Source organism: Helianthus annuus, chromosome 8, assembly GCF_002127325.2.
Source record: "Helianthus annuus cultivar XRQ/B chromosome 8, HanXRQr2.0-SUNRISE, whole genome shotgun sequence".
Taxonomy (NCBI): Eukaryota; Viridiplantae; Streptophyta; class Magnoliopsida; order Asterales; family Asteraceae; genus Helianthus; species Helianthus annuus.
Genome location: NC_035440.2, coordinates 28,574,671 through 28,646,759, shown reverse-complemented (window position 1 = coordinate 28,646,759; position 72,089 = coordinate 28,574,671). Strand labels below are relative to the sequence as shown.

General features: G+C 35.9%; 4 protein-coding genes across 5 annotated transcripts; 1 reads left to right on the top strand and 3 right to left on the bottom strand.

The window, feature by feature from the left end:
- Positions 1-18,864: 18,864 nt before the first annotated feature.
- LOC110872495 (elongator complex protein 6) lies at positions 18,865-28,364 on the bottom strand. Of its 2 annotated transcripts, none has more exons than XR_004864926.1 (5): positions 28,053-28,364; positions 26,129-26,214; positions 19,801-19,988; positions 19,569-19,715; positions 18,865-19,263 (listed from the first exon to the last, which is right to left on the bottom strand). XR_004864926.1 is itself a non-coding variant. In XM_022121297.2 (5 exons), the coding sequence occupies exons 1-5, from the start codon at positions 28,275-28,277 to the stop codon at positions 19,141-19,143; spliced, it is 756 nt and encodes a 251-aa protein (XP_021976989.1). In that variant the 5' UTR covers positions 28,278-28,364; the 3' UTR covers positions 18,865-19,140. The 2 variants fall into 2 exon arrangements, 1 of the variants encoding a protein (XP_021976989.1); XM_022121297.2 differs by having other exon boundaries at positions 26,142-26,214.
- An 11,016-nt stretch (positions 28,365-39,380) lies between these two features.
- On the bottom strand, positions 39,381-39,911 carry LOC118480937 (glutaredoxin-C1-like). The gene is made up of 4 exons (XM_035975947.1): positions 39,892-39,911; positions 39,740-39,828; positions 39,548-39,646; positions 39,381-39,466 (listed from the first exon to the last, which is right to left on the bottom strand). Exons 1-4 carry the CDS (start codon positions 39,909-39,911, stop codon positions 39,381-39,383), a joined length of 294 nt encoding a protein of 97 aa, XP_035831840.1.
- A 10,374-nt stretch (positions 39,912-50,285) lies between these two features.
- LOC110872496 (CDP-diacylglycerol--glycerol-3-phosphate 3-phosphatidyltransferase 2) lies at positions 50,286-55,400 on the top strand. The gene is made up of 7 exons (XM_022121298.2): positions 50,286-50,812; positions 51,642-51,739; positions 51,825-51,875; positions 52,042-52,155; positions 53,768-53,824; positions 54,589-54,674; positions 54,976-55,400. The coding sequence occupies exons 1-7, from the start codon at positions 50,473-50,475 to the stop codon at positions 55,094-55,096; spliced, it is 867 nt and encodes a 288-aa protein (XP_021976990.1). The 5' UTR covers positions 50,286-50,472; the 3' UTR covers positions 55,097-55,400.
- A 540-nt stretch (positions 55,401-55,940) lies between these two features.
- Positions 55,941-57,705, bottom strand: LOC110872497 (protein RDM1). Its single transcript, XM_022121299.2, has 3 exons — positions 57,558-57,705; positions 56,537-56,702; positions 55,941-56,460 (listed from the first exon to the last, which is right to left on the bottom strand). Exons 2-3 carry the CDS (start codon positions 56,685-56,687, stop codon positions 56,099-56,101), a joined length of 513 nt encoding a protein of 170 aa, XP_021976991.1. The 5' UTR covers positions 56,688-56,702; positions 57,558-57,705; the 3' UTR covers positions 55,941-56,098.
- Between the last annotated feature and the right edge of the window lie 14,384 nt (positions 57,706-72,089).

Genomic DNA, 72,089 nt, shown 5'->3' with positions numbered 1-72,089 from the left:
CACGATCTGGAGCTGGGAGCTGTTGTTTTCGCACTTAAGATATGGAGACATTACCTGTACGGTACCAAGTGCACCATTTACACGGATCACAGGAGTCTCAAGCATATCTTCCAACAGAAGGAATTAAACATGCGACAACATCGATGGGTCGAGCTATTGAATGACTACGAATGCGTGATCAAGTACCATCCGGGCAAAGCTAATGTTGTGGCCGACGCCCTCAGTCGAAAAGATACTACGCCTAGGCGTGTGCGAGCGTTACAACTCACCATTCAGTCTAGTCTTCCTTCCCAGATACGAGATGCTCAGGTAGAAGCATTGAAACCAGAAAACGTCAGGGCTGAGACCCTACGCGGATCAAGGAAACGGTTAGAACAAAAGGAAGACGGCGCCTACTATGTAACAGGACGCATTTGGGTCCCACTTTATGGAAACTTACGCAAGCTAGTGATGGATGAAGCGCATAAGTCTCGCTACTCGGTACATCCAGGTTCGGATAAGATGTACCACGACTTAAAGACTACATACTGGTCGCCTAGCATGAAGGCCCACATAGCAACCAACGTTGGCAAATGTTTGACTTGTGCGAGAGTCAAGACTAAATACCAGAAACCATCAGGCCTACTTCAACAACCAAAGATACCGCAATGGAAATGGGAGCAAATTTCCATGGATTTCCTTACTGGCCTGCCTAGATCTCAACGCGGAAATGACACCATTTGGGTGATAGTGGATCGATTGACTAAGTCCGCACACTTCGTGGCTATCAAAGAAACAGACAAGTTCTCTACTCTAGCAGACGTCTACTTAAAGGAAGTGGTTTCGAGGCACGGGGTGCCAACTTCCATTATTTCCAATCGTGATGCACGTTTTACTTCTGAGCTGTGGAAAGCAATGCACAAGTCTTTTGGCTCACGTTTAGACATAAGCACCGCTTATCATCCACAGACGGATGGGCAGTCCGAGCGCACTATTCAAACCCTTGAAGACATGCTTAGAGCATGTGTGATTGATTTTGGCAATGGCTGGGAAAAACATCTCCCGTTAGTGGAGTTTTCGTATAACAACAGTTACCACCAGTATTCAGGCCGCTCCATTTGAGGCATTGTACGGGCGTAAATGCCGATCACCTCTTTGTTGGGCAGAGGTGGGTGATAGTCAGATCACGGGTCCAGAACTTGTAGTAGACACAATGGAAAGGATTGCTCAGATACGATAACGAATGGCGGCAGCTCGTGACTGTCAGAAAAGCTACGCTGATAAGTGTAGGAAACCACTCGAGTTCCAGGTTGGGGATCGAGTGTTACTCAAAGTCTCACCGTGGAAAGGTGTGGTTTGTTTTGGCAAACGAGGTAAACTTAACCCACTTTACGTTGGACCGTTCGAAATCATCGAGAAAATAGGCAAGGTGGCCTACAAGTTGAACCTACCCGTAGAACTCAGTGGAGTTCACAACGTATTTCACGTGTCAAATCTGAAGAAGTGTCTGTCAGATGAGACCCTCATAGTTCCTTTTAAGGAGCTCACTATAGACGACCAGTTGCGATTCGTCGAGGAACCGGTAGAGATTACTGACCGAGATGTGAAAGTTCTCAAGCACACCAAAATACCTCTTGTTCGAGTTCGCTAGCACTCCCGTCGTGGCCCATAGTTCACCTGGGATCAAGAAGACCAAATGAAACTCAAGTATCCCCAGTTGTTTGGCAACAATGCAACCACTACTGAGGCTGAAGCTACTGCGGAATTTCGGGACGAAATTCCAAATCAACGGGGGGATGATGTGACACCCCAGGAAAACCAGTTAACCACGCAACTTAGCTAGCTTCCTCAGTAACCGCATGCTAAATTTCGGGACGAAATTTCTTTCAAGTTGGGGATAATGTGACAACTCGAGTTTCCAAGATTCCATCTTCAGGTTAATTGTACGTTAACTGTTTAGTTGTGTCACACCCCTAATTTCCACGTGTCACCAGTGGGCCCGGTGGGGAGTATCGTGACGTAATTGATATCATCATAGTCAAACAACACAACATATAAATGCACAACAGAAGCAAAAGATAGATTTATTTCAACTGAATAAATTGTAATGTTTAAGTATCACAAAACAGTCGAAACAAATCCACAGGCGGATCAAATAAAAAGGAAACTGTTCAACAGACTTTGACATCTAAATCTTGCGAGACTCGAGTAATGATGCCTTGAGTAGCCAGCCTATTTCGTCTAGTACCTGCACTTAGCCTTTTTGGGAAATACGTCAGTTTGCACTGGTAAATACAACTTAACTGACTCATTTTGAAAAGAGTTTGAAAATTGATTTGAATGCACTTCGGGAAAAATATTTTATAACTTGGGACAATTATTCGAAATAATCTTGTATACACTTTTACTCATTTGTCGTCCATTAGGGCCGGTTTGTAAGGCCGGACTTAAGTTAACTGACACGCCACAGGTATAATGCCCACAAGGTCGGTTCCTTATAGTGGGATACCAGTTTTTACATAATGCATCTATCAGGTGTACGCCTATACCCCGTGCTTAAGTCGTGGCCATTTCTTTGAATGATGCCAAGGATATCCGGGACATGGTCATTTAACCCCCAAGGGCCATACACCAAATAATACATATCAAACAGGTTATGTAAATACAATAATCACAATATGATTTAAATGACTACATACACCCGACCAAGCGGTACTTTTATAGTACCGTATCCCAAGCCCGTATAGGGAAAATAAGTTAAGGGTATTTACCTGAGCAAAGTATAAATCAAATACAGCAAGTGCACGTAGCTTTTACTGGGCTCCTAATCTGGAATGAAGGTTTTTAATAACCAATTAGAATCCTAACGGGTCTTTAATTAAGCCTAGACTTAGACCGGTTAGTTTTCAAAAGGAAGACACGGTTCAAACGCATGATAAAGCGAAGACCGGTTCAGAATGTGGTTTTGACCCGACAAGCTTGAATACTTGTTTAATATGGTTAACTTAATCACATTCTGGATTTTGAGACAAAAACGATATGGTTTGACCCGTTTCGGCTATTATATGCAAACTAGTTACATAGACCGATCCGAACGCGGAACATGCGTAACTGGTAACCATAAGAGTCATGAACATGTTCCACAAGTTAATATGCCTTTGATATGTTGTGATATCAGTAGGATATCTTTTATTATGCCCAAAACGAGTTTAAAACCAATTTATACCCCGTAGGGGTATTTTGGTCATTTTAAAGGTTATAAAAGAGGTTAATTGGTAATCTGAGTTATGGGTCTAATGTAATCAGTAAAAATACTTAATTTACTAAGTTATATCAGTAGGGTATAACTTATATGTGAAATCTATCCTTTATAACCAAACTATGCATCTTAAGGGCATTTTGGTAATTTCACATAAGCCTAAAAGGTCAAAATCGGAAATCTGAGCTTAAGACCTTTGCTTACTGTTAGAATGTAAATATTTACTAAAAATATCAATAAGCATCAAACCTTATATTTATAAAATGGTTTTAATACATACTACGCGTTAAAAACGCTTAAAAAGGCGATTTGGAGCCATTACCAGGTTTTCAAAGGAAAGCTGATAATTTTATTTTTCCAGAAGGCTCAAAACACTTTATCTATCATACTAGATCAGTAGAAAAAGGTTTGGGGTCAAAAGGATTTGTAAAACTCATTTTATAGCCCAAAAGGGCAAAACCGGCAATTACCGAATCAAGCTTAGAACTCTAAGTTATGCTCAGCCTAAAAATAAATAAAAATCTTAGAAAATCCCAAAATATTATATAACATCAGTGGGTAAAAAGTTTGGTATCAAAAATTAGGTTTAGATAGGTTATATGCTAATTATTCGGTTTAATTACTAAAAAACTTTCTAATTACGCTAATGAGCATAACTCCTAATCTAGACCTCAAACTGATGTCAAATTTTAGGGACAAGTCTATAAATCAGCAATGAAGGTTTCTATTCTTTCACTTTTTCAAAAATCATATTTTAAGGTGATAAGGGCGTAATAGTCAACATTTAAACATTTAACGGAATCATGCATATGAATCGGATAACTAATGAACCAAGTTGTATAATCTCAGAGGGTTATACTTATAGGTAACTTGGTCCTAATAAGGCTCTAAGGCATTCCTAAATCATGCTCAAACGGGTCAGAACTGAAAGTCAAAGCATAAGTCAAACTATGCGACTTTCGGCCCCAAACCAAGCCTAAACTGAAAATTGTCGAGTTGAACATGTTTAGACATGTTCTTACATTAATTACCAAGTTATATTAATGTCAAAACAGGTTGCATAGCTTCTACATTGCTATTTATGCATTTATTTGAAAATTAGCTTTCTGTTGACTTTTTAGAATCAAGTTTGACTCGACAATTGACCTAATTAGAGTGGGAATCAGATGGTGACCTTTTAAGGGTTTAATGCCCACATAATTACCAACTCATAGGTACTTTCAAAATGAAATTTGGCTGGAGCAATTAAGATTAATGACGAAGTCAAACCTTAATTACGACGGTTTGACTAAATGCTAATAAACTAAGCAAAACTGAATTAAAGGAGGTTAATGACACTTACCAAGGTCCTAAGCACGACTAATGATCACTAGGAAGAGGTCTTGAGCTCCAGGAATCTCCAAAATTTGGGTTATGAAGGTTTCCAAGTGCAAGTCCAAGTGTTGCAACTTCGAACTCCTTATATAGCACTTTAGATGCAACAAGATCATTCCACAATAGTCTATAGATGTTCCTTGATCATTTACAAGTGTCCCTAAGCTTGAAAAACCATCAAACAAGCCCCTAGAATCGAATACAAGGCTTCTAAGTCGGTTTAACCTGCTGAACTTGCAGGTGTACATGATTTCTGCCCAGCTAAGGTCCTCGCGTAGCGCTACGACAAAAGGGTAGGTGCTCGCGCTACGCTAGCAAGTGGGTAACCAGCCAAACAAGTTTCAGCTAATTACATTTCAGCCCCTGGTCCTTCCAAACATGGTTTTAACTTTGTTTATTGCATTTTCAACCCTCTAACTTTACTTTTAAGGGCTCCAAGGCACAACCAAACACCGTTAAGTCCTCGGTTAACTTTGTGATCACCCGTAAAGCCTTAAATTCCAACATTGACGCTTTTAACCCCTCGTATACGAATATTGTCATAACTTTCTCATACTTTATCGAAACCTTGTGAAATTTTTATCACATATTCTCGTGAGTATAATTAATCATTACAAAGCTTCGGGTTTGCTAAAAGGTCACTCAGAGGTATACTTTAAACATGTTGACACATTTAACCCCTGTAGTTTGTAATTCCTCACTTTCTTTCACAATTAGCTTCGTATGATCCATGATTTATTTGTTTAAGGGTATAAACATCATGTAGGGTTATATAAGGGTATATTTATCCATTGTTGACATTTTGAATCCTTTTACACATGTAGGTTCCTTGTTTGTCAACTTTAGTCCCTCTAAATCAACCCTTTACACGTTTTAAGTCCATGACACGTGTCGATATAATATTGGACATGAATTTTCGAGGTGTTACAAGTTGTTTGTTTACATGACTTGTAGCCTTGTAACCATACGTGTTTGATATATGTTGAGACATTATGTGACTATTGTGTTATGTGTTTAGTGTTATAAACTTGTGATTGGTCTAGCTTGATGACACTTAGGGTTTTACACTAGTAAGCTCGACGAAACACCGAGAGTTTCGCCATTAACCATTCCGACGAAACAGGGGCGTGTTTCGTCACACACACCTCGACGAAACAGGCGTTTCGTCGGCCCACTGTTTCGCCGAAGCCCATTAAGGGCCCAGTACGTTACGCGGATATTTATTGAGTTCTACTGTTTCATTCGACACACTTTAGAAAATTTGAAACCCTAGAGCTCTCTCTCCCTATCGACGGCGATTGTAGAAAACTTCGAGCATCATCCATCTCGGTCTATCTAAACTGTTCGACGTTGCGGTTAGTGTAAAAACCTTACGGTAGATGTAATTGCTATATGATGCTTTTGTGTGTTTAGGTTAGGGTTTCTGTAAAACAGTATAAACTCAGGATCGTTGTGTCGATAATATGTGATGTTGTTCTTGAGAGTTTGACGATTCTATTGTATATGATTGTGATTGATTATGTTCACTGTCCATGATTCGATTCGATGTTCCATCATAAATCATTCAGATTGGATCTAATGTTATGAATGAAATGGTTTGTGCCCACTGTTCATGATCGATGTTGATGTTTATGAGATTCAGATGACGTGAAACTGATTGTTTATGGCATGATTAGGGTTTATGCTAGACATTAAATACTGAGATGATTTTAGTATGATTGCTGTATGATTGTATGATTGTTGTGTGATGATGATCGGCGGTTAGGGTTTCTGGGTAATCATCAGTTACACGACGTAACTGACTTAATGGACGAAACGGTTATGCCGACGAATCTGATGTCAACGTAACAGTGCTTGTCGACGAATCGGGAGTGTTTCGTCGATGGGGCTTACGACGAAACAGGGGTGTGTTTCGCCGGGGGTAATCACGACGAAACCAGGGGGTTTCGCCGAAGGGGTTCACGACGAAATAAGTATGTTTCGTCAAGTTAATTAACATGCACAGTAACTCATTTAGGTCTGTTAAGGGTTAACTGGGTTAGTTAACTGTTGTTAAATGATAAGCATGACTTACATGAACTTGGGTGACTGATAAATGCTATGTGTTAGTTGTTACTTGCATATACGTTATGATCATGATTGTTACTTGAACTATGTTATTATCAACTGATTACACATGTATAAACACTATAGGATTGGATTGAATTAATTGTGAGCGAGTAATAATCTTACCGAGCAAACCGAGGTGAGTTCACACTTTCTACAAGGCATGGGATTCCCAAGGGTTGGGAATGGGTTAATAAACTAAAACGGAAACTACATATCCTCCTTGGGTACGATATGTACGGCCATCCTCCTTGGGTAGGATGCCACTATCACTCCTGCATATTCTCCTTGGGTAGAACTACGTACGTTCGTCCTCCTTGGGTAGGACAACAACCTTAACTTACTAGACAAAACTCTATCATGAAGTCCCTCCTCTTTATATCGACTTAATCGCCGAGGCCAATGGCGAGCGGGTCATTAGTTAATAGCGCTATTAGGTTTAACAAACCTCACACCGTGTTGTTCGAACGGGCGTGTACTAATGGACTATGGCAAACTGTCAGTGATGATAGACACTGATGCAGGGCACAACTTATATTTCGTTAGTAGTCGATATGGTATGGTCTAGTGGTTCACATGGGAAGCCCCCACTACTTATGGTTATGGTTTGGGAAACAAAAGGTTACTGGTTAACTCGTGGTTTACGAAACAACATATGATTTCAAAACGAACTGGTAAAACTAAACAACCAACTGTGAACTCGCTCAACTTTGTTGTTGACTCGTTGTTACATGCCTTGCAGTTCGTTAGGTGCTTATGGAGCTTGCACAGGGAGGAGCGGTCGTTGTGGGATTATGGACTATTATGTTCCATACTTAAACATTTGAACTTTAAACTATGTGTTGGTTATTTAAACATTACTATGCTTCCGCTGATTTCTTAGACATGTTTGGTTTATTTTAAGACACCAATTATATTGCGTTTGGTTTTAAATATTTAATTGTGTTGTTCAATATGATTGGTGGCTTGATCCTGGTCAGTCACGCCTCCAAGCGGTGATACTCCGCATGTGGATTTTGGGGGGGTGTGACACCGTGGGTTTTGCGGATCATCGTCTTCCATTGCTGATTTCGATTAGGGTTTGATCGGTGTCAATTTTGGGAATGATGAAGATGATCGCCACTGATAGAGAGAGAATGTGTGTTGGGAGATAAATGGGAGGGAATGCAACTGACAATGGTTTTAATGAGGTGGAGTGAGGGTTTAATACAATAATGGACGAAATTACCCTCACATGTTCAGCACATGACCACACTTAACGTTGGTAATTAACGTCTGTTACACCCAGGGACTATCCGAGAAACAAAGTTATAAACCACAGGGACTATGAGTGTAATTTCCAAAAGTTGGGGACTATAGGTGAAACTTTGCAAAACCACAGGGATTATCCGTGCATTTTACTCTTAAAGAATTATACTAAAGTGATATTTTTGTAAGTTTATATATCATTGTGTTCCAATATGCAGAAGGTGCAATACCATCTTGCATTTTGTTTCTTATACACATTAGGACCTTGTAATTAACTTGTTACTACTTATATACAGATTGTACCTTTAGAGTTTAATATTGGCCCACTCGATATTGATCTTATTTTTTATGGATAAAGGCCCATCCCAGTAGCTTGCTTATCTTATAAACAAAAACAAAAAAAGAATTGGCATGTTTGACGTAAAAGCACACCTGTAATATTTATCTTAGGTGATGTTTGTTTTTGCAGACATAAACTGTCTGCAAGCTGATTTCATCTGTTTTCATGTCTGCAACTGAAGATGTGGTCTGAAGCTCTTCAAGCTGAAAATATAAGACTGTTTGTTTTTCTAAATTGATACTGTCTGTACAAACTACATGAACTTTGTTTTATTTTTCAAATCAAAACATCCTAAACCATTTACCTCAACTACACATTCAACATCCAAAATATGCAACCCAATTCCCCAAATTCCTAAATCATCAATCAAAATTAAAGTTTCCTTGATAGATGCTAATTAGTCATGATTTACAAAATTAAAGTTTCCATGATTGAAATTTAAGAACCAATTTCATCTTCTAAATTGGGAATCATTTAGATACCAAAAGGAGAAATAAAAACCTATTGTGATGACCATAACCTTCTCTAGACAATCACAAACGTATCCAAGAATATTCCTCCGTCAACTGGAACTCACTGGAGTTCTACCGGAGTAAACCGTAACCGCGGAGATCGGAGAAAACCCACCGGAGATCACGACGGAATTGTTTTGGCCACGTTCTGGTATATATTTCTTATTCATTTTGTTCCTCGTTCAATCTTCTGTTGATAGGAACACCTCGCCGGAAATCTGCACGTTAACTGGAACAAGAAACACCTCGCCGGAAACCTGCATGTTCACCGGCGCCGGTGACCTTACAGCGGTGGTGGTGGTGGTGGTCCAGTTTTGACGGTGGAGGTTTTTTTTTTTTTTTTTTTTGAAGATAAGAGAGAAGGGTTTTTTGTGAAGATGAAAGAAGAAAGGGTATCATAGCTTTTTTTTTAAGCTGAAAAAAACCATTTTCAGATCTGTTTAAAAAAAACAAACAGTCTTCAAGGGTAACGTCTGCGCGCCTGCAGACATCAGCTCCCTTGAAGATGTTTGAAGAAAAAACAAACACCCCCTTAGAAAATCAATAGGTTGTTAGAGCATTCTCATCCAATCCATCAAATTATACATACATTCCACTAAAAAACAACTTCTATATCAATATATTTTCACTAAAAACAAATACTTTTTCTCTCTCCTTTTCAATTAAATAATATTATCATTACATTTTTCTCTCTCCTCCACTCACAACCACTTTCAATATATATTAAAAAAATTATACTGGGTGAACAGTGTCCCCCAAATATACATATGAACAGTAACATTTTCTCTCTCCTCCACTCACAACCATTTTTTATACCCTTTATAATATAAAAACTACCCCTCACATATTTTGATGGTTTGGATGAGAATGCTCTTAGTATTCGGTTTTCGTCAATTATACTTGTATAGTTGGTTTTAAGTCCCTTATCCCAATTCTTGACCCGTTGGCCTGTTTGATGCTTAACTTGCAAGGATTCACCTTCAATTGCTTCTAATCACACTTCAAACATAGTATACTAATTTAGCTATTTGATTTTTACCTTAAAAGTTGAACAATAACCATTTAGACCAATAGTAACACCAAATAGCATATTAAGTTAATTAAGCTACTTTTGGTTCAGACACCTTTAGGATGGTGTTCTTAACAAATTTTAATCATTTATGTATGACTTCGAACATATGTTTAAGAAGGCAGTAACAGCCTATAATATGAGTCAATGGTATGACCAGAAGTTCATAAAATGAAATAACTGTTGGAAATTTAGTGAAAATGAGGTTTTCAGTAAATATTTTGGACGTCAATTATATTTATATATGTGTTGTATAAATAATTATTTATGGGTTTGTGTTCAAACTATGTCCAAATAGAGCTAAGATGAATGAGATATCGAAGCTTGAAGTTGTATGTTTGGAACAAACAAAGATGAGAAAAATGGATTGAGATTTGTCACCTTGTCCCACATAGGTGGGATGACAAAACTCAAAGTGGTATATAAGGAGGAGCACTCCTTGTAAATTGTTTTCCTTGAAGGCAAACACTAGTGGGGACCGAAGGGTGCATCGCACCTGCACACATGCACGCGTGACGTGGGCTATAAGCCCAATGTGGTGCGCTTTGAACTCCGCACACCGCCTTTGTATTTTTGCCCATGAGCGCGTGGTCAGATACATGGCGGGTCCGCGTATGGCGCATCTTTGGGTGGCGTAGGCGGATGCCATGATCGCCTTTGTATTTTTGCCCATGAGCGCGTGGTCAGATACATGGCGGGTCCGCGTATGGCGCATCTTTGGGTGGCGTAGGCGGATGCCATGGCATGGCACATGACGATGCGGCGCAAGCTTCTTAGGCACATGCGCGCGTCATTGGCTATGGCGAAGGCGAAAGCTTCTTAGGCGCATGACGCACGCCATTGGCTATGGCGAAGACTGCAAATGGTGCACGAGTTTGGATGGCACACGACCGGGTGGCGTCCTGGTATGCGTAGTGGCATCCGTGTGGCGCGTGACTCAGTTAAGTTAGTCAATTCGGTCTTCACTAGTTACTAGAATGTCATGAATTGATATGACGGTTTCATTTGACTACATCAATTCCATTTTATTGCACATCAATATTGTTTATTACTAGATTGATGATCTTGTTAATTACAATATTAATGGTACATTTTATTACAAATTAATATTGTTTATTACTAGATTGATGATCTTGTTAATTACAATATTAATGGTTAATATGTTTCATCTTTTGTAAGTATATACATATATGAATGTTGGATTCATATTGTATGAGAGATACTAGAGAATCTCAATAACTCAAAAGTGTTAGAAACTAGTTCCTATCACATTGAGAGGAGAACTCTCAAACTAAACAACTTCACAAATTTTTCTACTAAATTAGAACACCATTATACCCGGTGGAATCTTGGGCGTGTGAGCCATCTCCGGCAGTACACATACTGTTCCGGTTGTTGTACCCTGGGAGACAGAACCGTCTGAGAGGAGGCGCGGAATCTGTTTTAAGGGAAGCGTGTCGAACACGTGCCTCAACCAAAACCGTCAACATTTTTGCTTGTCTTGCAGCGGGGTTTCAATCTGGAAGGTGCGGTTGAAGTTTCCAAAGACGCTTTCTTGAATCAAGATTGGTACAATTATATTGTATTTTATATTCGTTTATTTAGTTTTTGTAACCGGTATTGTACTAGTCGAATTTCCCACAAATAACGAGAGTCTCGTTATTATTTATTATTTATTTTATTAATATTCTTAATAAAACGTGAACCTAGTTCCTACAATCTTAAAACAGACTTTCGTGAAGATTGTTGCTACAATCTTAAATCTCTTCTCTATGAGGATTTAGGTTCACGAAAGTTGAAATATTTAATGGATTTTTGTTAAAATCTTGTAAATATGTTTTGGGGAATTATATGTGTAGTACAAATGACTCGGATTAATTTTATGATTGGAGTACAATCTTTAATCCAAATACCGTGTACCGTCAACATTTTTGCTTGTCTTGCAGCGGGGTTTCAATCTGGAAGGTGCGGTTGAAGTTTCCAAAGACGCTTTCTTGAATCAAGATTGGTACAATTATATTGTATTTTATTATATTCGTTTATTTAGTTTTTGTAACCGGTATTGTACTAGTCGAATTTCCCACAAATAACGAGAATCTCGTTATTATTTATTATTTATTTTATTAATATTCTTAATAAAACGTGAACCTAGTTCCTTTGTTGCTTCTTTTTAGTTGTATATTTTTCGTCATTCTCTTATTTTTATTACCAGAAGTTGATATTTTGTTTAGTTTAAGCAAGAAATGATGGTCGATCATGGTATATGGAGTTCCCATCTTTATCGTTTCTTGGTTTACATGGCTTATGATATTGCTTAAAACATTAGGTAAATTCTTTTACTGCTTCTGTAAATTAAATTTTACAAATCCATTTCCAATCAATTTCATGATATTCTACGAAACGAACACTACCTTATGTTCATATTGGTATATTGCATGTGCTAAAGGTTTAGCATATAAAACTTAATAACATTACTAAATTTATGTTGGTAATTGTAGTATTACGAGTTTACACTAACCCGCGCGTTGCGGCGGGATTTTAATACTTTATTTTTTAATTGCCTTTGTCCACATACAAATTAATAGGAATATAGAAAGTGATGGATTGGTTGCAATTTACGAATGGAGTTTGTAGAAGAGAATTGGATTTGAAGATAATAAAGGGATGTCAATAACAAAGTTGTTTAGTAATTTCTGGCACAAAAGAAAGAGTTTGGAGAGTATTTGAAAGATATTTTTGTGTCTAAATTGAATGATCGGGGGGGGGGGGGGTCATTTTATAGTGTTCAAAAACCTTTTTCACAAAGCATCATGATTGTTCGTGAATTCAACACACTTATTCCTACATTTGAACCAACACGTTTCCTATTAAAAAGTTGATAATTGAAACGGTAAGGCCGTTCATGCGACAAACCACACAAACCGGCATATCAGTTTTAATTAATTTGCATGAGAAGCATTTAAAATAAAAGACTATGTCGGTTCAAAAAAACGAAAGGAAACGTTATGCACCGCTTTAACTTGTTGACTTATTGTGATTATCAAAATTAAAACATAATAAACATTGAAGCGGTGACGCCACACGTTGGTTCATAAAACAAAAGGAAATCACGTCAATATGTCTTATAGCATATTAAAACATAGTAATATTCGCAACATGTTTTCAATTGTTCGATTACATATTTAATTTATCACTTCACCGTAGGTATATTATATTCCCTTTTCAACACACACACAATTCTTATATGTATATGCATAATAGTAAACTCGGTGTCTATTTTCGGAATGAAAATTGATATGATAAAATGATTATTCTAACTTAGATCGCATAGAAGAAATCACATTAGTCTGATGCGTTCATAAATATACTATATGCGTATTAGTATGCATGTTTGGAAAATAAATAAAAAAAATAAATGTTAAATAGATAAATTGGAAGCATTTGTTAGATTGCATTATTTTAATATATCCGTTTTTTTTTTTTTTTTTGTCGTAATATCCATTTTATATTTATATCCATTATTTTCTATTTTTTTGTCAGTATATATCCATTTTTTTGTCGTCTATTTATATTATTTTAATATATTGTAAAGCATAACTTCTTAACATACATTTCCTGAATAAACACGGATAAGAAATGAAAATTTGCAAGAGGTGACTTACAGATTAAATAATATAATGACACCGCTTGATGAGCTTGATGAACAGATGAAGGGACACAACCAACAATGTATGGATTAAATAAAATCAAACCACTTCATTTTTTTTGATGGCAACACTTATAGATATGCAACAAAGTATCGTAACTGTTTTAATCAATAACGGGCATAAGCAAGGGGTTGTGAATTTTTGTAAAGGATGTAATATATTTAAAAATAGTTTAAGAGTTGTAACTTTTTAAAGGGGTGCGATATATTTAAAAGTTATGACTTTTCATAAGAGGTGTGACATATTTAAAAGTAGTTTGAAGGGTTATGACGTTTTGTAACACCCCTTATAAAAGGTCACAACTTTTAAATATATCGCACCCCTTTAAAAAGTTATAACCCTTAAACTATTTTTAAATATATTTAAAAGTAGTTTGAAGGGTAATGACTTTTTGTATGTATATCAAGGGTTGTGTCTTTTGTAAGAGTGTGATATAGTTAAAAGTAAGGGTTGCAACATTTTGAAAGGGTGTGATATATTTAAAAGTTGTGACTTTTTTGTAAGGGTGTATAAGGGTATAATATATAATTATACAATATATAATGAAAGGGTGTGAGTAAAATAATTAAAGGGTGTGACTTTTAAACAAATAAGACATAACCCAAACTTTTTGTATGTATATACAATATAAAATGAAAGTGTGTGAGTAAAATGAATTAAAGGATGTGATTTTTAAACAAATAGGACATAACCCAAGTTGCTAATTGTATAAGAGTATAATTAATAGATTTTGGTGATACTGGATTAACTTGTCAACCAAGTTGAATCTTATTACCTACATATACATTTCACAAATGGGGGAATATTGCCAGGCAGCTGCCTGACACTCCCCCATTGGACCAACACGTTTATTGTTTTATATCCATTTTCAAATTACGTTTTAGTCTCCACCTCAAAATAAAATTACGTTTTTTGTCCCCATCTCAAAATTATGATCTTGTCCTCAATTCAAAATTACGACTTTGCCTGGCACTCTCCCATTGGACCAACCAGTTTATTATTTTATATCCATTCTAAAATCACGTTTTTGTCCCTCTTTAAAATTACGGTTTTGTCCCCAGCTCAAAATACAATTACGTTTTTGTCCCCAGCTCAAAATGACGATTTTCTCTCCATTCAAAATAAAATTGTGGTTTTGCCCTCAGCTCAGAATTACCTTTTCGCCAGGGCCGTCTCCGAGAATGATAAAAAACTTTTGGGCCCCGTGCGAGACAAAATATTTGGGCCCCATTCTTATAATATACCCTCATCAATCATATAAAAGACCACAATACAGCGATAATTGTTGTAAACTAAAGTGTAGCAAAATGAACAAAATTACTTACTTAAGTGAACCGTGAGGCTTTTTTAGCATTTTTGAAAGTAAAGCTCTTGATCAAGTATTTATAATCCATGCCGATTATTCATTATATTTTAATGTATCATAATTATCCATGTTGATAGAGTGAATGCTAGCATTGATTAAAAACAATAAATCCTAGTTTTATGTTACAAATAAATTAATATACCTAACATTAGTTTCAATACTCTCCATACAAGCAAAAATAACTAACACTTAAATTCTTTACATGTTTTCATGTTTAATTTGTAGTTTTTTTATTTCTTACTTAACCATCTATAATATAAACATAGAAGAACTCAATATAAATGAGAATAAAAAAATTGAAAGAACTTAAAAATTTATTGAGACCTTGACTATATGGGCCTTGGCCTTCCCCTTATCTAATAATAATCAGCAGCAACTACTGAGGCCAAAGAATTAAGTAGAAAAATGATTACCAAGGGATTCGAACCCAGCATGGCCAATTCCATAGGGAGTCGCTGCATCCACTACACCACAATGTGATTTTGTGTATACTTTTCTACACTATTGTATATATATTTATATATTTTAAACAATTCTGGGCCTCTAGATGTTTTGGGCCCTGTGCGGTGGCACCTCCCGCACAGGCCCAAAGCCGGCCTTGCTTTTCGCCCCCAGTTCAAAATAAAATTTTGTTTTTGCCCACAACTAAAAATTACGATTTTGCCCTCTGTTCAAAAATGTGATTTTTCCCCGTTTAAAAAATTGTGATTTCGCCATCAATTCAAAATTACGTTTTTTTCCCCAGTTCAAAATAAAATTATGTTTTTGCCCCCCAACTCAAAATTACGATTTTGCCCTCGGTTCAAAATAAAATTGTGCTTTTGCCTCCAGCTTAAAATTACGCTTGTGCCCTTAGTTCAAATTTGTATTACGTTGTTACCCCAAGTTCAAAATTACGAATTTTCCCCTGTGCAAATTTACACTCCTGCCCCTGGTTCAAATTTACAATACGGCCATTACTTTAGCTTTTAGCAAATTACGATTTTACCCCAGTCAAAAAATACAACTTTTCCTCAGTTAAAAATTACAATATTGCCATTGTTTTAGTTTTTCTTATGAAAACTATAAAAGTGTTTTGTTTTAATTGACTGACTCGATTTAATTGTTTTCCGTGTCAATGAACTAACACTCGCTCATTATTCGGCTATCGCTCCACAACGCGGGCGGGGCATCAACTAGTTAAAAATAAACGAGTTAGAAGATATGAGAGTGGGCTCAATTTAATTTAAAGAGCGGGTATCGGTTTTGTGTTAATCAATATTGTATGTAATCTGGTGGGCCTCTATCATAACCGAATTGGGCCCTGTTTAAAAGTTTGAAGACTAGTATTTCTTAATAATAAGGGCCAAGCTTATGATCTAATTTGGGCTCAATAGATTAAAGTGGGGTATGTTTAATAGTTGGGCCAAGACCCAATCTCACATGTAATGCGATGTGTCTGGCTATTTAAAGTAGGTATTGTTCCCAGCTTGCTTGTGGCCTAGTGATAGGAGCCTTGGGTTTTTCAATGGAGACTCAAGTTCAATTTTCATTTGTGTCATATCAGGATGGATATAGGTAATGAAGTATTTGGACTAGGCGTTGTGTGAGGTTGTCAGTTTGATTCCCGAGCCCTACTGGGTTTTCGTCCCACCGTGTGCTACGCCAGAAAGTTCTGCTCTTGTGGAGTTGTGGTGGCACAACGACTGTCAAGTGGCAGCCGACGGTATGGTTTCTGGGGTAATGCCCAAAAAAGCCAAACTTTGAAGCCAACATGGGCCCGGTTAAGACAACATAGCCTGGCCAAAATGGGGCAATACGGGGTTCTCCGATTTTGGACAGTGTGGTAACCTTATACATGAAGTTCAACGTTCAAAAAAAAAAAATTAAAGTAGGTATTTTACAAGACCGTTTGGGATAAGAAAATTCGGTTTTTCTTTTTTTTTTTATCATTTCGATCAACGCATCACACACGGTTTTTTGTCGAATACAACAGAAACCATGAAAACGGTACGACATCTTCAAACAAATCACCAAATCTGTTCTTCAAGTCTCTTGGTCTAATTCGATCATTTTTTGGTGTACCATCAAACTTTGATTTTATAGTGTATCGCGATTCCAAGAGAAACCAAGTCGTTTTCCAGTTTTATTTTTTATGTAAAAAAAACAATATGTTTGAATATATAATTGTGTACAAAATATTACGGTATACTTCACCTCATGAACTAAATGTAATTCAGTGCCATGTTAAGTAAATATGTGTAACCATGTAATTTATCGGATAATGGTTTAACATAATATCAATGAAAACATTCTCAGACATTTGATAAAATCTATGCTTGATAACATGTGGCATTTATCGTGCTACATATGGCAAAACCTTTAAACATATTAGAATGGGTAGGTCTTGGGTTTAGCTCAAAAATCTTGGTTGCAAAAACATTATATCAAAACATTATACCAAGACAGTTGCAGTTCTTCAAAAACGTGAGACTGAGGTGCTGTTTGTTTTTTCTGCAGGAAAAGGTCTGCAGTCTGCGGACCACATCTGCAGGCATCTGCAGGAGATGCAGTCTGCAAGGAGAAGAGGGTTTGTTTTTTTTTCTACAAAAACCCTTCTCCTTCTCTTCTCACACACAAACACACACAGACCACTACTCTCTCTCTCTCTCTGCCTTGAACTCTCTCTCTACAATCTGTCACCACCACCGCCCATAGCACCACCACCACCACATCACCTCCGCCATAGCACCACCGCCATCATCTTCCACCACCGATTTGGGGGTTTTTTCGATTTGGGGGTTTTGTTCCACCACCGATTTGGGGGTTTTGTTCGATTTGGGGGTTTTGTTCTATGGTCTCCGATGATGATGGTGGTGGATGGTGTAGCAGCGATGATGATGGTGGTGGTGATGTATCAGGTGACGGTGGTGGTGGGCTTATGCAGGTGGGAGAGCTGTGACGGTGGGCTAGGGTGCGACAGTGGGAGAGGTGAGACGGTGGGATGGTGGCAGCGGGTGGGAGGGTGTGATGGTGGCAACAGGTGAGGTGAGGAGAAGGGGTCTGTGATGTGAAGAGGAGTGTTTAGAAGAGGTGAGAAGAGGTTAGAAGACATGGGTTGATGTCTGCGTGGGGAAGAGGTCTCGCAAACCTTTTTTAATGAAAGGTCTGCGAGAAAACAAACAAGCTGCAGGACCCAAAGGTCTGCGCGACGCAGACATAAGTGACCAGAAGTGCTTCTAGCCAAAAAAATAACATCACCTAAAACTCATGAAAAACTTAACAAGCTCATGGTCACCCTTGCATCCACAATAAAGCTGAAAAGGAAGCCCTTGAAGGCTGGGATCAAAGGATTACACACCCTAATCCATTAGTGTTAGTTGCACGCCCTAATAACCGAATTAACCAAACCGTTTATTATCAAAACAGACCAGTTATGAAAATTTAAAAGCCAATACATCAACTACATGTTCAGTTTTAGCCCATTAAGGAACCAAACCCGCCCATGCTCACCCGTAACTATGATTATGGACTCATTGTTTCGAGTGACCTGCAAAAGGTTTATATGCTATAATCTCACACATATGTATTACTGTGCTCTAATACAAATTTCTTGGTAATGGATTGGGGTTTGGAACACAGGATCTAGTATAGACTTATATGAGGTCTAATACCGGTTATGACCCTAAGTCAAATCTCATAGTTGAGCTAGACATCACCTCGGTTATGTTGTGTTCAATGGCCCCAACCCCAGTTATCCCAAGTACATTTCCTTCGTTCATAACTTGGCAAAAACAATGTCTATGTGGGCCAATGGCATGACCTAAATTGAACGAGATCAGTTAGAAGTATCAATCTTGCTACAAAAAAAAAACATCAACTCTTTTGTAAAAGAGTATACTTTAAACACCTGAAGGTCTAAAAATATGCAATGTCAAATCCATTTATAATTAAAAAACAAAACAAACTTTGCTACAAATAAATGTGTGGAATGCGTCTAAACACGCATTTTGGGTTTTGGCAAGTGACAGCAAACATAACCTTCAAACAGAACACCCAAGGTTAAACCATTACTAATTCCCCAATTTTCTAAAATTCAAATGCAAAACCGATACGAAAATCTAGTAAAATATGTTTCGGATTCAGTATTCGTTGCAGGTAAAGTTTATACATGCAATACCATAACAGAACTTGCACGTTTTCATGACCGACTGCCTGGATAGAAATAATCAACACTGTTTTCCTTGATCTTGTAATGAAAATTGTGTATCTTGCCCTTCGAGCTCCCAAATCCATCAATCATTCCCTTGTTCAATATGGTCAACTGCACGATGACAACTTATAGTCAAATATTATAGAAGACAGTAACTTCTACAGGTTACATTTTTAACCCATTTCTTGAGAATTGTTGATTCAGATATGTTTGGTTAAAGAATCAAACGGGTCAAATGGATCAAAAGGCCCTACCTCAAATCGTTTCATTGCAAAAAATATATCATTACTGAAAAAATATAAGAATTGTAATCCTGTTTAACACTAACCATATAAGCAAATTTCAACAACAGCGTTCCATGTTTGTACAACTATAACTATTACTGGTGAATGTGAGCAAAAAAAAATAGCAAATACCTGCCCGTGAACATCTGCTGCCAACCCGGTTATCAAAGGCTCGGTTTTTATGGTGATGTCAGCAAGGTACTCCATTTGTAAAGGAAAGGTAAATCCATCTCCACTTGAATAAATGTCCTCATGAAGAACAGTAATTATCGTACAACCCTGTGAAAACAAAAAAAAAATAAGTTAAAAGCATTCAAACCAACATGGTTATATGTCTCAGAATGAAGATCAAATGGTGTCTTACAAACTGTGCGGTTAATGTATGGCAGTAATGCATAAAATTTAGAACGTCTTTTGTAGAACCATTAGCAGCCACTTCTAGAAGAGAAATATCATCAATTATAAGTGTAATATTCTTGTTTGATGAATTAACTTCCACAGCTTTCTGAATATTCCCGTATAAAGCAATTAATCCACCTTCAACTCCGTCATCTATCATCCAAAGGTGAAACCAAATGCTAGATCAACTTTAGAAAGAAAAAAAATGTCATAATGAAACAAGCGGTGTGAAATATTTTTGTATAAAGAAACAAGGCATGTAGAGTAATTTTGGCTATACTAGTAAACTAATTAAAATGACACCTATGAATCTGATCTGGCAACTACTGAAAACCAACATATCACATATGTACAAATCTCCTAGCACTCCTCAAGCTGGAGCAAAGACGTTAATTGATAGGATTATGATTACTAACAATTGAAATTGAAATCGAAAGAAGTAACATAAATTGAGACTAAATTGATACGAAGATGGATCCAATTGGATCTTACAGACTCGATACTAACTCCAAAGAGTCCCAGGGCTACGCCCTCTCTCTGTAGCCCTCTCTCTGTGAACAGAGCCTAAAGTTACGCCTTTTCTTATCCCCTCCCCAAGAAATTATTGACACATACTTATACTATAGTATTTGCACTTTCCCCCCTCCTAAAATAGACAAATGACACTTAAAACTAAACTAGAATATGATCTCTATCAATACTTCCTCCTTAACACAAGTCTTGTCCTCAAGGCTTGGTAGAAGCTCCCACAGCAGGGTTAATGACCCCATCTGATTGATAAACATCCAGTCCCTCCAATTGAAAATGCAGCCCATCGGAATCATCTGATTCATCATCTCCTAGCAACATCACACGAAGTTTACCCTCCGGGCATTTATGAGCTTGACTATATTGTTGACCACATTTATGACATAGCCCTTTCTTCCGGCGCCCTTCCCACTCAGTACGAGACAGAGATCGAACCCCTCTATCATGGGGAAACACCTGCCCAGCCTCGGAGGAAGAAGCTAAAACAGATTTGGGCGTGGAAACCGGCGGAACAAAGTCAGAGTGTGTGGTGGAAAGCCTATCCGGTGGTTGAATGTTGAAAGAGGATCTGAGCTCAGAGCGGCCCAGAGTAGTATTGAGCCCATCCACAACATTTAGCCCAGAAGGATTAAGATAGCGATAGCGTGAGAGAGAACCACTAACATTAGACGGCCGGAGCATCTCTTCAGCGTCCTTAGCAATGTACACGCATCCAATCGTGATTGTGGACGATGAAGACGGACCCACTTTTTGACATCATCACGTAATCCCACCACAAAATACCCTAAGGCCTGGGACTCCGGTAATCGAGGGACTAGTGACATCAGGTACTCAAAATCATCAATGTAATCATGAATGGAGTTCGATTGATGAACGGTGGCTAATTGTTCATAAGGATTGTTGACTTCCAAACCACTGAAACGTTGTAACAATTCCGATTGAAAATCAGCCCATGAAAGTGACTCACGTACAGGCGTAATCACAGTAAACCAGTGCTGAGCGACCCCCCCAACCATGCTCAGTTGTGCTAAACGGAGACGCAGATTATCAGGAGTCTGGTTGATGTCGAAATACAAAGTAGCCTTCTGTATCCACCCCTGTGGATCGAAACCAAAAAATTCTGGAAGTTTCACCTTCTTCACTGCTCAAGGAAGGCCACTCGAAGGTCCCTGAACCCCAACCAGAGCCGAATACATTAGATCCAGAGACCCATCCTCCTTATCCTGTTGTTTCACAAACCCCATCATCTTACGGAATTCAGCGTTCTCCACACGATCCGCTTCCAAGGTAGCAGCGATGGAATCCAGCCGAGAAGATTGATTTGCCATATCACTCTGAAGCTTCTGAAGCTTCTGAATCAATTGATCCTGAATGTCCAGACGAGTAGCGTTGTTCACCATATTGTAGGAACAGAAACAGATGAGGAATTGGATTTAGAAACCGGAAATTAGGAATCGGATTTAGATCAGATAGGGACCAGATCTGATTAGCAGAAACCGGAATTCAATGGAGAGGAGAAGTGAAGCAGGTCGGACCAATGATAGGATTATGATTACTAACAATCGAAATCGAAAGAAGTAACATAAATTGAGACTAAAGTGATACGAAGATGGATCCAATTGGATCTTACAGACTCGATACTAACTCCGAAGAGTCCCAGGGCTAGGCCCTCTCTCTGTAAACAGAGCCTAAACTTACGCCTTTTCTTATCCCCTCCCCAAGAAATTGACACATACTTATACTATAGTATTTGCACTTCCCCCCTCCTAAAATAGACAAATGACACTTAAAACTAAACTAGAATATGATCTCTATCATTAATCATGCCCAAGTTGCTACAAATAAGATCTGTGTGATTTGCATAGTGGCTTTGTGTCTAGAAATTGATGTTTTAGTCTAAATGTGCACCCTGGAGTTTTGACCATGTTGCCACAACATGGTCTTTAATCAGGTGGCAATCAACTTCATTTTTGTTTATTGTCTTATAGAAGACTTGATTTTTGGCTATATCACAATAAAGCCTAGTCAAGTTGTCAGTCATTACTCATTCTCATGAGTCTTTTAACCTATGCCATCTTACATGACACGTCTACAATAACTCTGTATTATGACATCAGGAGACAATGTGTTGTTTCTTGTTTTTTTTCCAAGAAACTGGAACACCACCAATGAGTACACAATAACCTCTAGTAGTCGATCTTCTGGAAATAGAGCAGCCAGCCCAATATGCATCAGAGAATATTATACACAACATCCAAGACCGGTGTGCCCTCGAGTTACCTCAAAACATGGAGAGATGTATCTTGTGTACAGATCAGAGACTCAAGACACTTACTAGAGGGTTTGTTGAGTAACTATTAGATAATTCAGCTTCCAACTAATCTCCGTTGTATCACCCTTGATCCTTCATGAACTTCCATCTTAAAAAGAAGTTTACCTATAGCAAGCATTGCCAGTTTGCATCGTAATAAACCATACTCAGTGAGCATATTATGGGCATATTTTCGTTTAGACAGAAGAATTTCTTGTAGAGACGAGAACACTTCTATCCCAAGAAAGTAACAGAGACATCCCAAATCTATAACGTGAACCTGATTACCTGAGACTTGAGAAAGGTGCTTTAATTTTGATATGCTATTGCTATCATCTGCAGTGATAATGATATAATCCATGTAGACAACAAGGATCTGGTATTGGTTCCAGGTGAGGTGTAAGTGTGAGGGTGAAACACTGGTGAGGTGAGGGGTGTTTCAGGTGCAGACTACGGTTCAGGGTCAGGGTGAGTTCCGAGTGCATATTGTGGAAGGAGAAAGTTCCCAGGTGCAAACACAAAGGCGAGTTATCTTGATCGAGGTTTTAAAGACGCAAGGCAAAAGTGCTAACCTCGCGTATGTGAGGCATCTGATGTTGTAACTTAAATTGATGTAACGTTTTGTATTTAATAATTCCTAAACACCAAAAGATAAGAAGATGATGAAAAGAAATAAACACAACTTATTAGTATAAAAAGTACAAACAAGCTCCAAGTAAAACCAAACAAGCTTAAAATACAACAGAAGTCCAAAGAAGCAGAACTATAAAAGGCAACACTAAGGTTATTTTCTTTCTTTTTATATATTTATATATATAATAAAACCTATATTTCCATAATATATATAGATAAATTAGAAAAAAATATTTTCATTATATTCATATTTTTAGAATTTTATATATAATAAGAAGAAAGAAAACAAACGCTTGAAAGTTAAAACCTGTATTTTTTTACCTACTACAACACAACCACACACCACCAAATATCTAATGTAACCCACCAATTACCAAACCACCCAATATCTAATGCAACACCATTACACACCACACCACCCAACGTCACACACTTAACCCGTCTCTTCATGTCTCTCTTCTTTTTTATATTACCCTGCCCACAACCAGAAGACCATCACTCCCCCTCCCCCTCCCCATCTCTGTTATACATCTCCAACTCTACCATGCCCCTCTCAACCGATGTCTACTAAATCAAAGGTATTAGTATGGTGGTTACCTAAGCAACTGAAGCGCCACCTCAGACAAAATCAACTGCTTCAGAGGATCGTTGTACTTCACACCCTTTAGTGTTTTCCACATTGCTACACTCGCCTCATGCCTCGGAGTTGCACTTTCTATGCTTGTGTTCCTTGCAATAACAACAATAGATCTTGTTGAGATCATCCTTATTCCTTCCTATTCCCTCTTTTGGCATAGTTTCAGCATTAGAAGTCATTGTCAAACACATAGTCACCTAATTCGCTAGAAAAGTGGCGAATTTCGTATTGGTACGTTTCGTACCATACGGAATTCGTTTTTGTATAATACGGTTCGAATTCGCGAATTCACTCCATGAATTCAGCGTTTCATTCCATTCAATTCTGCGAATTTGCTGCACCAATTCACTGAATTCCGTTTGCAATAATACCGAATTTTAAGGGTCAATACGTATTAGGGTTGGATACGGCGCCAGTACCATAGTCACCTAATTCGCTCAATTCAGCGCATCATGTTCATCAATTCAGCGAATGGTGATGAAGATGAAAAAATTAAACCTTACCTGTGATAATGATGAACCCTAGTGAAAATGGAGGAGAAGATGGAGTTGGAGGTTGTACGTTGCGTTTCTTTCATCTCTTTTAACCTAAAACCTCTTTTATTTACATATTTCATCCTTTATGTTTATGTTATTATAAATATTAACCTAAAGCTTTTTTTATTAAGTTACATATTTCATCCTCAAATCTCTATATTTTTGCCTTTTCAATTTTAACCTAAAACTTTTTAAGTTGTTTACTTATTTGGATTTATAAAATTAGTAATTTTTGTTTTAATTTGTGTACACCGAATGGAACGGAATGGTACACCGAACCGAATCGTACCGGACCGTACCGAAATGAACCCACCCCCTTCCGAACCGAATTCATCCCAACTAGCGAATTGCGAACCCGAACCGCGTACCGGAACCGGAGCGAACAGCGAATTAGGTGACTATGGTCAAACATAATGACAGTTTGTATTCCTAAGGAATGAGCACTGGAGTACATAGAAGATAGTCCTCAAATAAATGTCACGTCTAAAGTGAGAAGATATAATTATATAAACACATGGTTCCTTTGCTAGCTTGGTATAACACCTTGCTCGCATCTGAAATGGGGCCCAAATACAGGGTAGGAGTGACCGTGTGAGACAAGGATTCCTTCATTTAGAAGGATTACAAGTTTCCCTTTTCAACTTTAAGAATTTGTAGGATCTTGACTCAAGTAAGCATATTTGTCCAAACTTTCCAGGCAAAATTGAACAAATATAATCCATTAAGCCCATTAGTGGAAATTAGTTTGACCGGAATATTCAATAACCGAACAATTATTATCCCCAAATATTTGTAATGTTACTTTTAGCTTCTTCTCCTGTGATTACTGTCTGGAACAGCAATAACCAATCTTGGAATAGCAATAATTATACAACAAAATAATGGGATGCGGAAACAATGATAAAAACAATTAAGAACAATGATGTTCTTATAAAACAATGATGTTAGTATGAACAACAATAGTTAGTGACTACAGCGGAAAATCAGTAGGAGTAGTGCGGAAAATCAGTAGGAGTGGTCGGACAGAAACAAGGTTCTACTTTCTAGGGTGTTTCAACAAGTAAAAGGGCCCACAAACTAGGGCTAGGACTCCGGCGATGTAAGTGCAATGGAAATGATGGACAACGAAGAAATTGAATATAACAGCAGCTGATCAACAAAATTCAGACAATAGAAGTGATAATTTTACGACATTCAGACAGTGATGGCATCTAAGTAGGGTTCCATTGACTGATTAAAGTTCCGGAAGCAACCACTTGAGTGGCAGACTAGGTTTATTGCAAAGTTTAGGCCACTGGGGCTCTGATACCGTGAAACAAGAGATCAAGAGAAGTGGAATAAAATATATTTTTAATTTTTTTTCATTATGCGCTTTATTTTTCTCAGGCCCTCGCTTTTTTTGCGTTTTGCGCCTAGGCCCCAGGCGAGACCTATGCGCCTTGAGTGTGCGCCTAGCGCCTTTAATAACTATGGAATATATATGTAAATTTCTGTTATACTATACTAAGGTAACTATTGACAGTTGTAAGACAACTATACAAATCTTAGAACTAAGATAATGGTTACAAACATCTTAGCCCAAATACAGGACAGCCTTTGAAAGATTAGCATACAGAAAAAGAAAGCATATAGCAGCAATGATGATTACCTGATATTCTCACCTGGACATTCCAGCATAAGCATGTCAAAAAATAACAACCTTTTAGTCTCCCGTAGCGCAGCTAAGTTGCAACCCTGTTGCAGCAATAAGTCTAAATTATTCAATGTTTATCATATAAGTTGTTCCCACATATTCTAAATGATAAGAGAGTGGAATAAAGCACTGAAATTGTTTCATAAGGCTGCCCTATCACGTTGTCACATTTCAACATGGTTATCGATAGCGAATAGCGACAAATAGCGACAACGGACCTATATGCTACGTAGCGATAGCGATGAAATAGCGCCCGCTATTTCGTGTTTAGCGGTAAGGTAGTTAAAGCTTTAAGAAATAAAAAATAGCTATCTATATAATTTTTTTTGTATATATAATGTTAATTTTATACCTTTTTATGTATAAATTTATAAGTTTAGGACCAAATGTAAGCTAGTGAAAATAGGGGGGTATAGGACCAAATGTAAGCTAGTGAAAATAGGGGGTTAAATGTTAAAATACACAAACTAATTTTACACTTTTATGTAAATTTTACAACTTTTAGGGACTAAATGTAACTTAATGAAAGATAGAGGGGTTAAATGTTAAAATCCATAAACTTATTTAACCCTAAAAAGGCTCAAACGCAACAAAAACACAGCCGCTCTTCTTCTTCCTAGTTTCCAGCAAGTTTCAGGCAGAAATTGCAGGTTTCCAGCCGGAATACGTCGTCGGAATCCGCTATAATCATGCCGTGGAGTCGCTACTTAATAGATTGCGAGACATGGGCGCTTCGCTACGAAGCGCGCGATAGCGAGCGCTATCTTCGCTATCGATAACTATGCATTTCAATTAGCAAAACCTGAACATTAATGGTGCATTTTTTGTGTTGTTTTTGCTACATAACAGTATTAGTAATTCCATATACACACATGTATACACGCTTTAACCACACACATAGACATATATCCATAGAGGGCCGCGTTCATTTCAGAACCAAAAATTACGTTGAGACCTGCGAGAACCACATAATACACTTGTACATGGTGCTTTAAATGTGATACATAAGACTGTTACATAACCGTGACGCCTTCTCTCTCCACTACTTTGATTACCTTCTATGCACTATGTACAAGTGGATTATGCGGTTCTCGCAATTCTCAACATATTGTTTGTGTTCTGAAAAGAATGTGCCCCAATATGCGCACATACACACACACATATATATGCATATAAACATGCCACACACATTATACATACATTCATTGTTTATAAGCTACAGACAAGACAAAAACAGTCACAGTCACCGAACTTGATACATTCATGTCTGGTTAAATTGAGCTGCTCACCAAATGCACCCACATAGTTAAAAGCAAGCATATACTCACAGAAAAATCACTCTCACACTCCATCTCTGTTGTATGATTTCACTATATTTCCAATTTATCTCACTTTCAGCAGTTCCACTGGTCTTATAATTCATGCTTCATGAATGCAGTAGTCATATTCATATCAAGTACCGCAGTTTCTGATATTATAAACAGATTGATCATTTCATTTATAGTCTACTATGTAAAAACAAAATTATACTCCTTTTTTAACCTAAAGAGGTCCACTTTTGTATTTTGTAATCAAAACTACTAGCTTAGTAGCTTTCATTTCTCAAGTGCAAAACTTATTATAAACCAACCGAATTATCACATTACCGCAATCAATTTCCCCTCAGATAAACCAACCGAATTATCATCAATTACTAAATTGACCTAAGAAGTTCAAAATTAAATCAAATTATCGGAGAACGCATGAATAACAATCCGAACCGCAAATTAACAAGCACGAATGCAATAATACCACAGAGATAATACTCATGTATCTGTGTCTAGCAACTGTTGAACGAAAGTAAAACACACAACAATAGATAGAGAAACAAAGAAGGTACCATCTTACGGAGGACACGGTCGTAGTGAGAAAACGGTTGAGCGAAAGCCACAAACAAGACGATACTATCTGATGCCGAAAGATTAGGAGAAAGAAACCGTTTTATGAGGTGGTGAAGAACGAACGCGCCGCTAGTTTCGACGCAATCCTCCACTAAAACCACACGACCTTTTTGTGTCGATTCGAGATTTAGAGCGTCGTCGAGCAAACTCACCGGCCGGTTCATTTTTCCGATCAAAGGTTTACGGTTATGCAGGGGTTTAGTTAGGGTTTCTAAGCCAAATGGAAGACGGAAATTGACGGTTCTACCTATGTGTTAAATGCACGTGATGTCCATGTGTTTATTATGCAAACTATGTTTTTTTTTTTTTTTTTCAGGAACGTACCGTTAGAATCGATTCACTTTATTATCGTATCATTTTACGATAGCAAATAAATACTATATTTTTTAATATAAATTTATTTTTAATAAAACTTATATTAATCGAAGGTAAAAATTAAGCTCAACTACGTACTTCAGTTTTTAGAAAAAAAAATAACGAACATAAGTTATTAAAGAAATATCAAATTAATTGATAAAGTAAAGAAAGATTTAAAAAACAAAAAAAATTATTAAAAACAAAATAAATAATAAAGGAAATATGGTTTAAGAAAAGGAAAAAATAAAAATATGTTAAAAGCTAAAAGTAAATAGAAAAAATTAAAATACGTTAAAAGCTAAAAGTAAATTTTAAAAAAATCTTCCTATACTAATAAATGAAAATCTTGTTTTGGACACGTGTCACTTCCTGGTGTTTTCTCATCTTATTTTCCCATTTATCTCTCGTATTAAATAATAATAATATTTTTAAACCAAAATATTAGATAAAAATAAATATTTAGATAAGAATAAACATTTGTTTTTATTATGATCATATTAAATAATAATAATAATTTTAAACAAAAAATTAGATAAGAATATAAATATTTATTTTATTATGATCATAATAAATAATAATTATAATAATTTTAAACAAAAAAATAGTTAAGAATACATATTTAACAAAGTAAAATGTTATAATAAGTAAATAGTACATTAAAACTCATTTTTTAAAAGATAAGTAGTAACGACTGTAAGTGTTAACATATGACATTGTATTTTATTAAACACGTGCAATATACGAGTTTTCTTTAAAGATATATCTTTTTATTATTTATTATGTAAAATTACATTTATGCAAAATTAAAAAACAAAGTAAAATATTAAAATAAGTAAATGGTACATCAATGTTCATTTTTAAAAGATAAATCTTGATGACTGTTTGTATTAACATGTGACATTATATTTTATTCAACACGTACAATATACGGGTTTTTTAAAAATATATCTTTTTATTATTTATTAAATAGAATTATATTTATTCAACCAGTGTAATACACGGGATTTTAACCTAGTATATTAATATAATAAATATTAAAAAGCTATATATTATTTTAAATTTGAAATTACTATTCATAGTCCTTCGAAAACTATAATATATAAAATATATAAAATAGTGGAATTAGGGGTTTTGATTGTAGATTTAAAATTCATTGGGATTAAAACTGAGCGGAGAATGAAATGTGGGGATGAGCATTTGGTATCAAGTATTGGTATCAGACTGATACTATACTAGTATTATTACCGAAACGTTTCTGGTACCAGTTTGGTATTTACTTTTTGCGGTTTTCGGGATGATTAGTACTTTTGGCTCGGTGCTGCTTTGGTACGGTACATTATTTTAGGTTGATTTACATGGTATTGGTACCGAACCATACCGTAAACACTTTCGGTATCGGTATCCACTTTTTGGGTTTTTCGAGATCGATACTTTCAGTTTAATATTGGTGCGAATCCAAGTTCTTCTCTAATGAAACTAATGACTTAATGAGCAAAGAAAAAAGAGATTAAAACTTTTCGACTAAAATGGTTATTTGAGTCCAAGCATGTTTAGTGGAAACACTGGCAAAGGAAAAGAGATAAATTTGTATGAGGGTTGGACAAATTAAAGTTTGTAAATTAAAACACTTTATATCTTTATCAGCTAAAGAAGAACTCTTGATAAGAACATCTGTAATCGGCGATTTTTTGTATTTTTTCCCATAAAAAGCCCATCCACGCCCCACTTCTGACTCCTTGGGTGTTTTTAGCAAAAAAAATACAAATCTGTTTTATATAAAACGTCGTCTTTGTCGCTCTTTTCGAGTTTCGACCGTTGTCACAATGGTAATAAAAAAAATATTTTTATTCCACTTTTTTACCTATAAAAACCCCACTATCCACTCCATTTTTTATAAACTCTACCTTCTTCTCTTCAAAACTTCTTTATATTTTATAAAATATTTATATCATGAATCTCTTCCGACCCCCTTTCGGTGTTCCGTCTAGACCCCGCAACCAAACTTCATATCGCCCGAACACTACCCAACCGCAACCGTCCATCAATTTCCAAGAGATGGACCCAAGTATGATGGCGTACGCGCAAATATTAGGCATGTGTCCACAATTCTTTCACAGTCCACACGACTTTGCATCCATGGGCGGTTCGCATGCGTATCAAGAAGAAACTGGGCCCGACATTGAAACGGTGTTGGAGACACAACCCGAGCCCATAGCGGAGGAGTCTTAACGTGGTAAACAGTCTCATAAAAAAAGAGTCAAACGCTTCATGCCAGAATCGAACCTACCTAGCTTGGTCGAAAGAAGAGGAGTACACGTTAGCACGGGCGTGGCTCGTCATATCGGAGGACCCCGAAGTTGGTAAGCGTTATTTACCTTTTTAAATAGTGTGAATTTTTTTAAATAGTTTGGTAATCGTTTTTTTAAAGAATATAACAATATATTTGTTTTATTTTTTTGTAGCAAACTATCAAACTCTACCCTTTTTTGGAATAAAATTCGCGAATTTTTTTTAATGCGAGGGGTGAAGGTGAGTATCGGTACAAAGATTCGATATCAAGTAAATGGACCGATATGAACTAGAAATGTCATCGGTTCCAAGAAGTTTTCCAACGCGCGAAGGATAACTGTGGTAGTGGACAAAACGACGCGAATATATTAACAAGAGCGTTGGAGGAGTACAACCAAACGAGAGTCGTTTTCACATACTTGAATTGTTGGGAGCTTCTACACGGAAGTCCTAAATTGTCTAACGTACCGAACATGACGACCACGAGTAGACGTAAAGCAAAAAGGTCCAAAACATCATCCTCGGTTGATCTGGAAACACCCACTTCTGATGCTCGAAACGTCGACTTAAACATTAATTTGGACGACGAGGATGAGGATGTGGAGTTGGCCCGACCGCCCGGTAGAAGAAGTGGGAAAAAAATAGGGAAAGGCAGAGTCGTCTTCGACAAATTTCGAAATGAAACAAGATTTCGAAGAAATGAATCGAAGCCTACAAGACATTCGAGACCTCGGTCATATGCGTTTGGAGACAATGCAAGAAAGAAACGCCGAAAACAAAAAAATTGTCGCACTTCAAGAATATAGGCAAATGGAGAAAAACATAGAATTTTTGTCTAAACCGATCGATCACCTCGTAGGAGACGCGTTGATCCTAGCGGAATGTGTCGGCAACAAATTCGTGACAAATACAGACTTTAGATTTTATGTTTTTTAGCATTTTTCGTTTTTTTATGTTTAGTAATGTATTTTTTTATTTAACGAAATATTATTAGTTTTAAATTTAAAAGAAAAACAAAAAATAATTGGGTAATCACTGAATGAGGCATTATTGAGCATTGTAACACTACACCCATTTTAAATAAATGTCCTGCCCAAGGGTGGAGTACTATCTTCAATAAACACTACACATGGTCTAAGTAGCATCCATCTTATTCATCACTCAAAGGTAGTACCCTTGCCCACCAACTAAATCTCGCCATGTGAATTTTCTTTCAAATTACTCATTTGCATAAAACAGTAGCAGCGCCTACCATTGCCATATTTTTTTTTTTCAAATATATTAATAAAGTCAAATGCCCCAACCAATTAAAACCCACAACCAATCCCAATACAAACAACTCAAATCTTGCACGGGTACTCCTTATAGCAAAACCAACCCGCCCGTCCTACCCTTGTGGGTGGCTGTAGTGTTCTAGCTTGGGTTCAAAGTTGCGAGGGGTTTATCCGCTGGTGCCCCGTCCATCTTTAATATAGTTTGAAGCTTTCGTGTGGGTAATGATGATTTCTAGTTGGATTAGGGGTGGTTGTGATAATATGAAGCTTTAAAATGTTATATTCTATGTTTCTTTATGGGTAGAAACCACAGTTTTGATTATCCATATGATTTGGCAAAATGGAATGTTTTGGGTTATTTAATAAAATATAGGTTTTTGAGTAAGTTTGCTTGCGTGTGTTGGCTTAATGAGTTTTTGAATGGAGTTGTATATCTTGGTTCATAATTACAAGTTTGATGTTCCTATCATTATAGAATTGTTTGATTTGTATTTATCACATGAAAAGAGGCTACAAGTAAAGGGTTAGGTCGAATTGTGAAATAACCATAAACCTAAAAACTTTTTACATAAATTCATGCTAGCTTTATAAAAATCATATAAAATCATACAAAAAAAAAATCAATTAAGATATTCTTTTTTTAGAAAAGAGTAAAATGCACGGATAGTCCCTGTGGTTTGGTAAAATTTCACCTTTAGTCCCCATCTTTTAAAAATTACATGTATGGTCTCTTTGGTTTACTCAATTGTTACTCGGATAGTCTCTAAAGTTGATGAGGGTTAATTTTCTCAGTTAAAAGTCTATATGAAATGACAAAATTACCGTTGTAACTAAAAACAATATATTAAACATTAAATACCCTACCCCACCCGCCTTCTTCCTCTTCTCAACTCCACCCCACCAGCACCACCACCCACCTCCGACATCACGCCACTTTTGCCCACCTCCCACTCACAAAACTCATTTCAATTCCCCTTCAAGCCTCAATCGAAACCCTTCTCCAATTAATCGAACCAGGCCAATACTCAGAAACCCTAACCCCCAATTTCGTCCCCTTTCTCTTCAATCTCAACAATCCACCACCCCCTATTCCAGTTCAATCACCAATCATGTAAATTCGTTCTTAATTAAAAAAAAAAAAAAAAAAAAAAAAAAAAAACAACAACAATACAACAAGCACTCATTAAAGAGCATTTTTTCGCAACGGAAAATCTGGAGTGGCTGATAAAGTGGAACCACGATGAGTTCGGTGGATGACGGAGAGAGAGAAGAACGTACAAGGAAGATTTAGGCTGAGGTATACCAGCGGAAAATCTGGAGTGGTGTTTGTTCCATTAAGAACTCGAGGATTCACTTTTTTTTATGAGTTAATAGCCAAAATGGTCCCTGATGTTTGCTCACTTTTGCCACTTTAGTCCAAAATCCAAAATTTTTAAATCTGGGTCCCTGAGGTTTGCATTTTGTTGCTATTTTAGTCCAAATTTCAAAAACTCCCTTTTTTTACTGTTGCAACCAGCCTATTTTGTCCTTTTGTGCAGGGGTATTTTGGTCATTTTTATGAGTTATTATAACAAACTCAGATCAAGAACCCAGAATACCCCTGCGCAAAAGGACAAATAGGCTGGTTGCAACAGTAAAAAGAGGGGGTGTTTGAAATTTGGACTAAAATGGCAACAAAATGCAAACCTCAGGGACCCAGATTTAAAAATTTTGGATTTTGGACTAAAGTAGCAAAAGTGAGTAAACCTCAGAGACCATTTTGGTTATTAACTCTTTTTTTATTGATGAGTTCCACATCACCACCAACACAACTGCTCACCTTCATGAATTAGTTTTACACATTAGTTTTATAGTTATATTGTTATGTCGCATTTAATGCTGAACTCATGATCTGTTTGTAAAAATTGATTTAACATTCAGCATAATGTAGTTGTCAAGTTTGGGTTGTATATAGTAGCTTACTGAACTAGGTTAAGAGAATAAGATTGTATGGTTGTCTAGTTTCACCAGTAGAACAAGTAGCCCAACAATTTGGAGAGTTTGAGACTTTGAGCAGTTCTGGCTTCACACAAGAAATTGTCAGGATTTATGGATTTTGAAACTGGCCTTTTTCTATGCAAACATTAGAAGACAAAGGATCTCTGCAACTTTGAGTTATGGACATCCTAAGGGGGACAGAAGTGGTGGTGATGTCGATGGTGGGCGGTGGGTGGGGTGGGGTGGGGTGGGGTGGGGTGGAGTGGAGAAGATGAAGAGGGTGGGTGGGGTGGGTGGGGTGTTTTAATGTTTAATAATTGTTTTTAAATGAAAAGGGTAATTTTGTCATTTCGCATCGATTTAACTGAGACAATTAGCCTTCATCCACTTCAAGGACCATCCGAGTAACAAGATAACAAACCACAGGGATCATACATGTAATTTTAAAAAGATAGGAACTAAATGTGAAATTTTATCAAACCACAGGGACTATTCGTGCATTTCACTCTTTAGAAAACTACAAAAGTTTTCGACACTTTTGTTTTGAACCCTAGTAACAATCATAACATGTGAATAAATCATATGATTTACACCAATCTATACATGATGTGAAAAATGTTGAGTTCTTGAAATAGACCTAGAGTGATCTTTTTGTACAAATTGGTAAAGAACTTGAGCAATTGGTTCCAATAGACCAAATGGGTCACGTATGATTTAAATATTGGGAATCAAGAGGTGAGGTATACTAATGAAATATACAATTTGAGTCTTTATGAAACAGATAATGACTAACATGATTTTTTCAAAAAGTGTTGTTTTATGCCAAAATCTAATTAAATGGAAAAATGATGTTTAAATGAATTTGTATAATTAAATTTGATTTCACTTTTTTTTGAAAGGTGTCTTTCAGCGGTGAAGATAATTCTTGACAACCTTGGGTCTCGAGTTCGAATCCCTACCCACACACCGGTGTCCTCCTTCCAAACCGTCACTGAGAATTTTTTCGTGAAGTGCATGGATCGAACCGGAGACCTAGCCCAGGCGGGAACCACCCAAAGGTGTAAACCCTCCCACCTCCGACCAGCTGGGCTGGCCATCATCGGCAATTTGATTTCAGTTAACAAGCTGTTCTATAAGAATGTATTGAAGGATTGGAAACTAAGTAAAACTAAATTATGCGAGGGTTAAACTGGTTGGACAAAGTATTTGGTAGTATGTTGATACGTGGTCGAATAACGGTGATCGTAATTGCATAACTTGATGTTTTTACACGGGTTTTAGTTTCAAATAGCCTACTTTTAATAGGATTTGTATTTTGCAGGTCTTAAGAAGTTTAAGGAGCTTTTCGGGAGCTTTACGGGCCACCGGGACGAAAAACGGACCAACGGGACGCGAAACGGGTCAACCGGACTCAAGAAATTGAAAAATGGAGAATTGGTTTTGTGGGCACCGTCGCCGACACCCATATGGGCCCTCGCCAACGCCTTTTACAAATCCCTGTCGCCCAAAAGCTCCGTAGACAGCATGTTAACTCGTCGGCACACATCAGAACTTGCACAAGGCGTCGCCGACGCCACTCTTGGCCGTTGGCGACGGCCTCTCGAATGTTGGTCGCGAATGTTGTTGAGTTAAGGGTTGGAAACGATTTTAATTGGTTGGGGGATCATTATTTCGACGGTTACACAATAGTTTGAGTTTGAATTTTGTTTTTGGAGCCACAAACATCATCTCTTCCATTACCGATCGATCCATTATCACCATTCATCACCCGAATCATTTTCACTCACCATTCGATTCTTCATCACCACCATTCCAAAACCCTAATTCATCCATCATTGAAATCAATCACCATCATCCTTCATCCCAACACCTAACCTTCATCATTCACCATTCTACAAGTTTCAAGATGATCCAAATCAAGTCTCCAACATCCGGTGATCAAGTCTGTTCGATCATGCACGGCTAATTTCTTGGAGGTTTCACCTTGGTGTAGACTTTTGTATGATTTAGGGTTTATTATGTATTGATGTTTGATTTGTGACAACTTGAATTACATTTGAATCTTTAGACAATTGTCCTACGTTTGTATTGAATTTACGAATCGTCGAGTGAGTGATTAAATTTGACTTTGTGAAATGAATACACGTATTCATGCCTTGTCTTTTGATAGGATTTGCTAGTCTAAGGTAACGAAGTGCATTGTGGTCCGTTGTCTATGACGTTGATAGCGATTGGCACCTAAGCTTTGTGATTGTTGACCCGTTAATGAATGAATTCGAGTAAATCAAATTAAAACGCATAGTAATCCTAGGTCTTACATTTGTTGAAACCGGGTATGAACCTTGTTATTTCATATTGTTTTATTAATCAAGTTTCTTGCAATTGTTAATCTTTAGTAGTTAATTAATCCAATCAAGTTTGTTTAGTTTATTCAACATCTTTTCAATAATAAAAAAAATCATAAAAACAAGTTAGCAAGCTTCATAAATTGTGACACTAGTGCAAATTCAATCAAGTCCATTCGCAAACCACATACTCTTCGTGGTTCGACCCCTTACTACCATTAGCTATTTGTTAAAGGTAATTTGGGTAAATAAATATTATTTTTGACCGGAGCGCGACATTCCGATCATATGTATTTTCTATCAAATTATAAATTTGGATAATAAGAGACCCAACATCTTAATAGGATTAATTTGGGTATGTCTAAATGATAAACCATAAGAATGAATGAAATTTCCATGTTTTAAAGGATTTCTTGTTGACATAATGAATTGTATGGAAGGTCATAACTCATAAACATCCTTAAATGTGAGACGAAAAAGGGACTTTGCAAAGAGACTTACTACCTAAAGCTTTAGTGACTATGACTATCTAAAAGAAATTGAACTAACAACAAATTTCACTTTTAGGAAGTCAAACGATCAAGGATGAAAGGTCATCATCATGTGAGAGCAATCACTAAGAGATGCAATGTGACGGTAAAATACATTCACTCTATCATAAAGGTGAAATATTCAAATATTGCAACGTGCAGGTATATATCAATTGGATTTAGATAGGTGGTAACCTGTTAAGTGTGTCAAACTCAAGAAATTAACAAGAGATAAACTCTAACTTTTCATTCATGATTCATACTTAAAACACATATATCAATTTATAGGCTTACTGGAAATAACAAACGGAAACATAGATGAACCATTAACCCACTATAACACTATTGCTAATTAAAGGAAAAACTACTAGAAAATGCATAAGGAAATGGTGACGTGGGGAAGTAATGGTAAAGATGGTGTGCATGGTGATGACATAGTTAATGAGCACGTAACACAACTTAATCTAATTCGACTTACCTTAAACACCATTACTATTATTGTTGTTGTTGTTTATAAATATAAATATAAACTAGTCTAAGTTCCCGTGTGTTATACAGGTGGCTAATAAGAAAAATAACTACTTTAACATGTTGACGTAAATATTTTAATTATATACACGTTGAAATATTAACGGAAATGAGAGAGAGTACACCAAATAATTAAAATGCATGAATACAACCAAAAATTACAACTAATTGAAGATCTCTTTATAAACAACATTATTTGTTTTATTCGTAGGTTCGCCGTCGTTGTCAAGTATTAGTAGCTTGACTCAATCTCGTGTTTTAACCTTTGATAAAGCTACATACAACTGACCATGTGTGAAAACGGGTTATCTCAAGTACAAACCAACTCTTGATATCATCACTCACATCAGTTTATTTCAAAGAAAGCAACCCATGTAAAGATCAAAGAACCCCACAAATTAAAAAGAAAATGAAACGAAAAAGGCATTATGTGACTATAATATATGAACAACACCAAAACAAATTTCAGAAATACCAGTAGTTGACTTCATATTGTTAACTTTGTTTCTGTAGTCACATATGAAGCAGAGACGTAATAAATGCATTATAGGGGTTTTCATCATACGCTTCATGTACCAAACAAAGTAGTATTAAAATATGTTACGTTAGTTTGTTGTTAGTTTATATTGTAAATAAACTAACTTAACATGAACTGTAGTCTCAATTGTAAATTGAAAAAATAATGCAAAATTAACTTAACATGGTGGCAACAACTGGAATATCACCATAATATAGTAAATATTAGATAAGTAAGAAATAAACTCACATATAAAACAGTCGAGTAGACTATGAAAAGGGTAAACTTAAAATAATAACTTGAATTGAAGTTCGACTTTTTATGATGATCTAGTCCAAATACTATAACAAATGTTCATCTCCTAATCAATAATTCAAGTAACATTAGGACAAAATTTGTGAGCAGTACCTCATCAAAATCAGCAGATGCACCAATGGGTGTTGTGAGTGCGTACTGAACTAGTTTCATGTTTTCAGTTTGCTCATTTATCTCGTCCACGTCATCAATATTCCTGCACACCCAAAAAAATTAAAAAAAATGCAATAGAAACGTAAACACGAAGCTCTAGGTCATCAACCCTTACCTTGCCGTCGGGTAATAGCACCACAACCGATTTTTAAACGACGACTCTAATTCGTCTGCAAGTCTTTTTCCACGTGCTTTCGCAACCTTTGAATGTGAAGAATGGTCTTTTCAGTTGAAGTCCCTGTGTTATTCTTGTCGGTTTGTGATTTTAGTTTCCTCTTTTTCGCATTCTTCACATACCCAATCACATTCGAGAACTTTATTTATCATTCTTTCATGCAATTGCTAGCAAAATATCCAAAAACTAACAATTTAACAATTTATTAATACAAAAAAAATCCCATTTAATATCAATAAATAGACTTACGTGTGGTCAGCACCATCAAGACATCTACATCATATAGCAAGTAAGTCCTCATGCCCTGCATCTCCACATGTATCACACTGTCATCAACAAATATATTAGCATATTACACAGTTGAATAAATGTATTTTTAGATACTAAATAATGCCAAAAGCACAACTAATACCTATAAATTTTGAATATTAAAAACTGGAATATTCAGGAAACAGGATGTGGAAGTAAGCAACTCCAGGGAGCCAATGATCCCACTACCACTGAGATTTGAAGTAGTGTATATTTCTTTCTACACTTTGAAATCGTTAGATTGAATTGAGTGGTGTTTTTAAAATGAAGAAAGTAAGCATGTTCACTAATAGAGCGAATAAATATCATATCCAGTCTAAGTTCCCGTGTGCTACACGGGTGGTCTTACAATAAATTATACTACTTAGAAATGTTAACCTAAACTTTTAAATACCGGTACCGTACCGTACATTTTCGGTACCGGTATCCATATTTGGCGAATTTCGGTACCGATACCGTACTCATCCAACTTAATCATCTTATTCATGACACCAATTTTCAGAGCTGTGCAGAGGCATTCGCAATGACACCTGCTTCAGTTAGCAACGGCACCAGCTTCCCAGCTCGATGCTTCTCCATAATAGGTGCATAAAAGACCACAATATCAATCAATCCGAGATCAACAAACACTCAAAAACAGACACAAAATTGCTCAAACAACTTACCATCCGAGCCACCAATGTGCTTCCCACCTATGAATACATTAGGAACAATACTCTGACCGGTCCACTCCTTTAGAGTGGATTGGATTTCACCTCCATCACCTATCAAATCCATGCATATTACTTCTTCAAATGTTATTGATACAAACTCCGATATGAATCAATTCATCGAAAGAGTCAAAAGTCACTACTTACTTTCTTCATCCAGTTCGATAACCTTGTAGGACACGTTAAGCTCAGAGAACAGTTTCTTCACGCTCTTGCAATAGCCACACCAAGTCTTGCTGCCAAAATCAAGTTAAAATTTCTTAGTTCTTAATCACACAACATCATTCATCAAGACAAACCAAGAAAGATAGCTTTGCATCTATACTTTCACGATTTGTCGTGAAAAAGGGAACTTAACTGTTCTTACAGTAACACTTGTTATTAGGAATCAAGTTAAATTCCTAATTGTTGATCCGAGAGATTAGCTATAAATCTATGATAAATATAACATCATTCAGCAAGATAAACTAATCGAAAATGCTTGTTAGTAAATAAAAACTATAATACTCACCTTCTTTTGGTTAGGGGTGTTGTCGTATCTACATAAAGTTGAATGTTGGACAAATAAGGAACATTGTATTGAACAACTGAATCACTTTCATTCAACACAAGAGGAACTCCAGCTCCATATGCACTCCATTCCTTTAAATACTCCCAAAGATCCCAAGTACAAAATATAGGTTGTAATCGTTTACTTTATTCCTCCATCCATTCATGCTAGTCTACATATATGATATATCAAATAAATCACCAATATGATCGTGTTTTTATGCCACTCAACAAACTTAATCATAAGTGTTAATGTATTATCAATAGCCACATTCAAGTATCTTGAACACTAATATAATCGTTACTTTACTTGTATGCAACTTTAGCATCATCTAATTTCACAGCATCAGATGCTGAATTAGTAAACTAATGTTAACTTTCCAATAGAGCTAACACATCACATGCAAAATCATTGACAATACATAATGAACCACAATGATCAATTATTACTCAAAAACATGCATTGTTTCCTAATCCAGTCAAATTCATACAGTACAAATTTTGTTAACAACCCATGTAACCAATCATCAAAAAACACATAAACAACTTGCAATTTCTTCATTATCAAAGTTTTTATTTTTTCTTGAATCTTGTTTTAATACATTTTAATGACTACCAATAATCAAAAACTATAAAAAAATCACATTTTTATAACTACCCATGTAACCAATCATCAAAAAACACAGAACCAACTTGCAATTTCTTCATTATCAAAGTTTTTATTTTTTTTCTTGAATCTTGTTTTGATACATTTTAATGCCTACCAATAACCAATAACCAAGACCCAAAAAAACATATTTTTATAACTACCCATGTAACCAATCATCAAAAAACACATAAAAAACATGCAACTCCTCCATCAACAAACCATTTTAACTTAAAACTTGTAACAATACCTTAGGGAAATGCGGTTTAAGTCACAACTGGAGTCGTGTGTTAATTGAACACCCTACCTACACATCACATTGATTGTTTAAGAAGACCGGAAGAAAATGAAAAAGAACACCAAAAACACATCACATTGATTGTGTAGAGAAACACAATGTGAGTGTAATCAGCCATAAAAAGAGCTGAATTGGAGGCAACTGATCAAACACCAGGTAGGCAACCACTTTCTTAGACAGTTATGACCCGTTTAAGAGGCAACGTAGACCCTGGATTTGACATAAACACATAAACAACTTCAAAACACAATATATGAAATAATACATATAAAATGGGAGACAATTGATCAAACACCTGGTAGGCAGCCACTTTCTAAGACAATTATGACCCGTTTAAGAGGCAACCTAGACCCTGAATCTGAAATAAACACAAAATCAACTTCAACTTCAAAACACAATATCCGAAATAATACATATAAAATGGGAAGCAGTTGATCAAACACCTGGTAGGCAGCCACTTTTTGAACCCACTGCAAAAACACATAAACTTTTTTTGTTATTTAAATATATAATATAACATCATATGAAACATTAAAGAATTTTGTTACTTGTCCAATTTTCACTTGACCAGAGCATTTTTGTTGATGTGAGAGGGATCATCTCTCTTAATATGACTACAAACATATCAAACAAATTTCACAGAATCATCAGCTATTGTTTGAAACTCAAACGTTACGAAAGAGATTAGGTCACTGATTCTTACCAGATGTAGCGAGAGAAGAATAGACAGAAGTAATCAATTTGGAAGATAATGATCTCAATCCGGTGTTTAATGCCATTAGGGTGTATAATAACACCAATAAACACACAAATTAGAACAATGAACTGCTTAAAACCGCATATAAAAAAGAATTAGCGGCTTAATCAACAACAACAACAACATACAAATCATACAACCAAATTAGGGTTTTCTTATAACAAATACAAAATCACAAACAGAGATGGAAACCAACTTACCTATGATTCAGTTTCGAAGGATGATGATGAAGATAAATCAAAACAGGCGACTTCAGTGTTCCTTTGAAACCTCCGATTAAAAGCCCTAAATTGTATATAGAACGTAAAGTTGGAAACGCTTCTATAATTTCCAAAAACTTCTTCCGGTAATTGATTAATTATTCAACCTTCCATATATAATCAAAGGAGACTTTGAAAGAAGAATGAAAGAATTGATTAATTGAATGAGAATAGAGAGAATAGAGAAAAATGGCGCTCAAAAATGAATTATCTGGCTAAAGAGATATGCCACATAATGGTCAACATTATTTTGCTTTAATATAAGAGATAGATAGTAGATATAAATGTTAATGTAAGTATAAATATTAATTTAAAGTATTGTAAATAAAACACAATTTAAATAGGGCTTCGGTTCAAATGTGAACCATCACGAGTTGTGAGAACCATAAGAACTACTGCTTCCCGCGCAAGTTGGCACATAATTTTTTGCACAAACGTAGATGAAAATATTATAAACACAACTGTAAAAAAAATTGTCGAGTCGGTAGTTTTGCCTGATGTAAATTTTGTTTACACGCTGATGTAAAATTTGTTACGACGATAAATATTTTTTTTACACCTCATGTAAATTTGTGTATGTGGCATTTTTTATTTTATTATTTTTTTTTTGTAGAAACAAGTGATTTTTTTAAGATTTTTTAGATTTTTTTTTGGAAAAGCCTTTTGAAAGACCTAGTTCTCATGGTTCTCACAACTCAAGGTGGTTCTCATTTTAACCTAACCCATTTAAATAGTATCTAGTTATAAAATATAAATAAAAATTAGCTCTTTTGGAGAACGTAATCTAATCCGACCTGCCTTAAACACTGATTTGATCCGAAACTGTTTTGACCCTCTATATAAGTAGTATGTGGTTATAAAAATCTAAATTTAAAGTATTAGGCTATAGGGTGTGGTCATGAACCTCATGACCACCATGACCTTACACGTCAGCGTCATATCACCTATCTCTAATCCACCATCCAAAGTCACTACCCTAAAGGTGTGGTCATGACCCAAACCACTATCCCCTTATTTATTTTAATTTATTTTTGTCTAAATAAAAAGGAAATGAAATCTTGAAAAATGGAAAAGAGAACCATGGTTGCCATGGTTTAATCCATCCGAACCATGGTAGATCAGACAAGGGGGTGGTGTAACCTTCCGTTCATGTTCCTACGTGGCGAATCATGCCCTAACCATGATCCCCACACCCTTCAGTGAGGTCATTTAATTTAAATAGTATCTAGTTGTAAAAATATAAATAGTAATGTAGCTATTTTGGGTAGCGCACTCTAACACGACCTACATTAAACACTGGTCTAGCCCGAAATTGTTTTAACCGGAACCTGTTTTGACTCAAACCAAAACAACCATTTTTATGTGACCTCTTTTCACACAACATGTTTCCTGACTCAACCCGCCCAATAGGTGTTATTGAATACCAGATATTATATATATTAATTTAAATTGGTGATGAATAGTGTTTTGAATTTTTTAAATATTCTTTTTGAGTTTTTTGATAAAAGATTATTTATCATTTAGTTTATTTTTTAATACCTTGCTCATGTTAGTTTTTTTAATCTAACTATGTAACTATACTTTTTAAACATTGTGGAACAATTTTTCATGAAAATTGATATCGTGTCGCTATCATACCAAATAGAACCGGAACCGATGATGTATAGTATTTACTTTTTTTTGTATTCAAAACAACATATTTTTTGTATTATATATTATACGAGTGCCGATAGCAATATTAAAAATGTATTTGTTTTATTGTAAAGTATACGAGTCTCGGTATGGGACGCATCTAATCGATTTCAACCAAATAACATCGGTACTGGTACCGGCAATATTAGAAACCGGTATTCGTTTTTAAGGTTTTTGATTGATTTAAAAGATGTGTCGATATCCTTTTAAGCATATCCCGACTTTATTTCTTTAGTTTTCTCTTTCAGTTACTATAACGAGTGTTGGGATTGAAACGAACCCAACCGAACTGATAATAACTGAGTTACCGCCGCATAGCGCGGGGGAAAACCTACTAGTTAATAAAGAAACCATAGATGAATAAAATTTAAAATTACAATATTAAATTCATCTAATTAACTAGTGTATAGTTATAAAAATATAAATAGTACAAGTAAATTTAAATCTTAACTCAAAGTATTATAAATAAGAAATGATTTAAATAGTATTTAGGTATAAAAATATAAATAGTAAATGCTAGTTCAATCTTAATTTAAAGAACTATAAATAAGATATAATTTAGATAGTATTTAGTTATAAAAATATAAATAGTAAATGAAGATCCTTTGAAGAAGCAATCTAATCAGAACTACCTTAAACATTGGTATGATCTGAAACTGTTTTGACCATTTAAATAAGACAATACTTAATTTAAATAGTATTTATAAAAATACAACTTGTAAATGTGAATTTTTTTTATTAATTTGAAGTAACATACATATGATATAATCCAAATAGTATTTAGTTATATAAATATAAATATAGCTCTTTCTGAGAGCGTATCTAACCCCACGTGACTTATACTATGGTGTGACTCAAAATTGTTTTGACTCGAACTGGAATAACCCCTTTTATGTGACATGTTTCTAACGCAACATGATGCCCGACCTGACCAATACATGTTATTAAATACCAAGCTTATTATTAAAAAAATGAATAAAAAATTAAATATAATGTTTTAAATAAAAATTATGTTTGTAGAATTTATGTCATTAAATTTTATATTATTTTATATTCATTGAATATTTCATTAATATCACAAAATGGTAAATGACAAGTTCTTTATGCATCAAGAGTTACATTAGATGTATTATAGATTTTCTTAAGTATCTTAAATTTGAAGTTAAACTAGAAGTCTACACTCTAAAGAGATGTTTTAATGCACGTGGTGTGTTTTATACCGAGTGTATACATGTAGAGTTAAGGTACGTGATGAAGTACATATCAAAATCAAAGCAAATCGAGTTGTTGACAAAAATACATAGATACCAACGTGTGGTACGCCCACCTAGCATACTATACGTTTGCTGAGAATGGATCTACGTTGGTTCCCCTTTGATATCTTATATGCTAAGTAGGATCACTGGGGCAATTTGTGGTATGCCACCCAATGTACCATCCGTCATAATTGAATTTCTACTTGGTTTGATAATTGATATGTATTTTAGACTTTTGGTTGACCATGGATGCTTATTTAGCTTATGCGAACTTAATATATGTGTACGTATTTTTAGGTAAAGTTAATGCGATGAATAACATCAAAAGTCTCAGGTTAAGTAGACTTTATCTTTTGTAAACAAGTGTACTGTATTAAAGTGATTTCTTTTGTTTTTTATTTTTATTTTTTAAGAAATAGGGCTGTTTTTCCGCAAAGTGTATTTTATCAAGTTAAACAATTTGTGTAAACAAAAAACTAACATCCTTTCGATTAACCAGCTGTGTTACATTTGAGCAAATAATCAAATTAAATTTGTAATTCTCAATTCTATGGATCAAAAGCATAATATGAATATATTTTAGGATCAATGTATAATGACATGTTATCAATACCCCTTTTAGCATTAAGACCACCCGTACTCTCGTTGCCTTTTGGGCGTTTTTATGCCCCAACCACGCCCTTCCTCGGCCCCGTGGGCGTTTTTTATGCAAAAAAAGGTTTGGGGCGTCCTATATTCCACGCCCATGCCCATATCTTGTGTCCAATCACCTTCATTTTTCTTTTTGTAAAACCAATCAGATTTTTTGATTTTTTTTATTTAATTTTATTACAAAAATAATGCCCCACAATGCCGACATCCCCACTACACCCATTTTAGAAAACGCCACATAAGGGTGGACGGGCTCGTCCGTGATAGTATCACGGGATGGAACAACAACGCGTGATAAAACAATTCTCCCACCCCCACTAAAACATATAACGCGTTATATGTTAACGAAAATCCATTTTCGTTATATTTTCAACGCGTGATGGGTTGGTTTTGTGAGTGGAATTGTTGGTTGGGGGAAAATTGTTGGGTGTGGTGATGAGTGATGACCACCCCCACTAAAAAAGGTTGTGAGTGATGGAAAAATGGTCGATGACATGGCGGAACTTGATTAGTGCTTGTGAGTGATAGAATTCTATCACTAGTGAACCACCCCCCCTCCCCTAATGCCTCATTGCTGGTTGGGTTGCCATATAGCGTAAAACGTCTAAAGATGAGGTGTTAACCACTACACATGGTATAAGGTTTTATGTTTACAACACACTTTATTGGGCCAACTTGACATTCAACGAACCCACTTTAAATATTAGAAAGACTCAAACCTAAACCTATTGAGAAGCAATATAGCATGTGTTGCGTGTTAAACTCTGATAAAAGGGATAATTTCCAGGTTAACGTGAATGGGGCGACTTGTATGCATGCGTTAATTAGCAATTTTCTCTGTTGTCAATGTCATTCTACACAAAAAGAAAAGGTGTTTTTTTGTGTTTAGCCATGATACAAGTTTGAAATTAGGTATATAAATTTAATAAGTAACTATAAAGTTAAATAAATAATAATGCCTTTAATAAATTTATTTGGTCTTTTTGTTAAACATTAATTATTGTGTTAGCTAAATTTAATAATACCCGATATAAGGGTGGTGTTCGACTACAAAGTTCATTTTTCTTATAAAGTATACAAAGTCATAAAACACACTTAAAATCCACAAATAACAGAGTGAATATCACTAAAACTCAATATCCAAACCTTAACAGTCCATAAAAACTTCAAACACACCATCGTAGAACTCTGAATATAAAACACAACATGATAATCAACATAAAACACACTAATATTATTCATTCGATAATCAAAGTCTTATCATCCAAAACACAACACAAAACGCACAAATATGGTGTTTTAGTAATCTCTATTTTGTTATTTGTGGGTTTTGAGTGTGTTTTATGGCTGAAATTATGATGTTTTATGACTTTTACACTTTGTAGGAAAAATAGACTTTGTGGCCAACTTCCACCCTCGGATATAATTCTAAAATAGTTTAAATGTATTAGAAAACACAACACCAACTTATTTGGTATATCCCAAAAAAATACAACATTTTCGTTTTGAATAATTTCAAATTACTTTTAAATGATTTCAAATCATGTCCACTAATTACAATGATGCTAGGGTGATGGGAGTGGGAGCAACCCAAAACCCTTCGAGGCGGATCTAAATAATCATTATAAGGGCAATGTTTAATAAAAAAAATCTAAAGAGGCAACACAATCCAAAAAAAAGTCAAATTTTTTCAAAAGTTATACTACCATCGGAGGATCAAGAGGGAACGAGGGTTACCCTTTAATATACTCTATATCTGCCTCTACCTTCGGTCCCACAACTTTGGAGTTCTCATATGGAGGGCGTGGTGTTCCCTCGACTCCTACAACCTTTTTTTTTCGTTCTCTCACAAGTATTTGCCTATCCCGAGGTGTATATCCCGCACCCCTTTCCCTCTTCCCAAGCTTCTTGCTCGCTTTTATCCGACATAGAGCATCTTTCCGAAAGAGTGGTGGGGTGGACCCCATCCACCCTTAGTGCATTAATGAAATATATTTTGTAAGTTATTCAATTTATGTTAAAGAAACATTTTGAATGTATAATCATCACACGAATAAATTTATTAAAGGTCACTTTATTTTTAAACCAGGTATATAGGGCATATAGAAAAACATAGATATATAATTGATAAATGTAAATTATTGTTTTGACCCATATGGTTTAGTCAGTTTAACACTTTCAGTCTAAAAAGAAATCTTTTAACATATCAGGCCATGAGTTTGCATTTTATAACAATTTTGGCCCCTCACACTAACTTTGTTACTTTTTGTAGTTAAGGATAAGGGTAATTAGGTCATTATATACCTTAGGGGTTGTTTCTGATAATTACAAAGTTCTTTTAATATTTAAGAGATTCTTAATACAATTACTCGGGTTTTTTTTTATTATTTTGCTATTTTCATGATTATTATTTAATAAAATGCGTTTTAAATATACAAATAAATATGTATTTCATTAACCGTTTGTTTTAATAAAAGCTGTTTTAAAAAATGAATGATTTCAAAAAGGGCTCTAGAAGGGTTTAAAAAAATGCTTTTAAAAATCAACGACTTAAAAAACGAACTGTTTAAAAATGATTTTAAAAAGAACGAAATAAAAGGAATTGTTTCAAAAACTTAAAAAGACAAACAACTTTAAAAAGAACGATTTTAATAAACAAACGGTTAAAAAGGAATAATTCTAAAAACGATATACGGTTAAAAAAGGTTAAAAAACAAATGATTTTAAAAAGGACGTTTATAAAAAAAAAAAACAAACGCTTACTGAAAATACATATTTATTTGTATATATAAAACATATTTTCTTAAATAATAATCATGAAAATAATGAAATAATAAAAAATACTTGATTAATTGCATTAATAATTAATAATCTCTTAAATATGAAAAATACTTTGTAATTATCAAAAACAATCTCCCAGGTAAATAATCACCTAATTAACCTTACACTTAACTGCAAAAAAATAATAAGGTTGATGTCAGGTGCCAAAAACGTTATAAAATGCAAACTCGGAGTCTGATATATTAAAAGATTTTTTTTTTGGCTGAAAAGTTTAACTGCCTAAACCACAGAAGCCAAAACAGTAATTTACTCAACTGATAAATCTATACTATATAATAAAAGAAACCACTTTAGGGACACTTGTCATCATATTAGGCCATCTCTTAAGATAATTATTATTTTAGTTTAATTTCTTCTAATTAATTATAGATAACTCTCCTACTAAATATTATTTAATTTAATAATATAATTAATGTACAAAAATTTTAGCATAATTTGTGACGTGTATATTCTTATTTTACATTGATTTCATTTTTATGGTTTTATCTTTTAATCCTAACACCTCAAAGATTCATTAAAGTGATTATAATAATATTTATTACACATCTAAACAACATATATACATACCACTGATGGATTCTGCTTCAAGTGATAATCTGGTTTTAACATTAATCCAACCAAATAATGATAATAACAATAATTCAATGATCATGGATGAATGTTCATGGATGGAGGTGTGAGATTAATCATGATAAATATTACTAATTTAATATCTTATGTATAATTATTATTTAGTTTAATCTTCTTCTCATTTATAATATTATTTATTTGAATTAATTATATTTGAACGTTTTGTTTAGTTTGGTATCAAAAAAATTTGACGAAACTTAAAATAAAATTAACTAATATTATTTATCATTTATATATTTACGGATTTTTAAATAAAGGGTTAAATTTATTGAGATTTTGTTAACAAATTTTGCAACAACAGAATAATCTATTTTTATCACGAAAACCAAACTTTGTATTAATATATTAAATATTTTTATTTTCACTATATAAAATTACATTTACTCGACCCATGTAACACATGAGGTTTTTTAATATATAACTTTTTTATTATTTGATATGTAAAATTAGATTTATTCAATTCGTAAAATACACGGGGTTTTTTAAGGATATATATTTTTAATTATTTAGTACAGAAAATTACATTTATTCAAAACGTGTAATGCGCATATTTTTAAAGATGTAATTTTTTATTGTTTGGTATATAAAATTACATTTATTCAACTCGTGTAATACAGGAGGTTTTTAAAAGATGTATTATTTTATTATTTGTTAAACAATATTACATTTATTCAACCTGTGTAATACACGTGATTTTAAAGATATAACCTTTTTATTTGGTGTATAAAATTACATTTATTCAACACGTACAATAAATGAGATTTTTAAAGATATATTGTTTTATAATTTAGTATACAAAATTTATTTATTCAACCCCGTATAATACACGGGGTTATAACCTAGTACTTTAATATAAAAATCATAAAAGCTTTGTTTTGTCTTTATTTTACTAAAAGTTTTTTTTTTTTAAAAAGTAAACGGCATTTTTGATGAAAAACACATAATAATCGATAATTGTACATGGTGCTATGTTAATGGTACTTTAAAGGTACTTCCAAGCCGAGATCTGTAACAGAGAGATTTTGCCGGTGAACGAGTCGTTTCAGACGTGAAACTTTAATCATTAACACAAAGATATTATCATAATCACCAAACATACTAACGTAAGCCAGTGCATACTTTACGTGCTAACATAAACGCCAAATGCGCACCCTATTTAACCCCCCACCCCCATCCATTACCACCAATACAATCTCCTCAAAAACTCACAACCGTATCTTCCATCTCCCTCCACCAACGGCGTCAGTACTGGTGGCTCCGCCGCGCAACCGCCACCGGAATATCCACGACGCCACCGGCGATGTGCTCGAGCTGGTGGAGGACAACAACAACCTGTACGATTGCGACCTCTGCGCACGATAATAACAGCAACGATAATAATATCAATAATAAACTAGGGTTTCGTGGTCAGAAATTGAGGTATTCGTGTATAGATAACGGAGGAGAGGATTTTAGCCGTGGTAACGTCGCCATGGGATCCGTAAACGATCGCGGCTCCGATGTCGTGTCTACATTGTCGCCGGAGAACCATCGGAACGTGAAGTCTAAGCGTTTGAAGCAAAATCCGGCGAATAAGCTGCTGACGTTGCCTACGATCTTAACAATCGGACGCGTTGTGGCGATTCCGGTTATCGTTAGCAGTACGTCATCGTTTAACTTTTATTCTGGATGTTTGTGCGTTTAATTTAGACCGTTTGTGCTTGAAGATTGAAGGATTTTAATTGCATTTTGTGTAATTGTGGACGTGTTGTTGATTTTGTTGATAGATGTGCTGTTTAGGTAGATTTATGGAGGTTAAAATTTGTAGATGGTGAGGAATTGAGGCAAAACGATGGAGGACTTTCGTTTGATTTGAGATTTGTAGGTTTAGATAGTTGATTGCAGATTGATGTTAGATTATTTCAATTGTTATCTCCTTGTTGATTGCCTGTTTGTTTTAATTTGCTGCTCATAATTTGTAATGTATGTAGAACTATATGAAAGTTTGTTACTCTAGTTTATGCCGTTTGGACTTTGGAGGCATTATGTGATATGAAGCATTTGTTTGGAGAAAAAAATGTGCTTAGAGAAACTTAAGTTTTTGTTTCTTCCTGTTTTATGTATACAGTATATGCATGGAACACCAGATCATATTAATGTACGAAAAACAATTTAAGTTGAAGCATTCTGCCAGGTGCCAGCAGTTTCTTTGTTGTGTTGTTTGTGATACATGATAATCTGTGAAAGTTATGAATGTGAAGACAAGCTACCTCTTGAATCTGGTGTTCAAATTTGATGCATGTTGTGAGTTGTGACTTCTTTTTAACTGTTTGTCTGCTCGTATGGTTGTGAGTTGTGACTTCCTGCTACATTGGCATTTGGTTTTGGTTAGATTGAAATGGTCAGAAGGAACCTGAGATTACTGTTTGTTACTTTCTGTTTTGTGTATTGTGACTTTGATACTAACAGACTTTTTTTAAATGTTATTAGCTTTTTATATGAATAGTCGATTGGGGACAGCTGTGACCACAGGCATCTTCATTGCTGCAGCAATTACAGATTGGCTTGATGGGTATCTTGCACGAAAAGTATGCATTTTATGTTTTGAACTTTTAAACGAAGATTAAGAAAGCTTTCATTCCAAATAAATTTATCTTGTTTGATGCATTTTAGATGAACTTAGGAACTGCCTTTGGTGCATTTTTAGATCCAGTGGCTGATAAGGTATGGCTTTACCTGATTCTTTCTTTGGACATTACTATCAATAGTTTTCTTTTAATTATATATTTTTTGTGGTTTACCCTTGGGCATCCTTCTCAACAACTATAATATCATTCAATTTTTCTATCAATCATTATATATTTGTTTAAACTTTCATGTTTATGTGCAGCTTATGGTTGCTACTACGTTGGTCTTGTTATGTACCAAACCTCCAGAAGCTGCTATGCTTGGACAATTGCCCTGGTTATTGACTGTACCATCAATTGCAATTATTGGCAGAGAGGTAATGCTCAGGCTTTACACAATGTTAACACAGTGATCTTTTTACATCAAAATTGAATCAGCTTGTAGTCAGATCATTGGCTAATTATTGACCGCTAACTCCGGACAGATACACAGTAACTTTTTTTTTCTTAAATTGTAAATAATGTTAGCTAGAAACCGTGCTTGTACACATCACAGAAACGCGATATTTCAATATTAATAGGTGCATCATTTTGTCATCGTTTTTCATTAAAAAAATTAAGGCTCTTAGTCAGTTCACTGGCTAATTTTTAACTGCTAACTTGGAACACATACACATTTACCTTTTTTTTGAATAATTGTAAATGTGATAGCTAGAAACCACAATTGTACACACATCACAGAAATGAGATATTTGAATATTTTTACTTTTTTAGTTGTATCATCTGATCATCTTTTTTCAATTTGCTCTTAGTCAGATTACTGGCTAATTATTAACCGCTAACATGGAACAAAACACTATTACCTTTTTTGAGTAATTGTAAGTGATGCTAGCTAGAAATTGTGCTTGTACACATTACAGAAATGAGATGTTCTGACATTAGCTCAAATCTGCCAAACATAAATGGTAAAGCTGCCAAACACAATCTGATGCTCCTTTTCCTATTAATTGGAATACCAATATGACACATTGGTGCTCCTATTTTTTTTCTTTGAACTAATTAAAGGACTTTAGCATTATTAAGGAATTGCGAGTTAGGCTATTATTTGTTTGTCTGTTGGCACATGGAACATGTATATGTCCTGCATAAAAGTTATCTTCTTTCACGACACTTGTCATTAGGCATGAACATACCTTTCCATCATGTTTGATACTATGACCTTAAGTTGATGAACATGCTTTTTAGGTACGTATCAGTGTAAAACTCACTTTTGACCACTGAATACATTTGGATTGTTCATGAATCTTGTTGTGTTTGCACCATTCAGAAACTCTTCGTTGTTGTCTTGTTAATTAATCACTGGGCAATGTACAAATACCTGAAAAAATTGTTTCTGCAGTCAGCCTTTTCTTGCTTTTATAATCTACTATTAGGTCTTAAATTGTTTTTTGGACATGAAATTTATCATAACCTTGCTGATGCTTCTTTCTTGACCTTAGCGGTAATTGTGCCCTATGTTTGACCTGAGTCACCGACAAGTGAAATGTATTGAATAAGTGACGGGACACAATATATTAAAAATGTTCAGCTATCTATCAAATCTCTGAAATGCTCTTTATACTATGTTTGACCGGACACAAAGCAAAGGAAACTTGTGGTCTGAATTTAAAGCAACTGATTTCAAGGAATGGTTATCAATGTACACAAAAGTTAAAGTTAATAGAAAACTTATCATAGAAGCAAAGGGTTATATTATATTTGAGACAATGGGAATATAAGTTGCCCAACTTGTCTTTTGCCTTTCGCATTTTTAGTGAACAATATTTTAGTTTAGAACTTCAATGTATTGATGGATCTTTTCTCCACATTATACCTAAAGGTCCTAAACAAATATTTTTTATAGCTATAGTCCCTGAAACATCTTTTTGGTATTGTAAAAAATCTTAATGATGTATAAGTATCTGATGAACAGCTCACAATGTTTTCCAGATAACTATGTCTGCAGTTAGAGAATGGGCTGCATCACAGGGTAGTAAACTTTCAGGGGTATCTTCCTGTACACCTTTTGTAACATCGTCTTGTACACACACACACATACACATACATACATACACATTTATATACACACATATATATATATAAGGGGAGAGAGAGACAGAGATGACCATTCAATACAACTTACAAGACCAATTTTAAGTAGAGAATTGAGAGAACCGCATAAAACACTCGTACTTATTTCTTTAACTATAATACATAAAGCGGTATGCAACCAAATAACCTTCTCTCTTTCTCTCTTCCACTATATCTTTAAAGCTCTAAGTACAAGTGCTTATGTGGTGAGCGTGCTCCGACACACACACACATATTCATTTCAGAACCAATAATATGATGAGAACCGTGAGAACCACATTAAATGTTATACTATTTGTTATATAAATTGACTAAAATGCATGTGGATTTCATAATTTTAAAAGATTTGTTTTTGGAAAATATAATAATGATAGTCTTTTATCTAAATTTGTATACGCACATTTATTTGCATATGTGCACATATTTATATATATTTTTTAGAAAAATTAGGAGATAGGAGATAAAATTAAAAAAAGAGTGGGGAGAGATACACAAATCTTGGTTTTTCAGTTTTACATCTTTCATTGAAGTGAAACGTACACGTCTTGTTTGCTTCTGACGGTTCTCAACATACTATTGGTTCCTAAAGGTACATGCCCCTATATGTGTGTGTGTATGCATTTACTATTATAATTTTAAGAAACTATGCGTTAATGCCTTTTATAATTCACGATTTTCAGGCTGTTGCTGTAAATAATTTGGGAAAGTGGAAAACAGCCACACAAATGACTTCGTTAACCATTCTTCTTGCAATTAGAGATCCCAGGTTCGTATGCAATATTATGTTCTTAATTCCCTCCATCCCAAAAAAAGTCCATATTTTGACTCTCTGATGGTCATATGCTAACATCTTATAACTTCAAAATTAGTGTTGACATTTTCTAAATTATTTACCCGTGAAGGGTTTGGTTTATTTTGTCAAACTATCTCTACTAAAAACGGACCCATTTCAACCTGAACCCACTATGATCTGTTACTCAAAAGTCAAAATCAGGAGTGGACTATTGAGTAATTAGAGCGACATACTGAGTTACTGACAAGCGTTTATCTTGACCTTAAAAATGCAGTTTTACAGAGGTAGGGAACCTGGGAACGTCTGGTGTTGCTTTACTTTATGTGTCAGCTGGGCTAGCTGTATGGTCATTGTTTGTGTATATGAAGAAGATATCCAAAGTATTGCTGATGTAACAATTTATTAAGAAGAGAAACAAACACTCACAGCTGCTTTGACCTGCCCCTCCTCACTTCACACTTGAAGCTGCTGTTTTTACGCAAGTTTTCTTATATTTTTCATACTATATGCTATAGATATCCTTTGTAGTTCAAATATCGATTTGTTCTCCTCATGCTGATGTATTTGTTCTACCGAGGAAAACAACGTTATATAAAACAAATAACTATTTGTTGTCGGGGAGATTCACCCTTGATACGACGTATATTTGCTATTTTGTACGACTTAGTTTTATGTATTGTTATTTGTGGATTTACTTTAGGTGTTCACTGTTCATGAACTGAATCGATACTTGTGATAATTCTAGGCTGAATTATTAGCGAATGCTTAAAATATAACAAACCATCTTCTAGATAGGCGGTTCTGCCGGACTGGCCAGCTTTAACGCCTAAACGGTTTGAACCAATTATTTTAAGGTACTAAATTTTTATATGTTAGTCTGTATTGAGATCGATCTTTCTTATTTTTCAAAACCATTCCGAGTTGTATGATTTTCAAAATAATCAAGATAGCTCATGAATATAATGCATACGATTTGAACAAATTTTTTTAAGGTACTAAATTTATATGTAATCTGTTTTTAAACAGTTGGTCTGTATTGAGATCAATCTTTCTTACTTTATATTTTTCAAAATTTGTTGGTTGTATTATGATTTTCAAAATGATAAAGATCGCTCATGAATATAAGCGGCCTGTTTGACTGTTGAATCATCAAAACTGAACCGTAAACAAAACCATATAAATCTCAAACCGTCTGTCTTCCTTCGGTTTGAGACTTCGGGTGGTTATTCTACCAAACACTATTACTTTTTCCACTGGATTATCAGAAAAGCAAACAGTAAACTAAGTTAGAACAAAAGAAAAGCTGGAAGGTTGAAGCTTACAGCTAATCAAATATCACAAACCCTAGCTGCAGTATTAGACTACCAAATAGTAAAAGAAAATTACATAAATAGCCTTCATAACTGGGGGAAAACAGAATCAATAGAAGCATTGTACATGGGATCAGCTGACCACAGTTTAGCAAGAAACTGATGAGAGGCTGTGAGCCTATGAACCTCTTCCATGAGCCAGATGTTAGTTTCGGCTTTACAGGGATGAATAACGGTGTCCAACGGTTCAATGGCTTCATCGCCTCTCATTCGGTCCCACTCTTTTACGCGAACGTTTGTCAGGTAATGCAGCGGCTGCCGGTACAATTGTTTCATCGATTTTGCTAAACCACTCCATGAAGTGAACGATATGACTGACCCACGCTGAGCTGGAATCGGGATTTGCTTCATGTATTCTTGGTACATTTTTGCACTTCTTATCAGTAATTCTGCATCAAAAATAATTCAAGAATTATAAACGTCAACTGCTAGAGTGATGATTATCAAACACGTGTAACAAATTACCTTCAGTTCCTACTTTTTTGGCAAGATTGATGACTGTAAACTCAGTTTTCGGTCGCTTGACAGCAAGATGTTTGGTTCCATTTGACAGAGCTGGATCATCGTCATCATCAGATGATATTGCCAACGCTTCTGCTGGCATGGCCCTCTTCATACTGAATCGTGCAACCTGGAAAGAAAAATGATAAATGTTTGCGGGTCAACCGTCAACCCAACAAAATCACACCCGGTCTTTACCGGAGTCCGTCATTATACATCTAATAGCATTGTTTACAAAGTACATCTATGGAATGTGCTTATCTTTATTCTTATCCAACCAACCAGTCAAAACAGGCAAAACCACAGTACTAAAAATTTTAAGATTAGAATAACACCGTTTACTCCTAAAAATTTTATTTGAATTCCAAATGTGTTAAGAGTGTAAATGGTCATGTCAAATGAGTTGTAATTCAAGAACGGGTCAGGTCAAAAACCGGTCTGCAATTCGGGCAAAAAATCTAGTTTGGAGATTTTAGAATTAGCATGCATATAAGATCAAAAACAGTACTCGATCATCAATCGAGTATGCCCCAAATCAGGAAAATCTTCACACCGGTTGGCCGCCATATTACGCAACCGATGAGCAACGAACAAATCGAGTGTTATATAAAAGTGATCAATTTGCATCACACATCTCTAGTTGAAAGTTGAAACCCAAGTCAAACTTAACATCCTTTCTACTATTCTAAACCCTAATTTTTCAGATTCATGAATAAACCCTAATTTTTCACAACTCAATTGGGTGAATTGGTTCTTGAATCATTACCAATCGATGAAATCAACGACACCAAAACATGTATTCATCTAATTACAGCTCGGTATGGCTTTTATAGAAGCAAAATTTGTGTGAATTCGTGACAAAAACTATAATAATAAGTGAACAGATTATGTGAAATTTGCATAACAGAACCTAAAAGGTAAAAAAAAATGGTGAAATTAAGGAATTAAAAGAGGGAGAATTAGGGTTTATAGGCATTTGACTTACAGAAAGAAAGGCTCCGGCAGAATGATGAATGTTGGAACTTTCTGACTCAAAGTGGCGTTACATGCAATTACTAGAGATGGAAAGTGTTAAATGGATCTTTAATTCTTTGCAAAGTGTTTATACTGTGTTTTTTAAGATATGGTGACCCGACCCGAATGTCTAAAGTCTAAACCCGTGTTGTAAAGGAAATCAGTAATTCAGAGGTGAGTGGGTCGGGTAGTCTATGTCCATTGATGACTCAACCCAACTCATTTTTTTATTAAAAAATTAATATCCTTTTTTTTTCAGACCCAGTCCTACTCAATTTTTAACACATATTCACAACTCAATTCATTCCAACCTAAAAATATATGTCTTTAAACAAACTCGATTTTTAAAAAAATTTATATCGGGATGTTCACAAAAAAAAATTAAGAAATACTGTGTATTTAGTTTTTTTAAAGTTTAAATATTATAAGTTATTTGATTAATTATATTGTTAGGGGTATTAGTATGGGTTGCAACAAAGGTTGCTCCACCAACATGGTTGTCAACTTTGGTTGATATTAGTTTCTTTTTTTATTTTTTTAATTACTCAAATTTTTGTCTTATTGGTGACCAGGGCCGGCTTTGGGTCCGGCAAACCCGTGCCGACGCCCAAGGCCCAAAATTTCAAAGGGCCCGAAAAGTCTTTATAAGCTTGTATATATTTATTAAATTATATATTTAGTATATATTATCCGTTTATTATGCAAAAAAGTATTAGTGGTGTAGTGGTAAAACCATCTCAAAATAATCTAAAGGTCTCAAGTTCGAGTCTTTACTCCATCAATAAGTTTTTATTTTTATAATTCATTTACCCTTAACCATAATTTTGGGCCCAATTTTTTTCGTCGCCCGAGGCCCGAATTTTTTCAAGAGTTTTCAGGGACGGCTCTGTTGGTGATCAACCTAACATTAGGTCACCGATGAACATAGCCTAAGGGTTGTGTCTCATGAGTTGGGGGGAAATTTTACCCACCCAATCATAATATGTCATGTCATTTCCTCTCTTGCCCAAAAACACAAGAGGTGTTTCCCCCAAACCATTTTTATTAAAAAAAGAGGGATGATTGGTTGAGAAGATGCTGGGCCCCACCACTTACCCCTCTCCCTCAAGTACCCGCAAGCGGCAACAACTCACCACAAATCTACACACCGCGCAACAATTTTGGTGATGGCGGTGGACTCCCCGTGCGGCAAAACCTTTCCCCCGCAAGGTTTGCCGCATGCACCCCGTACTCCCTAAGAATTGAATGTGGCTTTTGTTCTTTTAACCCCTATATGTTTTCATCTTAAACTTTGCTTCCCTATGTTTTCAATTTATATAAATTTTTTGTTTTACGTTTCGTTCTAAATTTTGCAATATAATATCGTACAGTGTGCATGTGTAATTTAACGTTTGTACCTCTGTTTTTTCTCATTTAATGGCCCTGCCGCAACACGTGGTTCCTAGATCGACTAAGTTATTCTTTTATATGTTTTATGCTTCGATCTAATTCTTGTGCATTAACACACTTCAATGATGCAACATGCTTGTGTGGTTCAACTTTTTTATGTATATTTTTTTCCTATTTAATGGCTGCTCTACATCGACTTAGTTGTTCATTTCTATGTTTTAGGTTTTATGTTTTGATGTATTTTTTTGTGCATTAACATGCTGTAACATGCGTGTGTGGTTCAATGTTTTTACATCTACTTTTAGTTTATTTTTATTTTTTTCCATTTTTTATTTCTTTTGTTTTATGAGATTTCCCAGTATTGGTAATGTTGTAGAATAGTAACCAAGTTTTAAAAGTGTTCTAATTAGGTCACTCAAGTTTCAAAAGTGTTCCAATCAGGTCACTCAACATTCATTTTTCATTAAAATTAAGGGTTTTTTCATCCATTTCATAAGTAACCATGGTGATGTGGATTTTTGTTTCTTTTTTCCCTTTTATTTGATGCTAACTTTGAGTGATGCGTGAATTGTAACTTGTTTTTTTAATTTTTAATGTAATTAAAGTGTTTTTATTTTTAATAAATATAATTTCATATATTAAAATAATTCGACCCCAATATCTTATTCTTCATTTTTTTTAATACATAGAAAAAAGGACATGACTCGATTTGAATGTTAAGTTATCTAATTGGGACAAAAACGATACAAGTGACCTAATTAGAACACTTTTGAAACTTGGTTACTATTCTGTGACATGTTCCCTTTTTATTTTGGAGACAAGTCAAACCACCCTGAGAGAGAAATTGCTATTTATAAAAAAAGAAATATTTATTTATTAGGTGTGATTTTAAAAATATTATTTTTTTATAAGTCATAAAATAAAATTAAAAATAAGTAGAAAAAATGATAAAAAAAACAAAAAGAAAAGCAACCACTTTCTTCATTGTCCCCAAATCGTACATTGCTCGTCCCAATCTTTCTCCATTTTCTCAAGCATATTCTCATCCTTGAGCGGTTGAATAAAACGGAAGAAACAAAAAAGTCAAACCATGGCTCACCTCTCCTCGTTCGACCAAATCCTCACCAAGAACGGGGTTGCGTATCTACAAATCACGCTTTAATGTTGGTGTTTTTTAAAAATGACCAAATAATACCTTGATTCCAAATTTAACATACATATTAGCTTAATATACTTTTATCTTCCTAATTCTTGTTTACGTATTGTTATATGTTTCAAGTGATCGCTTCATCATTTACCAATTTTATTCGTCATTTTGTACTTTATCACTTGATATTTCATCATTCTTTTTCTAGCTTTTGTTGTTGATTAGCTTGCCTCTACTTGTTATGGACGTTCCATAACCGAACCATCTCATCCATCGTAGTTCTTTTGTTACCTTAGTATATAAAACCATCACAAAGTCTGCTTCGACAATTGTGATTGTTAATATATATATTTTTTAAGAAGCTATGGATATTGACACTCATTTAAGAAAGATGTAAGATTCAAATGGCTTGGAAACTAAACTTTTGGGTAGCACGAGCCACGATGCATGAAAACTTTGAAAAATAGTGAAGGAATAACAAAAATGTTAATAGGATTTTGTACTTTGCTAGATCCTCGGGTATTGAGTCGGTCTCTAGTATGACCGCTTTGGGTCGGTTACTTGTAGGGCTGTAAACGAGCCGAACGAACACGAACAAGGTCATTAAGGAATGAATCTTGTTCATGAACTCTTCACGAATGCTTATCGAATGAGATTTCTTGTCCGTGTTCATTCATTAAGGAAATGAACGTGTTTATGAACGCTTACCGAACGTAAACGAACGAAATGAACACAAGAACACAAACGAACGTTCAAGCGCACAAACAAATACAAACGAACATATATTCATTTTAGAATATAATCTGTTTATTTCATTACATAGATTATGAAGCATCCATAAAAAAATATAGAGCCATTTTAGTTCCTGAGGTTTGATCCAAAATGCCACTTTAGTCCAAATAGGTTTTTTCTTCCATTTCAGTCCAGATAGTTTTTTTTTTTTTCTGCCATTTTAGTCCCTGATTTTTGTCATTTTCATTCACTAACTCCATAAAAAAGGTCAGTTAACTTAGGGGCATTTTGGTCAAACCACATTTTTCTTTCTTATTTTGCAGGTGCGATGGTATGGAGATGATGGTGTGCCGATTTACAGTGAAGATGATAGCGGTGGTTGCTGGTTTACGGTGGTGTTGGTTGATGACGTGGGTGGCGGAAAAGTGGTCGGTGGTGGTGGAAATGGTGGGTGGTGGTGACGGTGCAGACAGGTGGTGACGATGATAAAAGGTTGTGATGGGGTGGGTGGTGAGAGGTGGTGGATGAAGATGGCAAAAAATGACAAAAGCTAGGGACTAAAAGTCTAAAATGGTAGGAAAAAACTATTTGGAATAAAATGGCAGAAATAAAACTATTTGGACTAAAGTGTCATTTTGAGTCAAACTTCAGGGACTAAAATGGCAATTTACTCAAAAATATATAAGCACATAACATAATTATCCAAAGATAGTTGACATAAATGTCATAAACACAACTAACACAAAAATTAAGAAGTTTTTGAAGCTTGACTCAAACTGAAATTGAAATTGAAATTGTCAAACGAGAGATTTTAGCGGAGGCATATAGTATAACTAGGGTTTCAAAATTTTTTCAAAACTACAACTAAAACAAATAAAATAAAAATATAACATATACAAACCTTTAAATGAAAACCACAAATGAACATGTTACCGAATGCTCACAAACATAAACAACCGAATACATCCCCTGATAATGTTCGTTCGTTTAACTTAAGGAACGAAATTTCTTGTTCATATTGGTTCATTTAATAAACGGACGGACATAAACGAACTTTCTGTCGAATGGTTCACAAACTGTTTGCTAACGTTCAGTTCATTTACAACCCCAGTTAACCGTGTTTGCTCAACCTTGCTTAAAATCAAATCAAATTTTCCTTACTTTGGATAATAATAGCCGCTTTATTTTTCAGATTGTGGGTATGTTTGGTATGGAGCTTTTAGGAGCTTTTAGCTTTAAGCTTTTAAGAAAAAGCTCATACTCAATAAAAAGCCTTGTTTGGTTGAAGGAGCTTGAAACTTTTAGGTTAGGAGCTTGAAGCTTTTGGTTGAACGCTCCTACTAGTAACGTTTAAAAGGAGCTACAAACTTTTAGGGAAAAATTGACTATTTTAACCTCTAAAGATAATGACTATGTTCTGACAACTCAGATTTAAACAAATAATGCAAATATTGTTCAAATGCTTCTAAAGACCCGGTCGGACAAGATCTACAGACAACTATGCTCTAGACGCTTGTTCTTGACAGACAACTATTTGTTGGGGGGCTCTAGAGCTTTATTCTAGCCTCGCTTTCCTAGCAAGCAAACATCTTAAACACCTGTCACATACGTTAAAATAAGGTCAATACATATAATGTAAAGATGAGCATACAAGTTTGATAATAGCATATAGAGTTCGAAATAGTTTACGCATAACCAGCACGTACACAGAGGAAAACGAAGCATGTTAATTATCGACATGGATCTATCGATACCAATGACTGCGGGTTGACTGTCCGAGACAGTTCGCAATACATGATTACCACCGTAATCCATGCAAGTAATTGTCCTTAACAACCCCCGTGTGAACGGGTGCTGAGTCCAAACTATAGTACTACGTCGTTAAGGCAAGTAGACAACATTCCACGTGTAAACACAATCAACAAGCATTCATTTAGTCACGTAATACATGCATAACGGTTAGCGTTAAAATAATTGAGTAGTGTGATCGATTGTGATTTTGATAAGTAACGTATGTAACACCCAAATGTGCTAAAGCAAAACGGGTTCGAGTATACTCACAGCGATTGATTGATGGATTGAAGGGAGCGCTTGAGAGTAGGGTTAGCCTGAATAATTCGATAGCATATCGATAAGTAACACGTAAAATGGAAACAAGTGATGGGTCGAACAGCCTGGTCGATCGAACGGTTGGTTCGATCGAACGGGTTATTCGTTCGGTTAGACAGTCCGTTCAGACAGTCTGTTCGATCGGCCGATAGGCTCGATCGGTTGGACTGTTCGAGTGGATTGTTTCTTCCTTTGAGTAGGATGTGTTTGTGTAGGATGGTTTGACCTTTTGAAGTTTTCGTTGTAGTATTTGAGAACATTGAAGTGTTCTTACCTCTCAGGTCGATCGATCAAACGGTCTGTTCGATCGAACGGCTTAACCGATCGGTTAGGAACTTCAGTAGTAGTCCTCAGCAGGATGTCACTCGATCGAACAACATGCTCGATCGGGTGGCATTCCAATACGTCGAACGAGTTGAAAATCGATTAAGTGTTGAAGCATAGTATCTCATGATTCGATGAGTAATGTTATCAAACAGCTCGTTCGATCGAACATCACCTCGTTCAATACCATACTTCATGAAATTGTCAAGTGTGGGGCCACTTGCTAGCCGATCGGCTGGCCTGGTCAATCGACTGACATGTCCGATCGGTTGGGCTGTTCGTTCGAACAGCCTGTTCGATCGGTCAGTATCCTGACCTGGTTGGCCTGTTCGTCTAACACTTGGCTGTTCTGATTGTTTGACGTTATATCGAAGTATTTTGACAACGAGCTGAACCATGGAACCTTCGTTCTTACTTGTTTCTCCTGCTCGGACAGGAATCACCCAAGTCCGGCCGGTGAACGGTTCGGAACGGCGGTTTAACGTTTAACCCGAAGTCGGTGAACCTCGTAGATAGAACCCGAATCTTGAACCACACGACCATTAGAATGATTAGTGAGTTGGCTTAAGCTCCGTTTCTACCGGTTTGAAGGCATTGAGTGTAAAAGAGTTGAAAGAAAGTTGGAAATCCTTCTTTCAATCCTTCATACCATGTAAATGTTCAGATCTGTAATAGATCTTAGTTTGTTTATGTGAAAATCGGCTAGATCCAAGTGATTCTTGGTGGATTGAGGCCAAAACATGATGTTCTTGAAGAACACCATGATGACATCATCCTAGAATGCTTAGATCTTGATGATTTCATGGTTAGAAATCAAGATTTGAAAGATAGAAAGGTGTAGGAGTGTGTAATGATCAAGAAAGTACAAGATTTAGGATGAAAACTTACCGGAATCGGAAGAAATCTGAGAAAAGAAGGGGAGCACGAGCTGGTCGGTCAGAGAGTTTCCAAAAGTGGAAAGAATGACAATGACAACCCTATTTATAAGCTTCCCAAAGAGGAAAGGGCTGGCCGATCGGCCAGGCATCCCGATCGGACAGCCTGCTCGATCGGACAGTCCGTCCGATCGGCTGGGCTGTTCGATCGGCTGACAGCCTGATCGATCCACAACCTGTTTCGGGCGTTCGGTGCGACGATTTCTGATATTTCGATTTCGATTGAAGACGATATGAGTACGATAGAGTTTCCTATTCAATTTACTTTTAATCCCAACCACTATAGCTAACATACAATCATCTATATTTCACACTATCCTTACGTTACCATTCGTCATAATTCGATTTCGATTGCATTCGATTGAGTTTCGAGTTTCGATTCGAGTTTCCATTGATTCGATTGATCACCACACAAAATACAAAGTAAGCACGCACAGGTAACACATAAGGCACACACACACAAGTAATATAACACCAAATTCGCATAGTTCGAGTCTCGAGTTTGATTGATGATTCGATTAGCTTGATTATTGATCGGTTAACTTTATCGCATTGTTACTTCCTACTATTCAATTTCGTAAATCGGTTTGCGTCAATAAACGTTCGATTACTTCGATTCCTTTGATAGACAACACTTACTCCACATAATAGAAATAAAACATAAAATAGACTATTTACAGTCAAAGAAGTCAAAGTTGACTTTGACTTTGACTTTGATTTTGACTTTGACATTCGAAAACACGGGGTGTTACAGCCTCCCCTTGTTTAGGGAATTTCGTCCCGAAATTAGGCTCGAAGCTGCACATCACCGTGAATGATTTTACCAATTTCTCGCTTCAGATCTTCATTCAAACAACTGCGGGTGCTTAGCCTTCATGTCGCTTTCGAGTTCCCAAGTGAACTCTGCGCCTCGTTTGCCTTCCCATCTGTCACACCCCGATTTCCACGCGTATCACCGGTGGGCCCGGTGGGGGATTACCGTGACGTAGTTGGCAACAATATAGTCAAACCACACAATTATATGAATGCACAGCGGAAGCATAAAGATAAATATAATTCAACCTTTTGAATGTAATATCAAGTGTATTACAGAAGTCGAATTGTATCCACAGGGGATCATAAATAAAATAAAGTATTATTCAGTCAGATACAGCATCAAGTTTGCGAGACTATTCGTGATGCTAGGAAGCTATTACCAGCCAAATTTCGTGTAGTACCTGCACTTAATCTTTTGGGGAAAATACGTCAGTTTACACTGGTAAATACGTTCAACTGACACATTTGAAAATGTTTATTAAAATTGATTTGAATGCACGAGGCACAAACTCTTTTATAACTTGGGAAAATTATTAAAATCTTGTGAACGAATTACATGTCCTTTTATGCGTTCAGTAGCCCGGATCCTGTCCGGGTTAAAGATTAATAGACACACCACATTGCGTAAAACCGTAATGTAAAAACCAACGGCTACGTCTTTTAATAATAATAATGTCGACATAATATACCGGGTGTACGCCTACACCGGGATGTCGAGGTCGTGGCCATTTCGTAAAATGATGCCAAGGATATCCGGGACAACGGTCATTAACCCCCCAAAGGCTTTTAAGTAACAAGACTGTTTAAATGAGCCGATCACATTATTCAATTAACCACCTAAGCGATGGAAGATATGATGCTCAATCAAGCGGTATTAATATACCGTATCCCAAGCCCGTATAAGGGAAAATAAGTTAAAAGTATTTACCTTTGCAAGTATATTCCTTAATGGATTACGTCACAGATAGCTTTTACTAGGGCTCCTATTCTGGAACGAAGGTTTTAATTAACCTATTAGAATCCTAACGGGTCTTTATATTGGCCGTAGCCTAGACCGGTTGGTTCCGAAATATAAATACGGTTTAATCGCGCGAAAAGGCGAAAACCGAGAAAGGAGTGTGATTCTGACCCAACAAGTTCAGAGACTTGTCTTATATGGGTTTAAGGTTCACACTCTGGATTTTGGGGTCATAATGATATAATTTGACCCATATCGGCTAATTTACGAAAACTAGTTTCATAAGCCGAACCGTGCGCGCATTAGGCGAAACGGTTAGCCATGAGAGTCCTACGCTTATTTCCTAAGTCAATATGTCTTAAAGAGGTTGTGGTATCAGTAGGATACCTTCCGTGATGCCCGTAACGAGTTTTAGTTAATATATCGCCCCGTAGGGGTTTTTCGGTCATTTTAAAGACTTTTAAAGAGCTTTTCGAGTTCTACAGGAAATCTGAGTTTCCCGAACAGTTTATAGAGTCTAAAATACTTTATTTATTATTTAAAATCAGTAGCAACTGGAATCGGGTCAAAAGACCTTGTAGAACTCAAGTTTCGGCCAAAAAGGGCATATTCGGTATTTACCGAACCGTTGCCATAACCGCAGGTTATGAGCAAGGTAAAAATTATTAAAAATCTTTAAAAATCCCAAAATATTATTTTATAACAGTGGGTAAAAGTTTTGGTGACGAAATCTTGGTTTAGATAGGCGTTATGCTAATTGCGCCGTTTATTACAAAAGTTTCTTATAAATGCGCTATTTAGCATAACTCTCATTCTAGATCTCGGATTGACGTGAAACTTTAAGGACATGCTTATAATTTAGTAAGCAAGGTTATGGTCCGTTCACGTGTCCAAAATACTCGTTTTATTTTAAAAAGGCCGTTACGGTCAACTTTTAGGCGATTAACGGAAATGCGTAAAAGACTCGGACAACCAATGAACCGGTCACAGAGGGTTATACCATCATGTAACCTGGTCCTAAGAGAGTCCTAAGGCATATCTATACCTCACTAAAACGGGTCAGAACTGAAGTCAAAGCAAAAGTCAAACTTTTGCGACATTCGGCCCCGAACCGGGTCAATATAGCAAATGGTCGATTCAAACGAGCGTAAACAAGTTTATATGCTTAATATCATGTTTTATGAGTGTCTAAACAGGTTGCATATCATTTATATTACAGATTATGCAAGAATCGCAAAAATAGCTTTCTGTTGACTTTTTAAGCATTCGTTTGACTCGACATTTGAGCTAGTTAGAGTGGTGATCAGAGGGAACCCTTTTAAAGGTTTATTACCCACATGAATACCAACTCATAACTACTTTTGATCCGTCATAAGACTGAGCCATTACGGATTTATTTTGAAGTCAAACCGTAGTTACGACGGTTTGATTTTTAGCTATATTACTAAGTAAAATTGAACCACAAAGGATCTAAACGACTTACAGAAGCTTAGGCTTGCTTAGAGAACAAAGAAGAACACTTGGGAGCTTTTGAAGTGACCAGAGAAGTGTTTTTGAGTTGTGATAAACTTATGCAGACAATGTGCTTATTTATAGTGCAAGAAGGGCTTTAAGATCATCACAACACACTCTACAAGTGACCATGGATGAATGGCAGGTGGCCTAGAGAGTTATGGGTCGAGTAGGGGGCGCCCATGCCTCATTTATTGGATGTTTGGTCGTTCACAAGCTCAAAAGGCATGTAAATCCAAAGTTTCTGCATCTGGGCGTCCCACGCGGCCCGCATGGAGGAAACTAGGCACTTTGTACGCGGGCCGCCTGAGGTTAAAAAATCAGGCGCGTGTATTAGAAGGCTCGCGGCCCGCCTTCACTTAACCCAAAACTTAACGCGGGTCGCGAGAGGTTTGTTTTTCAGGATTTTTAAATCTTTTGCAATGATGACGAAATCCTGGTAATTAATAACAAAATCTTTCGTAATTATTAACCTGACCTTTCGGGTTTGAAGGGGGTAACCTTGCGGTTTGGCCCTCGGTTAATTACAACTAAGGACCTCGTGTTATTTACCCGCATTGTTAAGTCCCCGGTTAGTTTATTAATTATTCTGAAAGCCTTAACTTTCATTGTTGACGCTTTTAACCCTTCTTATACGAATTTGACCACAACTTTCTCGTTTTAAAACGGAACTTCGCGGAATTTATACAGTATATTCTAGTGAGCGTATAATACTGTTACAAAGCCTCGGGAGCGTTAAGGGGTCACTCAGAGGTATAATTTAAACATGTTGACACAGTTAACCCCTGTAGCTTGTAATCTCTCACTTTCTTCCGCGTTTCGCTTCCGTACGATCCATGATTTATTCGTTTGAAGGTACAAGCATCACTTAGGGTTACTATACAGTATATTTACCCTTGTTTGACATTTATAACCCTCGAATTTATATACTTTCAAGGTTTGTCAACATTAGTCCTTTATTTTATATCCATGCCACGTGTAAACTAATGACACGTGTTAACACATTATTGGACACAAAAATTCGAGGTGTTACATCCTCACCCCCTTAAAATAAATCTCGACCCGAGATTTACTCAAATAAATAAGGGTACTTTTCTTTCATTGTGGCTTCGACTTCCCACGTGTATTCGGGACCTCTACGAGCATCCCATTTGACCTTTACAATCGGTACGTGCTTTCTTCGAAGCTTTTTCACCTGTCGATCTTCAATCGACAACGGCTTCTCTACGAATTTTAAGCTCTCATCTATATGCACATCTGTGTGTGGGATCACCAATGATTCATCGGCGAAGCACTTCTTGAGATTGCAGATGTGGAACACATTGTGAATTCCATTGAGCTCTTCAGGCAAGTTCAACTTATAGGCAACTGACCCGACACGTTCAATGACCTCAAAAGGTCCTATGTATCTCGGACTCAGCTTGCCCTTCTTGCCGAAACGCATCACCCCCTTCCAGGGTGATACTTTAAGCAACACTTTTTCACCTACTTCGAAGTGAAAATCCTTACGCTTCGGATCAGCGTAGCTTTTCTGCCTATCTCGGGCAGCTTTGAGACGTTCCCGAATCTGGACAATCTTGTCCGTTGTCTGGAAAACTATCTCCGGTCCTGATAATTGGACCTCTCCCACTTCCGCCCAACAAACAGGCGATCTACATTTCCTACCGTATAATGCCTCGAAAGGCGCAGCCTTTATGCTGGTATGGTAGCTATTATTGTAGGAGAATTCGATTAGGGGTAGGTTCTTATCCCAGTTACCACCTAAATCGATAGCACACGCGCGTAGCATGTCCTCTAGCGTTTGAATGGTACGCTCACTCTGACCGTCCGTCTGTGGATGGTAAGCCGTACTGAAGTTCAAACGCGTGCCCAAAGATTGCTGGAAGCTCTTCCAGAAATGAGAAGTGTACCTGGTATCTCTGTCGGAGATAATAGACACAGGTATGCCGTGTAAGGCTACAATCTCATCAACATAGAGTTGGGCTAACATATCGGAGCTATACGTCTCCTTGATGGGTAGGAAATGAGCTGATTTAGTCAGCCTATCGACTATGACCCATATTGTGTCGTTTCCTTTCCTTGTTTTGGGTAACTTGGTTATGAAGTCCATAGTTACGCATTCCCACTTCCACTCAGGAAGTTCAGGCTGTTGTAGCAACCCAGACGGCTTTTGGTGCTCGGCTTTGACTTGAGCACAAGTTAAGCACTTTGCTACATGGGCGGCTACAGACTTTTTCAAGCCTATCCACCAATAATTTGCCTTTAAGTCTTGATACATTTTATCTGCTCTAGGATGGACCGAATATTTGGAACTATGGGCTTCCTGGAGGATAACATCTCGTAGCCCTCCATAAATCGGAACCCATATTCGTCCGTTCAGTCTAAGGATTCCATCCTTGCTAAGAGTTAACTGCTCTTCAGTTACTCCTAACTTTTCCTTAGGATAATTAGCTTCCAACACAGCCCCTCGCTGTGCAGCTATGTAACACTCGGATTATAATACCCGTTTTTAATAGCAAGTAAACCTTACAAATTATACCAAAAGTAGAGTTTACCAAAGACTTTCAAGGTTCAAGACCCATTTAGTACAACGTTTACATGTTTAACCTACTAACGATATTCAAATTAAACTATTATTGTCTACATAGATACAAAACAAGGATCAAGTGCGGAAGCGTAATATTAGGTGTTCGGTTCGACTCGATTGCTTGATCATCATCCTTCACTTGAGTACCTGAAAACTAACATTTTAAACAAGCATTAGCCTTATCGTTCTTGGAAATTTACGTATTCGAATCAGGTCCGAACACTTGTTCAAGAAAATGAATAAAACAATTTTATCAAACAGGGCTCCACCGTAACTTACGGTGATACCGTAAGTTACGGTGGCTTCTGGACATTTGGGAGCCTACCGTAACTCAGTAGGATTCCACCGTAACAGAATTGCAGGCCACCGTAAATTACGGTACTACCGTAATTTACGGTAAGCCCTGCATAAAACTCCCTTGTTTCAAATGCAATTTTTGCTGATTCTTTTATGCTTCGAAACAGCTTAACTTCGCATAATGTGTTAGGCGACTGGGCTAATTTTCCATACTTGTATTTGGCCTATAATATTACTCAACTATTTCTTAAGCGGGCATGTCTACGGAATCAACTTACACTCTAAATTACAAGACTTTTAGTTAATTGTTTGTACTATGATCATGCATCCAATCCAAACCTTAACTCCTATAATAAGAACAAGGCTTTTAATTTTGATATTGGTGTTCGCTACACGGCTTACACCTCATGTAATATATGCATTATATAATAGAGTCATGCTTCGTGTTTATTACCAAAACTTGTTTGACCCGTTTGGGTGTTAAACTTACACTCCATTACGGATATGTAAGGTTTCATGCTTTTTCACTTGTTTTGACCCATTTACTTGTTTAAGAAGCACAATCACTTTCGTGACTCAATGTTCTATCCTATTTGCCATGCTTTTCACTATAACATAAGAGCGGTAATTAACCTTAATGTAACGAAGCAATAGATTCGTACCTTTAGAGCGCGTCTTTTCCTCGTGAATTCCCTCCGGCTTGTCCGCTAGATGAACCGGACTCTTTGCCTAGAAAATTCAGTTTTTACAACATGTTTAGAACTCTTTTTATGACCACAATCACATCATTATGGACCATTATCAAATCTGCGTTTTTATCTAAATTTCACATTTAAATCCCCACTTAGGCATTTCTACAAACACCTAGTGGGTCAGATTTTTCTACATTCATAAACTAGTTCATGACTTGCGATTCAACATCTAATTTCACTATAATAGTAATTTTTGCATGCATCTTGACATCATCTTTTCAGAACTTATTTCCTAATTTCAGATTATGCAAAAACAAGAGTTATAATTTCAGCATTAAACAAGCTTCTTGAAGTTCTCTAATCACCTACAATGGTGATTGTGAAATCCTACAAGTCCTATACAAGGTCATGTCATGAAATCATCTAGGGCTTGTTTCTAATCCTCATAACCCTTCTAATTTCACCCATGCATCAGTAATCAAGCTGAATTTTTCATGTTTCACATTTAACCTAGAATTTGTGATGCAACAAAATTACTAAATTTTACATACCTTTTGATCCTTACAACGAGGTGTCCACTAATATGTGTTTAGAATTCGATTTGGAACTGAATTGGGGCTTCAATTTGCAGATTTCTAGCAAGAAGTTAGGGCTTGGAGAAAGCCCTGGTCGCCCCTTTCCTCTTGATCGACCAGACACACCCACAAATGGTGTGTTTGGTGAATTTTGTTACTATTAGGCCCTAACTTTCATTCTTTGGCAATTTCAGTCCCTCACTTATAATTTCTTTTTAAATACTAGAGTTTTAACCAAGTGTAGGTTATTTTCAAGACTTGTAAATTTTAGCTAGGTTAAAATTTCTACATGGTTATTTCTTGTTTATGAAATCCTTAAATTTCTTATATAAAGGTTTATATTTTCGGGGTGTTACAAGTCCACCCCCCTTAAAAAGGGTTTCGTCCCCGAAACCGAATTACGTACCAAATAATGTCGGGTGTAGACGTC

Excerpts from the sequence above, each read along its gene's own strand:
- LOC110872495 (XM_022121297.2), bottom strand. The coding sequence starts at position 28,277 with ATGAACCGGCCGGTGAGTTTGCTCGACGACGCTCTAAATCTCGAATCG. Across the intron at positions 19,716-19,800 it reads ATACATTAACCGCACAGTTT|GGTTGTACGATAATTACTGT; the intron begins GTAAGACACCAT and ends TTGTTTTCACAG. Across the intron at positions 19,264-19,568 it reads CAGCAGATGTTCACGGGCAG|TTGACCATATTGAACAAGGG; the intron begins GTATTTGCTATT and ends GTCATCGTGCAG.
- LOC118480937 (XM_035975947.1), bottom strand. The coding sequence starts at position 39,911 with ATGCAAAGCTATCTTTCTTG. Across the intron at positions 39,647-39,739 it reads TATCGAACTGGATGAAGAAA|GTGATGGAGGTGAAATCCAA; the intron begins GTAAGTAGTGAC and ends TGGATTTGATAG. Across the intron at positions 39,467-39,547 it reads GCACATTGGTGGCTCGGATG|CTATTATGGAGAAGCATCGA; the intron begins GTAAGTTGTTTG and ends TCTTTTATGCAC.
- LOC110872496 (XM_022121298.2), top strand. The coding sequence starts at position 50,473 with ATGTGCTCGAGCTGGTGGAGGACAACAACAACCTGTACGATTGCGACC. Across the intron at positions 51,876-52,041 it reads TAGATCCAGTGGCTGATAAG|CTTATGGTTGCTACTACGTT; the intron begins GTATGGCTTTAC and ends GTTTATGTGCAG. Across the intron at positions 54,675-54,975 it reads CTTGCAATTAGAGATCCCAG|TTTTACAGAGGTAGGGAACC; the intron begins GTTCGTATGCAA and ends TTAAAAATGCAG.
- LOC110872497 (XM_022121299.2), bottom strand. The coding sequence starts at position 56,687 with ATGAAGAGGGCCATGCCAGCAGAAGCGTTGGCAATATCATCTGATGAT. Across the intron at positions 56,461-56,536 it reads CAAAAAAGTAGGAACTGAAG|AATTACTGATAAGAAGTGCA; the intron begins GTAATTTGTTAC and ends TTTTTGATGCAG.